At 32.8% G+C, this 52,263-nt stretch overlaps 3 protein-coding genes and 2 long non-coding RNA genes across 5 annotated transcripts; all 5 read left to right on the top strand.

The window, feature by feature from the left end:
* Positions 1-3,072: 3,072 nt before the first annotated feature.
* Positions 3,073-12,643, top strand: LOC111703516 (uncharacterized). The gene is made up of 11 exons (XM_023475473.1): positions 3,073-3,143; positions 3,937-4,059; positions 4,304-4,398; positions 5,207-5,378; positions 6,324-6,475; positions 9,830-9,943; positions 10,538-10,636; positions 10,971-11,054; positions 11,441-11,556; positions 11,867-11,996; positions 12,431-12,643. Exons 1-11 carry the CDS (start codon positions 3,083-3,085, stop codon positions 12,626-12,628), a joined length of 1,344 nt encoding a protein of 447 aa, XP_023331241.1. The 5' UTR covers positions 3,073-3,082; the 3' UTR covers positions 12,629-12,643.
* Positions 12,644-13,340: 697 nt separating this feature from the next.
* Positions 13,341-16,255, top strand: LOC111703525 (uncharacterized). The gene is made up of 2 exons (XM_023475487.1): positions 13,341-13,479; positions 15,901-16,255. Exons 1-2 carry the CDS (start codon positions 13,379-13,381, stop codon positions 16,217-16,219), a joined length of 420 nt encoding a protein of 139 aa, XP_023331255.1. The 5' UTR covers positions 13,341-13,378; the 3' UTR covers positions 16,220-16,255.
* Positions 16,256-16,485: 230 nt separating this feature from the next.
* Positions 16,486-26,357, top strand: LOC111703517 (uncharacterized). The gene is made up of 9 exons (XM_023475474.1): positions 16,486-16,506; positions 17,473-17,690; positions 18,638-18,787; positions 19,673-19,830; positions 21,122-21,209; positions 21,440-22,079; positions 22,522-23,498; positions 23,773-25,345; positions 25,566-26,357. Exons 1-9 carry the CDS (start codon positions 16,486-16,488, stop codon positions 25,659-25,661), a joined length of 3,921 nt encoding a protein of 1,306 aa, XP_023331242.1. The 3' UTR covers positions 25,662-26,357.
* Positions 26,358-32,070: 5,713 nt separating this feature from the next.
* LOC111703532 (uncharacterized) lies at positions 32,071-32,408 on the top strand. The gene is made up of 2 exons (XR_002765624.1): positions 32,071-32,184; positions 32,318-32,408. It is a non-coding gene; the product is annotated as an uncharacterized LOC111703532 (long non-coding RNA).
* Positions 32,409-37,717: 5,309 nt separating this feature from the next.
* LOC111703528 (uncharacterized) lies at positions 37,718-38,662 on the top strand. The gene is made up of 2 exons (XR_002765623.1): positions 37,718-37,810; positions 38,603-38,662. It is a non-coding gene; the product is annotated as an uncharacterized LOC111703528 (long non-coding RNA).
* The last annotated feature ends 13,601 nt before the right edge of the window (positions 38,663-52,263 follow it).

Genomic DNA, 52,263 nt, shown 5'->3' with positions numbered 1-52,263 from the left:
CCCCCCTCCACACCTACTCCTATGAAAGTTTCAGAATATCAAAGATATGTCACTCATAAGTTCATAACCTTAAAAGGCCTGTATATTTCCATCGAGTTGCAAGGCCGATTTGCTTCAGAGACCTCAAAGAAAATTGTAAGAATTAAACACTTTTTAAGCTTGGAAAACAACGATATCTTCCACATAATTAATTTTCCTTGCATTATCAAGGTTTACAATATACCTTTGTAAATAGGCGATGTCGATCTGTAAACGGAAAGTCGCTTGTAATAAAAACAGTGCCATTAAAGGGAGTGACCGGCTAGAGATGGTAGTTGAGCTGAGAATGCAGTATTGTAGATATTTTTTAGGATTCATTTGAGACCTATCAGACGTTTTTACGGTGTATACATTTTCAGCAAGAGCGCAATCTTTAAAATCCTAATCCATCGTCCATTTTGCATTTATGATGATTTGGAAAATCTTTTATAGCTGTATTTTCAATAACGACGAAAAATGTAACAAAAAATCTACAATTGTTTAGGAACATATAAAAAAAGATTACTTATTGTCGAAAATAAATAGTCTTATTCAGATATTTGTTTCTGTAATGTCGCATTGTTCACAAAGATTTTTCGTAGATTTCCTGGATTTTTTAACGGAAAGACGACATTTTAAGAATATCAAGAATTTTGCGAACAAAGAATAAGAAGTTCATTATAAAGATGAAATAAAAATAATTGATTTAACATTGATTTACGAACAAATTTCTATTGAGAAATAAGTTTCTAAACATTTAATTAGTTCTATGCAGAATGTTTGTTATATTTTTTGTCGTCATAAGTCGTTATTGAAATTTTTTTTTAAACTGATTATCCAAAAATATCATCCTTCTAAAATGGACGATCCATGAGGATTTTAAGATTTAATTTGCGCTCTTGCTGATCACATATACACCGTAAAAACGGCTTGTATAGGTCTTAAATGAATCCTAAAAAATTTCTCTACAATATAGCATACTCTGCTCCAATATACCACCTTTATGCTTATAGTTACAGATTTCATAATCAAAAGCTTTAGGTTTTACAATATATATAGATACAGGTTTCAAAATATCAATAGTTACAGGTTTCATAATATTAATATTTATAATTTCATAATATTAATATTTAAAGGTTTCATGATATTAATAGATACAGATTTCATAATATCAATAGTTGTAGGCTTCATAATATTGACAGTTACAGGTTTCATAGTATTAATATTTTAAGGTTTCATAATGTTCATTGATACAGATTGTATTATATTAATAGTTACAGTTTTCAGAAAACCAAAAGTTACAGGTTTCATAACATCAATAGATAAAGCTTTCATAATATCAATAGTTGTAGGTTTCATAATATCAATAGTTACAGGTTTCATTATATTGATAGTTAAAGCTTTCATAAAATCAATAGTTACAAGTTTCATAAAATCAATAGTTGTAGGTTTCTTAAAATCAATAGTTAAAGGTTTTATAAAATCAATAGTTATAGGTTTCAAAATATTAATAGTTACAGGTTTCATAATATCAATAGTTGTAGGTTTCATAAAATCAATAGTTAAAGGTTTCAAAATATTAAGAAATACACGTTTCATAATATTGATAGTTACAGGTTTCATAGTATCAATATATCAATAGTAACAGGTTTAATAATAATAACAGTTTTTTTTTTAACTATTCTTGAACTTATTGAACGTCATGTCCCAATTTTATTTGTAATTAATCTGATCATTTAGAAGAAACTGCAGAGGAACATGGTGACAAGACCCAATTACGGGATTCTAAGAAAGAGGAGCTCTCTGAAGGAATAGAAGAGAATTGTAGAAAAGATGAAATCATTTCCAAACTGAAGAATACACCTAGAAAAAAGTACCCCCCAGGTCACAGAGCTTAAATCTAAATTTTTCATTTATGCCTGGCATTGCAGTTGCGAAACTTTTCGTTTATCTCACCCCCAGGGTACCTGATAATACCTACGGGGTTTCTTAAAAATATTCTAGCAAATTTTGGTTCAAACGTTTTGTCAGCTATAGCCAAGGTTTTAATGCAAGGAAAGTTATTTCAGAGGTGTGCACATCTTTTGAACTGCAGTGTACTGTCTCTGGGCGGTAATGTAAACACAAGACTGACGTCGAAGCCTGACATGGGATTTATTTATCACATAAAAAATCAATGAACTATTCTGGTCATAGGAAACTATTATGAGAATTATCAAAATTATCAAAATTTAATGCTTTTAACCTGAGATCTGGTTTCAATATGTACGCAGAGTATACGCAACAGCAATTAACTTTCCTTGCATTACAACCTTGGCTATAGCTAACAAATATATCGTTATAAGCGAAGATATATAAATATTAAATAGGTCTATAACTACAAGGATTAGACTTGAAAAAGAATGTTAAAAGAACCGTTGACTTGTATTCAAGTGACTCCATTCAAAGAGTGGGAGGTCCGATTCTCAACGTTACCCTTTAAATTTGTGTTTGTTCAAAAGTGCATGGGATATCCAATTAAATACTTGCAAGCCAATAAAACCTCTATAGTCTATATATCTTAAAACTTCTAAATCAGTTAAATGTTAATTTAGTATTAGTGTGAATGTGGCACTCCCTTCTTTACTAGAGAGTCTCTAAGTTTTTTGCTTTTATTTATTTATGAAATTTTTTTTTTATTTTTGGGAAAGACAAATTTTGAATTTTCTGTTTTGTTTCTTTTTGCAACACCAACAGTTTTAAATATGTTTTATGAAACGGTGGGTTGTATTTTTTCAATTGCACTTTTTCAGGACGAATTTTCTACCTCTACACTTCAGGTACTCCTCCTTCAGCCCCCCATCCATCTGTCCGTTAAAAATATATCTGCCTCCAAAAAGTTTCGCTTAATTTTTCTCCAATGAAAACATGATTGTATCCTCATTGCTGTAATGTTCAAAACAGATTTCAAAATAAATTTTTAAGCCATTTTGAGCTTGATTTTAGAACGTAAATAAGAAAATGAAATTTAGTAAAAATTATTATTTTAGAGTTTGATTCATGAAATATATTTAGGGTCAGGGCTATGGTGAAGATTAGTAAACATGGTCCAGAAGCACAGTGGGCTGAGATACTTGAAACTCCAGGTTAGAATATTGAAGCACAGTAGGTTAGGATATTTGAAAGTAAGAGAGACAGTTAGTTATACTGAAGCACAGTGGGCTGAGATACTTGAAACTCCAGGTTAGAATATTGATGCACAGTAGGTTAGGATATTTGAAAGTAAGAGAGACAGTTAGTGATATTGAAGCACAGTGGGCTGAGATACTTGAAACTCCAGGTTAGAATATTGAAGCACAGTGGGCTGAGATACTTGAAACTCCAGGTTAGAATATTGAAGCACAGTAGGTTAGGATATTTGAAATTAAGAGAGACAGTTAGTGATATTGAAGCAGAGGGGTTAAAAGCAAGAAACTCGAGGTAATTTCTGTAACATTCCATCAACAAAACGACATGTTAAGTTTTCTAATATTCCATTTTGGCAACTAAAAAAACTTCTTTACTAGTATAGACAGTCCCAACATTTCACTACTTTTTTTGGCCTATGTGTTTAAAATTCTCAAGTACAGGGTTAACCACAAACAATGAGACTTCAATGATTATCTAAAACTCTTTTTTTAAAGCGATTTTAAAGGTGAATTTCAATGGTGTATTAAAAGATGTCAAAGAAATACACAAGTTTACAGTTGCGGGGAACCGTGAATGTGGCAAAAAAGACGTGAACAAATTCCTATGATCTTCGTAGTCTCATCTGTTTTGGGTAACCCTGTATGATGCATATCAAGCCATTTTTGCCATTTTTGAATGTGGTAATTGGCAAAAAGCTTGATAAATTTGTTTCTATTGTTCCAAAAATAAATTAAAAAACTTAAATTTTAGGAATGAAAAATATTGCTCCTCTTAAACGCCTGAAGCCCGGCTGGACGATGGGAAATATTGTGTCTAACGGTGAAGACAAATCCAACAATATTATCTACTTTGTCCGAATACAATCTGAAGCAGGGGTGTATATTTTCTTGAAAAATCATTACAGCCCCCCCCTTTAAAAAATCATTTCCCCCCTAAGTTTATTCGCTGGATTCAGAAAATGAATGGTTTTAGAGGAAAATAAGTTAATTTTTGGGTAAAAAGTATCTGCAAGAACGAAAAACGTACTTTTTGATGTCCAATTTTAATTTATTTCCGGATATGATAAAATATCGTTTCCCCCTGAAAATTATAAAAAATATACACCCATGATTTGAAGATGTTGAAGGAAACAATTTGTTTCTGCACAGCAGAAACCTGCCATGTACAGATCAAATCTTTAAGCTGCAGTACGGTACAGAGATCTACTTCAAGGTAGGGGATTAAACTCATTTTAGGGCGCATTCAGACCTATGACACTGCGTTACACTGTACAATACATTGTATCATTTCGGGCCATAAAAACATAATTTGACATTTCGGGCCATAAAAACATAATTTGAAAAAAAAAACCTTTATAATTATCAACTGCACGGAGGAGGGGGGGGTCACAATACAGTAATTGATTGTTACCTACAGGGTTACCCACTAAGGATGAGACTTTAAGAGACAACTGAGCAGAATTTATCTTGTCAGTTTTCTTATATTCATGGTTTTTGCAACTGTAATCTTGCGTCGTTATTGGCCAAATTATTGAAAAAGCCATTGCAAGACACTAAAATCAAGGCAGTAGACTTGATTCAACCTAGCTTAGAATAATCATTTTTCAGGCAGTCTTTTCAGTATCATCCTTTTGAGTAACCATGTACAATGTAAATAAATGCTTGAATGTGTTGACCGTAAATAAACAGGGTGTCACACATAACATGACAGTTTGTAAATAGTTTAGAATGTCTTCTTCCAGAATTTCTTAAGTTGTTTAATACCAAAGACAATAATAGAAATATTATGTAGGAGTCATATTATTGTAAAATAGTAAAATATATTTGAGCAAAAGATTTTTTTAAGGAAAAAACTCCAAACAGCCTTTAATATCTAATACAGTGTATGGAAGACGACATTTAAAACTATTTACCAACTGTCATCAATAAAAGTTTCAAGAGTACCGTTGTGAATCGGGCATGTCCCTTCTTTTAATGCAAGGTCCTTTTAAACTATATTTTAATTACTTAAATAAATAAAGGAAAGAGAGCGTCAAAGTGGAGACTGTAAAGAGATTGGAGAGGTGGAGATAAACAAAAGAGTTTATAACCTGGAAGAACTCTTCTCCAGGATAGAGGAGAAGGTGGAGGAGTGTAAGAAAGAGGTTGAGATAACTCCAGTTCTGCTCTCTACTCCAGCCTGGGAGTTTTTAGGTTGGAGATTAATCAAATCTATATATATTATATACTTTGCTTGTCTGTCTGTCCGTTTGTATCCAATAAACGTCAAAGGGCTGAACCGATCCGGCCCAAATTTTTTGTGTGAACTCACGTGACCCAGGGAAGGTTTATGGGTGATAGAATTTTTTAAAAATTTACTCCATCAAAATTCTATTTTTAAAAATTTGAAAATCCACGATTTTTTTATAAAATCCGCGGATTTTTTGTTTTTGTTTGTTTTTCTTTTACAATGTAAACAAAGAGAACGTGTAAATTGAATTGGAAGCTAAAAGCCTGAGATGGAATTTAAAGAATTTGAGCCGCGGTTTAAATCCTCCAAAACCCGGTTTAAATTAAGCGCCGGCTTAAATCTTGAAACATTTGATACAATTTGAACTGGAACCAACCATATTTAAACCGCGGCTTAAATTTAAACCGCCGCTCAAATTCTTTAAATTCGGCCACTGGTTATTTATATTAGTTCCCAGTAATGATTCTTCTGTTCAAAAACATATAGTCATTTTTCTCAAAGAAAGAGCCTTTTTTTTCTTTTATCATTTTTTTCAGTTCTCGGCTAATTGTTGCAAATATAAAACATTTTTCCATTTTTTGAACAAAATTGTGACAATATTAAATCCCTGATATTTACATTGCAAACATAGGGATGCAATCTAATTGATTGCAAATTTGTATGCCAAGAAGTTGCGGATTTACAACTCCAAGTACATTAATTATGTTTGATTTTTGAAATCAAAAACATGTGTTACAAAGCTTAACAGATTCTTTAGTTTTTAAAACCTGAACAAGGTTGATTTTATGTAAATTAAAATGTTACATTTTGTTTAGAGTAGAAAAACTCCGTAAAAAAATGAAGTTGAAAAAATTGTACACATCTCTTCAGTCACAACAAGGATGCAATAAATACATATACATTTCTAGGTTCAAGGTTGACGGTGGAGAACATGAAGAGGTTTATCTCTTTACAAAGACGATTATTCTCCATGAGATTAATCTCCACGAAGCTCCTCCACCAAGTTCTAGAGGTGTCCTGTTCAACCTTGATATTCAACCCTAGATCAGGGATCATAAAGGTAAACCTCATCATTCAATTTAATTCGTTGTCTCTGCTGTCTTCATTTCCTTTCAAAGTAGTGCCTGTTTATCATTTTAATTGTTTTTCTTTGCATATTTTTATCATAAAATTTGTCATAGTGAAATGAAAGCAAATGTTTTTGATATCTTAACATGTGCTTACACTGGCAAATTTTTACCCTGATAGAAAATATATGCAAAACAATGAATGATAGTTTTTGGTTCGTTTTCCCATTTTATTAAGGATTCACACATTGTAAAGTTTAATAAAGCAAACCTCAACAGAATAAAGTTTTGAAATGTTGGAAGTTTTATTTTAAAATGTTAAAAGAAATAAACCAGAACAATTCACAACACTATGTCCTATAGTCACTTTTAATGGGAAACCAAAACTGAAAATCATCCTTACTAACTAGATAAATAAAGGATATCGTAGTTATTCTTTATTAGACAAAGGTTTAAAGGGTATGGGTGTGAATCAAATAAAGAAGTGGATTCTGTCCCTTTCACACGGGCAGCCGTAGTAGATTTGAATTTCCTGCCGGGTCAACCTTTCCGGTCTCAGTTTGTACTGTATCGCCCGGACATTGGGTAAAAAAAGCAGACACTCAATAGGACTAGCCGGTGCAACACGGTTGACGCGGTCAGACTAGGTTGAATTTACTTTTACTCAAGGGTCAGAGGTGCGTGTTCACTGTTCATGAGCATTTTCTTTTTTGATACTAATATTCTTAATTGATATAGTCAAGGGATGAAAAACTCACAAGACTTTTTCTTTCTGAAACCCCAGAATAAGTAGTGACTCATGTTTACATAAACATGTACTTGTTTATTTTCTCTGACATCAGCAGGATTATTTTGATAACAGTTTTTCTACATAACAAGTATTGTTTTTATGATAAATCGAAAGATAAGCGTCTTATGATTTAAAATACGAATTTGCAAGATAAATTAACCTAAAAATATAACCTTCTATTGAATTTTTAGTACTATAAAATTTATACTTTAAGTAGTAATCTCTGGTTGTTTGTTTGTCCGATTATAACTCAAGAACTCCTGGACGGATTTGCTTCAAATTCTTATTGGGGGACTCGGTATAACCACGGGAATGTTGTTAGGCCGACTAGGAAAACTAAGTTTCCAGGCAGAGCTGGGTACCCAAGTTAGTTTTTAAATAGAACTTTTCAGAGCTTATACAGACAAGTCCAGGGATAGCCTTTGTTACACAGAAAGGATAAGTCAAGAGTAGTCCTTGCTATGCAGATAGGATATGTCAAGGGTAGTCCTTGTTATGCAGATAGGATATGTCAAGGGTAGTCCTTTTTATGCAGATAGGATAAGTCTAGGGTAGTCCTTTTTATACAGATAGGATAAGTCTTGTTATGCAGGGGTATTCTTTGTTTTATTGATAGAACAAATACAGAGATAGAACAAATATAGCAGTATTCTTTATTTTACAGAGAACAAATCCAGAGATAGTCTCTGTTTTACAGATAGAACAAATATAGCAGTAATCTTTGGTTTACAGACAGGAAAAGCCCAGAAAGATTCTTTGTTTCAGCTCTTTTTTAACTTTAAAAAATATTATTTCATTTTAAGTTATGCGGTTCTGCTTTTCAGCTTTTCTCTTAATTGAAAAAATTGCATAATATTATAGTTGTTTCCAATAGTTTCCGTTGTCATTTTCATATCTTTGCTTTTGCTTACAAAACAAGTAGAAGACAAACTCCTCGTCTCCACGTGAGACCTAAACACAGACTTTATATACACATACTTTTCATAAGCACTTACGGGATAGGCTAAGTAGGCCTATAGTTGTCCCAGCACGACATGCTACATTTCCATGAAAGGTTTTTGACTGCCATCTTATGGCCACTTCTTGCAATACCTGTTTAGGGGTTAAGGTTTACAATTCTTCAAGAAAAACTTTGACTTTTAACAGAAATTTATTCTATTTTTGAAGGTTTTGTATTATGTATCCAAAGGACCCTTATATATCCCAGAATACATACGTCTTGTCGTGTACTCCAGTTGTACACGATGGAACCTGCTNGATAGGGTTAATAGATCTCCGCATTCTCTCATCTCTGGACTTAACTCTCAACAGCTTGTTTTTGCTCTCTAACATTACTTTTAAATCTATGCAGATGTTACACAATATGGAATAATTAAAAATAATAAGAAATAAAAAATGAACCATTAGAATTGCCATCCTGCACCCCTCCTAGTTTTTGATACGTTTCCCCTAGGAACCCAAACAATTTTGTTCCCCTTAAGGAATTGAGTCTTTGCCGCAAACTCTGATTTTCTAAACCTTATATGTTTGCAACCCAATGTCGTATATCTTAGATATTTCAAACTATGAATTCTGTTAGACTAATTAACCAAAGTTTGAAAAATCATTAGTCTATACCATTAGGTTGCAAAGATATAGGGATTAACAAATTTGAGTTCTTGGCAAAGACTCATTTCCTTTGCTCATTTTTTCTAATTCGTCACGAAAATAAAACCTCCTGATAACCTGAAAAGGTTATATTTCAAAAATGATTGTTTTTCTTCAGAATCCCCCATATAGTGCAATGATGCATGTATGTGTTTACCATGCCTACCTATGCTTTTTTTAAGTTCAGGCTGTTGAATTTTTACATTTTCAGGTTATTGAATGATAAAAGTTATTTTTCTATTTCGCTAAATAAACTGTGATCATTAAATATTTTATTAACGCTTAAATGGCATTTATTAACTAGAATCGTTCAAAAGAAAAGTTTGTAATTTTTATATTTATTTGTAAATGTTACGATAAAAATATCTGTGAACATGTTTAAGGATCGAATTTGATGAATTGGAGAGGTCGCTGAACTTTAACTTTGAATCCGAGATTCAATATTTGAACCGGTGCGGCAATCAGCGACCTAGTTTAAAATCATTAAATATGGTCCCAAGGCTCATTTTCCATGTTAAACAGTTCACAATTAAAAAATCTTCATTGACCGTGGACGTTTTAAAAAAAAATTGAACAAGACGACTTTTATTTCTCTTTATTCTGATAATTGTGTATATTAAGGAGTACATACACTATACAGTCTTCGTCGTACATATCAATACATACAGTCTTCGTCGTACATATCAATACATTGAAGACGACTGTCTATTTTAACTTGGATTTTTACCATCCCTACAAACAGCAAATGATACACAAAAACATGGAAACAAAGAGAATCTGTCAATTAACAGCTTCTTTTTGTATACTTACAAAATTGTTATATGAAAAAAGCGTCATAGAGACCAAAACTCACAGGAAAGTCGTCTTCATTGTATTTTTTTTCATTCTGTAATTTTGAATATATGTTCAGGAGTATATAGAGGGGTTGGAGAAGGATGAAGACCGTGTGGAGATATTTGAATATTTTCATGAATTAATGGAATATATTCCTCAGATTTCAAGCAGTATTATTCAGCTTATACAGGTCAATTTTTTATTTTATACTACGAATTTAAAGAATTTGAGCTAGGTTGCTAAACTACATACCGTCGTTTCAAATACTTGTCTGCAGTTTTGCAGTGCTGTTTGAAACTTATTTGAAAGAAGGACGGTATTATACTTACCGGCCTCAAACTACCTCGAATACTGAAACTATACGGGGCGTGGCAAAGGTAGGACATTGGATCGTTGATTCAGAATTTGTCAATGTCCTACTCGTGATGTAACCAACTAAACTACATGTAGATTAAAATTGGAGAACTACAGATACGTGTTTAAATCGACGGTAGGTTGTTAGGTGAACTAGCTTGAATGCGTTAAATTTGGTGCCAGGTCAAGCAGGTCCCTGTTCCTAATATAGGTAATAAAGAAAGTTCCTTTTTTGCGCGCTATTCCTTTTTGGCGTTTTTTTTTAAATTGATAATTTTCTATTTTCTAAGCTTCAGAGAATAAACTTAAACTTGATTTATATTTAAATTTGAAGTGGGTGAAGGGAGAGTGGTTTATTTTTTAAGAATATTCTCCCCTGTAAACCTACTTTAGGCTCTAAAATAAAGATGTGGAAAAACTTTATTTGTAGGTGTTCACTGGACGGAAAGTAGAATCCCCCCTGGTTTCTGTTTACTATCAGATGTTGAAGAATATCACGAGAAATTATATGAAAGAGCTTCAAATACAGGCAAACAGTAAACTTCTATAATCAAGATTCATTGTAAAGGAAATTTGCAATTTTTTCGAATTTTCTACTTTTCAAAAAAGTTAATAATCCGTTAAAATGAGGAAGCTGTTCTCCCTTTTACTTAAGAATTGTCACTAAAAATTTTGTAAAAATGGTATCTCCAGAAATGTTAAGAAATGTATTTTTTGTTTGAATAGTTCAGTAACAAATTACAAACACCCAACACGCCATTTAATGATTAAAAGAAATAAGAAGCCGACGATAAATCTGTTTTTTCTTTTTGACATTTCTGATATTTTTGTTTTAATTTCTGAAATGTTTCTGTTTGAATAAGACTACCTGTTTCCTGGACTACAGCCAGCTGCCACTAATCCCAACACAAGAAGAGATATTCTCCCATACCAATATAATGTTCCAGGTGAATCCCATTATTAAAGATATTCTCCCAAACCAATATAATGTTCCAGGTGAATCCCATTATTAAAGATATTCTCCCAAACCAATATAATGTTAAAAGTGAATCCCAATATTAAAGATATTCTCCCAAACCAATATAATGTTAAAAGTGAATCCCAATATTAAAGATATTCTCCCAAACCAATATAATGTTAAAAGTGAATCCCAATATTAAAGATATTCTCCCAAACCAATATAATGTTAAAAGTGAATCCCAATATTAAAGATATTGCACATTTTATTGGATTAATTAACGGGCTCGTTTTTGGATGATTATGTGAAGACGATTTTTGATTTCAATCTTATTCATAACTTCTCACCTTTGGTAATTTCGAAATGTTTGTTCAGAGCAATCTGTCCCCTGTGCGACCCTTCAGCCCCTACCCGGACGAGGAGGACTACATGGAGGTCTACTTCAGGCTGCAGAGAACTGACGGGTTCAATGCCATTATCAAGGGGATCAAGTAAGTGATGTTTAAATACAAATTTAGCATTTCTAGGAAGTTGGAGTTTTAAGCTTTTTTTTACTTTTTAATTGGGTAGTGTACTTTTCACTTCCTTATACCCATAAAACTGTGGAATAGAAAGACGACTGTTGGAACTTAATTTATAATACAACTTGTTTAGTGTATACAGCACCATTAAACTTCAAAAGTTAGGTTGAGCTCAAATGCTGTTAATCCCTGTTTGGTTTAACATGATAACATGGCAATCCATTTTATGTTTCTGCATTCATAAATCGTGAACACTTCATTCAATCTTGATTACTTTCAGAGATTTCAACGAAGGGAAACTGGATCATAGAGACATGAACGTGTACGAGCAGGTTTACCTGCGAGGTATAGCAACTCAGCAGAACGGATATGCATTCCTGCTTCAAGTCCAATCTATGCGGAAAGTTAAGGTACTATCAATTTTTTTCTAAAGAGTTTTGTTAAATGTTTAAAATTTGATGTGTGCCGATTTTGTTAGATATTAAGATTAGGTTTTTTTATCTAAAACAGTTACAGGTGGGTACTCATCAGTTAAGTCACTGTCAATGTTTACAATTTTCAGGAAAGGTTTGATTTACAGCTAGAATCAGAAAACCGTGGAATAGGAAGACGACATTAAAGTATTTAAAAGTGTACTTGATGTTGTTACAAAGCAAATAGTTTTATTTGTTTTTATTAACTCACCTATTGCAAAAATGATGTGTTACAAATCCATTGGACTAATTAAAGTGGATTTCCTATTCCAGAGTTTTCTGGTACACACTTAGGTGCCAATATTTTAATGGTTGAAATTCTTTATCTTAATCTATCTCATGTCTCACCCTGTAATTAAATACAAGTGTAGGACCTGAGTAAAACTAAGTTTCTGTTGACCGGAAACCTGCTCTGCCTCTCAATAGAGGGAGATTTCTCAGATGCCATCTGGGCAAAGGTAGATTTTATTATTTTTTTAAACTTTTCATTTATCATAAGATATTGTCATTTTCCCTTGCTTGCTTTTTTCTGCTACATAACTTTTAAAGCTAGATTAATTCATTTGTAATTTGTATTTATTCATTTACAATTGTTTGCTAATAATGAACACTGTGCATTAAATCATCTAGCTTTTGATTTGAACTAACACTTTACTCAAAACATTGCCCTTATATCTTTGAAACCATTACTTTAGGGATTTTAAGTTAACACTTGAACACCTAATTCTTGAAGTTTATTACTCTCCGGAAAATTTAAACAGTGGTTAAACATAACTTAGAATTGTCGTAGGAGGCTGATTTTTTGCATGCAAACTCAGAATTATGTATATCACATGCATTTTTTGGTTTTGAAGGAATCTGAGCAAAAGTGGGCGCGCGCGCGCTTTTTGTGAAGCTTCGCGCCCATCTACGAGTTTAACTTTTAATTGTTGCTCTTCTATCGATATTTTTTTTGGAAAAAAAGAAATCTTTAAAAAGCTAATTTTTTAATTCTGTCCATCTATAAACCTTCCCTTGGGTCATTGGAAATCCCGAAGAAAATTTGGACCCGATCAGTTCTATGGTTTTGACGTATGGGTTTTAACTTAGATTTTAATTTTATTTGTTTCTTTTTATCATTTTTTTCGTGGATTTTAATAAATTGTTTATTCTGATCATCCTTAAACCTTTCCTGGGGCCATTTATTGGTTACATACAAACAGACAAGCAAAGTATATATCTTTTTAACCTTTACATTTTGACACCAAAACATACATATATATGCTCTAATAATAGACTGTGACTACTATGTGTTCTTAGTAGAATATTTTAGGATAATTATGGTTGAATCTCCTAACTTCTACAAAGCATATGGCCCAGTACTAGCTGCTTTACAGTCCTATAACATGAAAGATCTACCAATAAAGGATACTGTTGTTAGGTAATATTAATATTGATTAAATAATTAATATTAAAATTGATATTAATTAATAATATTACACATTTGAATATTTAAGTAAACATGATAATGCAATACAACTAATTGCACATCTAAGTTCGTAAGTTTCATTCAGTTCGGTGCTAAAAGGCATCTTAAAAAGAACCGTTATCGTAATTCCAAGTAGCATGTCATTTAGAGAAGTGCATGCTCAATTCACAACGGTACCCAATGTGGATGAAATTGTCGATTTTCTAGCTTAAAAAGTGCTTGATTCTGAAAATTTGCTTCATCGTTTCTTGATGCACAAGCCATTTCATAGAGAAATGACAACTTAAAATAATCCAATTATAAAAGAGAAGGTGTTGGATATCTTTTGATCAGACAAAGCTCTGTAGGGTACTTTTGTGAATAGAACATGGCACTTCATAATTGGTTGGTCACTTCTTAAATCCCTGTAATGTAGAAACTAAAGGTTTGCATTTAAAGGACTATGTGTTATTCAAAATGACCCTAGCAATGATGGCAATGTCCGATTTAAAATTCGGTGATGGTGATGGACCAAACCTCTGTAGAGAAAAAAAAAGTAGATGTTAGTTCCACATTATATTGAAAATATATTTCGGTCTAGGTTGATCCTTGTCAGTTCTAATGATATATAATCATCAAAATCAATGTTAAAACCCACAAGAAAATATACAAACCAAAAGATTAAATTGTTTTTAAATGGGCTGTCAAATGGACAAAAGGGAAACGAACTCAGATGGAAAAAAAGATTATTTTGAAAGGAATTAAGTCTTTGCCACAAATTCAGTTTTTGTAAAACCTATATCTTTGCAACCTTATGATGTAAACTTTTGATATTTCAAACTTACATTATTTGATCTAATTATAGCATTCATAGTTTGAAATATTAAAGGACTACGACATTGGATTGCAGCGATATTGAAATTAGAAAATCAGATTTTGTGGCAAAAACTCAGTTCCTTTACTTTTTGGAAGAATGTTTTAAGAAAGTTATTATTCCTTGTTTCTGTCATGAAGATAAAAACAAACTGTTTAGTTTATATATAGTGTATAAAGTAGTGGTGGGGGTCGATCTAATCAACGAGCTTTTACGTAAATCAGGGCTCCCCCTGATTTACGTAAAAGCTTGTCTTAGGAGGGGTATTTAAACCTTTTAAAGAATTGGAAATAAACAATACTCTTTTAAAACTAATATTGAATGAAAACTAATCTTTTTCTGTTCATTCCTGTGAGTTCAGTCATAAAATCTCTAATGTATTTAGATTCTCGTACTTCTCGTAAACTTCTCCAAGGTCCCAAACCTTCTCTAGTACGCTAACTTTTAGATGGTAGAGTTCAGGAAGGTTAAAATGTTCTCTTGTAGGCTGGTTTGTATGGAGATTTCTAATGTAACCAATATGTTCTCTCACTCTTTCATCTAAAGATCTTGTTGTCTGTCCTATATATTGTAGTTTACACTGTTCACATGTAATACAGTAAAGTACATTTCTGGTCTTACAGTTGAAAGTTCCATTAATCTCAATCTTCTTGCTGGTATTAGAGGATTGTATATAACTGTTCCAGGCTCTATGTAGGGACAAGTTGAGAGTCCACAATTGAGTCCACAATTGAGTCCACAATTGATGAATTGTAATCCCTGCTGAGAAGAAAATTCGTACAATTCTCTATGTATGTAAATAATGTATGTTGTTAGAGATATGTGCTGAGTGGCAAGATGATAGAAGTAGGTACATACATCTATCTGTGGGTTTTCTGTAGAGATCTAGTATGATTTTTCCATATTCAATGTACAGTTTTGTGTCAAGGAATGGAATACTTTTTGTTCTGTGGCACCAACAGTCATGTTCATCCTTTAAACCACAATAAAATGGAGAACTATGTTCTAGAGTAAACTTGATTGTAGGATGAAATTTGTTGACATCATCCAGGAATTGAAATAATTTATCAATAGAATCTATCCAGATTCCAAAACAATCATCCAGAAATCTTTTCCAGATCTTCAGGGGGCACTCATCAGTTCGTTTGTATGTATTTGGAAGTTTCACAATTTGGTCATCAAGCTTAGCCATAAAAATGTTTGCATAGGAAGGGGCTGGATGTATTCTCATTGCTGTTCCTATCAATTGTTTGTAAAGTTTCATTCTCTTTACAACGTTACCCCCGAAACCTTAATCTGATCAATAATGTGGAAGATATTATCGTTTGAAAAGTTTTTTATTTATTGTTAATTCTGTAAGACAAAATTAAAAAAACAGTTTTAAAAATTCTAAACATTGACAACTAATTCATACTAAATCAGACAAAGCTTTTAAGGGTATTCTTGTAAATTGAGAAATCTTTGCAAAGTCACTGGAATTACGCTTACAATTTCTTAAAACCGTTATTTCTATATTTTAGATGTGAGAACAGTGGTCCTCCATTGAACCTGGAGTCCAACAGAATAATACTTGATCCGTTTATTGAACCTGACTCTAATCTCACATCTGGAGAACCATCAGTTTCTCCGGATGATCTTGAATTTGTCAATACGTCATCAGATTCTTCTGAAGATTCTTCCGAAGATTCTTCACAACCCACAGTCGCTTCAACAGTAAGGCCTAGAAATAGGTTGAATCCGCCAGCCAAACCTATTTCTTCATTACCGAAGTTAAAGCGCTCCAATATTCCATTTATCTCATCAAACAACCTCAAGCTCAAGGTATATAACTTAATTTAATCTGAAGAAATTGAGTTTTTGACAGAAACTAAAGTTTTCTAATCCCATCGGTGCAAACCTTTTTTGTTTCAATCTTCGATTATTTGATCTAACAGAATTCATAGTTTAAAATATCTGAAGTCTACGACATTGGGTGGCAAAGATATAGACTAAAAAGAGATCAGAAAATCAGATTTTGTTACAAAGACTCAATACCTTTGCTATTTCCATTTAAAGAAATATATGACCATTTGCTGTGTGACCAGTGACTATGACCAGCTTGTAATATGTACATTGTACAGTTCAGGGTATATATTTTCTTGGAAAATTGCCTGAACTTTTTTTCCTAGATGTTCGATATGTTTTTTAGGGTTTTATTTTTTTGCGTTCTTTTTAAGCGTCCCCAGTTAAAAGGACTCATAAGTGTAATTTCAAGTGACCCTTCATGTCCGATTTACAACGGTACCTTTGACACCTTCAACTGATCAATGTTGTGGCACGTATTCTACAAGGTGTCCCAATAAACATGGGAATTCAGTGATGACTTTTATATCGTCTTTGATCCATGCGGCAATTTTTCATGAGCACAATTATTGCAGTATGCCAGCTTAAACATCTAATATCGAAAATGCCTGGTCTAGACATTTTCAAAATGGGTCTACCATTTTTGTATCTTTTTGGGAATTTGGACAAATTTCAATTTATTAATAAATCAAAACAGCCTTAATATCTAATATCTTCGTCAATGTTTAAATTACAAGAAAAGTATATAGAGTAGAGACCTCTTTATGAAAAGCTTGTCAGACATTCAGCCTTGTTTTTTTACTTTCTTTGCCATGCCTTAAATATTAGACATCAAAGACAACTTTCAAGTCGTCTCTCAATTCCCATGTTTATTGGGACAACCTGTACAAAACACGCTTTTATTGTTAAACACTTTGTTTGAAAGCTTTTTAAAAAAATGTTACTATTTACTTTCTAGAATTGGCAGAAAATTTATATTTCATATTTTTGGAAACCGTTTTTAGAGTACAATATTAGGTAATGTCCAGATCAAACTGTACACAATGTACAACGTGTTTTAGAGGGACCAAACTGTACACAATGTACACCGTGTTTTAGAGGGATCAAACTGTACACAATGTACACCGTGTTTTAGAGGGACCAAACTGTACACAATGTACACCGTGTTTTAGAGGGACCAAACTGTACACAATGTACACTTTAAGTATATATAAAGCTATATGACGGTCTCCAAGAAGGTGTTGTTCTAGGCGCTGCAGCATGTTCTGAAGAACCGGGTGAGTATCATCCAGGGTCCTCCCGGAGCAGGGAAAACTTTCATAGGAACCAAGATACTAGAGATACTGCTCCGACTTGAGAAACCATCAACCCGACCCATCCTGGTAATCACGTATAAGAACCATGCCCTGGATGAATTCCTAGGTGGTCTCCTGGACACTCATGCAGTGTCTAAGTGGAATATGGTGAGGTAAGTCCACACATTGATCCCCCCCCCTCCTCCTTTTAGGAAAATACTTATTGAAGATTGAACTCCATACTGGCAAAATGCCTCCGTTTTCCCCTTAAAATAGATTTTTCCAACTCGCCGTAAAAATCCCCTGAATATATTTATTAAAAGGGAGTGACCGGCAATGTATAGTAGTTGAACTGAGAATGTAGTGTTGTGAAGAAATTTTTTAGACATATAAAACTTTTAATGATGTATTGTATAATTACTGAGTTTGAGCGCAAAGTTGACATTCAAAATCATCCATTTGGTTGTTTACGTTTTGAGAATAGACTTTTCAAAAATTATTAAATAACGACGACAAAAAAGTAAATAAAATTCTACTGTTAACTAATTAGATGTTTAGGAACATATTTCTCAATAGAAATTTGTTAATAAATCGTCGTTAGAATCATTATATTGAATTTCTTATTCTTTATGAATTTCTTCGCAGATTTCTTCATATTTGGAATATCGTCTTTCAATAAAAATTCCAAAAATCTACAGAAAATGATTGTGTACAATGAGAGAATACAGAAACCTATAACTGAATAAGAGTTAATTTTTATTTTCTCAACCTGTTCCTACACAATTAATATGTTTACTGATTTTTGTTACATTTTTTGCCGGCATTCCTATTTCCCTCCCTCATACCTCATCTTCTCCTACTAACTTATCTTTCTTTTGCTTACATTTTGTGATGAATTATTTCAAATGTGTATTTGAGTATAGGGCCTATCATTTGAAATAGCCTTTATCGGCTAGATAGGTCCTGAATTATGAATTGTATGTAAGTAAATGTTAATCATTAATCGAAAAAAATTAAAAAATAATAAAAAATATTAGACGCGTTGAAGACGATATTTCCAAATCTTCTATAGACGTTTTATTAAAAGTTTACAACCCCGAACAACTAAGCTGTTATCAAGGATCGGTGGTAAATGTTCCGATCATCGGCTGGAGGATTGTCGGATGTATAATGTATTACGAAGAAAGGAGTATGTAGGACGACACCAGATCAACGAGATGAACGATCAGATCGCCCATCTTAACAAAAGGCTGCATGAGGAAATATCCAGGTACAACCCTAAAAACGTAAAAAGTCGTCTTTATTACACCGTATAATAATAAATCGGCGTAAATATTTACAAATTTTAAAATCTTTAGATAAAGGGTTATCCACAACGAATGAGACTTAATGACGACCTAAAACTTTTAAAATTTGTCGATCTGCATTGATTTGCCTAGCTTGAATGTGCTTTTGTGCCTAGAAAAAAGTCCCTCAATGGAATACTTAACGATTTAGCATAGAGAAAACGATTTAGTATAGAGAAAACTATTTAGCATAGAGAAAACAATTTAGCATAGAGAAAACGATTAAGCATAGAAAAAAAACGATTTAGCATAGAGAAAACGATTTAGCACAGAGGAAACAATTTAGCATAGATAAAACGATTTAACATAGAGAAAACAATTTAGCATTGTAAACGATATAGCATTGAGAAGACGATATAGCCTAGAGAAAACGATATAGCCTATAGAAAGCGATTTAGCATAGAGAAAACTATTAAGCATAAAGAAAACGATTTAGCATAGAGAAAACTATTAAGCATAAAGAAAACGATTTAGCATAGAGAAAACGATTAAGCATAGAGAAAACGATTCAGTATAGAGAAAACGATTTAGCATAGAGAAAACGATTTAGCATATTGTGAAATCCGTGCTAATCTTTGCTTTCTTTGAAATCATCATTGTAGGATACTGGATCCAACTAAAAATAGTAAAAATATATCTAATTCTGTTGTTGTCCTAGGAGTCGACATTTTGAATTAAATACAATGAAGATGACTTTAGATTTAGATTTTTATCCATACATCATCAAATAATTTTTCTCACTTGTGAATCGGTCATGTAAGTCTTTAAAGAAGGGTCATCGAAATACCACTAACAGTCCCTTTAATTAGGTTTCCTGTCGGGTTGAAGTTGGCTGATATAGTGTTTTATATGTCTGATATAGATATATATAATATACTGACTGATTCCAATACTAACGAGGACATGATCCGTATCATACAGAGAAATATATGGCAGACTGGAGCAACCATGCAGGATATGATTTTAGGTAAACATATTAATACAGGGCTATCCATCAAGCATCATATTTTCATGACGATCTAAAATTAAATATTACGATTGAAAGGTTCTTCAATATTAAATCATGTGACAGTTGACAGAGTATGTAGAGTCGTTTTTAAATGTCATTCTCTATCTAGCCATCTCTCTTGTTCCCTTCTTATATACAGAGTGTCGTACGAAACATGACAGTAGCAAGACGACTGATTTTTGTCGGGTTTGATCTTAAAAATAATTTGCGACATTTATTTATCCAAATTTTAGAAGTATGATTCTAGAATTAATTATCACAAAGTACCCCTAGAGGTGGTATTTCCAAAATGTGGTCCGCCTTTTATTTACTATCAATACTATCGGAGGTATGAAGAATTTCCTTAAGATTTCAACAATTTTGGTTTTATTTATAAATTTGAAATCTGGACGAAATTCTTAATATCCCCGGTAATATTGACAGCACAAAAAAGGCAGACCACCTTTTTGAAATGCCAGAACTAGGATCATTTGGTGGTTATAGTTTCAAGAATCATTAATATTAAAGTAGGTTGATGACTGAATGTCACAAAAAAATCAAAGATGAAAAACGACTTTCATGTCGTCTTGCTACCATCATGTTTCTTGGGACACCCTGTATATCCGGCCCATTTGATTTTATTTTACCTTAAATTATATCATTTCATCTTAAAATATATCTGGATTTAAATCCATACATTTCATGATCAGAGGGGTCTTTTGTAAGGGTCTGTAATTTTAAACGTAATTTCAATCGGCTCTATTTATAAATGGCATTTCTGATTTTCAACGGTACCCTTGAAAGCTTGTCCAAGAATGAATTAGATATTAATGTTGATAGTTTCAATTGTGGTGTCTTTACAAAAGTGACTTCCACATTGCACATTTATACTGCAGGAAAACAATTTAGGAAGTATTAGATAGAATTAAGTACTTTTTATGGTAGAAAAACGACATTATCTTCCACATTATTAATCAGGTAAAGGTTACAACACTCTAGGATGCCGAGTCCATCAGCACCTGATCCAATCAGGGTTCAGCCATGTGTTTGTTGTCTATTCTGAACCATCTATCTTTATCTCTAGCTCATTATCCAATTAGGGATAAATCCTGCAATCGGCGCTTTAACAGTATGTGTAAATATTTACCTATACTGAATTATAGTGACAAGAGTACCGTTTGGACTCAGACATGCCCCGTTTTTAGATTACAACAACAGTCCCTTTAAATCGTTTATAAAATTTGCATAAAATGTTAATTTTTGTTTGAAGAAAGTCCTCCGGACAAGAAGCTATCGAGTGATTGGAGGGAAATCAAAAACAAATTCTGGAATTGGATTCCATCGAACATAGATTTCAGGTTATTATGAAGATTTTGATTTTGATTTTGATTTTGATTTTGATTTTGATTTTGATTTTGATTTTGATTTTGATTTTGATTTCGGTTTTGGTTTTGGTTTTGGTTTTGGTTTTGGTTTTGGTTTTGGTTTTGGTTTTGGTTTTGGTTTTGGTTTTGGTTTTGATTTTGATTTTAATTTTGATTTTTATTTTTATTTTGATAATTATTGAAATTGAATTTGTTGTGTTTAGTCGGTTTGCGAACCATATTGGAAAGATGAAACAGAGTCTGACTAAGATTCAGTTGATCAGGGAAACACAGAAGAACATTGAGGAGGATAATGTTGAGCAGCAGGATCAAACTGAAGTGAAGGAGTGGGATAATGAGAGAAAACACTATTCGGATGATTCTGGACGCGGAGGTCCAGCCGGAGATTTTCGCATGGACATAACTGAAATCCGCCAGACTGGATTTATCTGTAAACTTGATAGTTTCCCAGACACCTGCCCTTTAGATAAAGATCTTTTGTCTGGGGAGATACCTGTCGAAGACATGTTGACAGATGAGAAGATAAAATACCTGTATGCTGTTCTGTGTCAGCGCCAAGAGTTAATGAATCTGGAAGCACTATATGAAAAATTAGATGAAGCACAAAGAAAGAAAGAAAGCCTTGAAATGGCAAACAAAGCAGAATCACTGAGTGACATGAAGGTCATAGCTATGACAATTACAGGAGCTTCTATAAATAACTCCTTGCTGAAGATGATAGATCCTGAAATAGTGATGGTGGAAGAAGCAGCTGAGATACTGGAACCCCAGCTTCTGGTTGCTCTGACAGCTCGACTCAAACATCTTATTATGATTGGAGACCATAACCAGTTACCCCCTCAGGTAGAACAGTTTCCATCTTTTTAAATAATTAGTAAAAAGCTCATTGGAGTTCATTTTAAACGTATTTTGTTTTAAAGGGACTGGATGAGTAATTTCAAGTGATCTTACATGCAAAGATGTTAATTGCCTAAATCACAATGGTATCCTTAAAACTTTTGAGGTTATCGGACTTTTTAACAATAATATACAAAACGCTTTTAATTGTTGAATACTTGCAAGCTTTTTTAAGTTTGAAAAATATCAATATTCACTAACTACAAATTAACAGAAAATAGATATTTGTTTAGAGTTTTAGAAACACAGAACTCTCTTCACTCAGTGAACAGTCAAAGGTTTAAAGGGTACCGTTGTAAACCGAACATTGCCCTTTTAGCATAGAGGGTCACTTGACATTACGCTTACAGTCCCTTTAAGATAAGGTTTATTGAATAGTTTATCCTAGGTTGAAACATACGAGCTGAAGAACAAATTCAACTTTGATGTGTCCATGATGCAAAGGCTGGTGCAGAACAACCTACCCTACATCCAGCTAGAAATGCAAAACAGGATGCGCCCTGATATCGCGGAACTGCTGAAGGATATTTATCCTAATCTTCTTAGTAATCATGGCAGAGTAGACTCTATTGAGCTTCCCGTAACTCTTACGCATTCATCAATATTCTGGACACACAAAGAGGAGGAAAAGGGGGATAGAAGTGCCAATAATCCTACGGAAGCTGAGATGGCACTGAGTCTTGCAACTCTTCTGGTTACCTACGGAGCTGAACCAAGGGACATAACTATTCTCTGCGCTTATCTGGGTCAAACAAGTCTGGTAAAAATTCAAATGCAGAGTTATCTCACTAAATACAAGGTTCTCAACAATACACCATTCATCATTTCAACTGTGGACAACTACCAGGGAGATGAAAACAAGATTGTTATTGTTTCTCTTGTTCGCGGGAATCCCAAAGGAACAGTTGGTTTTCTTAAAGATCTTCCTAGAAGATGTGTAGCTCAGTCCAGAGCCAAGTCATGTGTTATCTTCATAGGAAATGAGTTGACTATAAGGAAAGCTGACTGTTGGGATGTATTGATGGACAAGGTCCAACATCTAGGACCTCAGGTTTATATATCCTGTCCTCTCCACCCTGTAAACCAGCTGAGTTTGGACAGTGTAAAGAAGATACAAAATCTTCTTGAAACCCCATCAGAACTCTGTACTGTACTTTGTGGGAATCTGCATCTATGCTTGAACAAGGATCATGCATGCAAACTTCCATGTCAACCAAGGCATGAACACACCAAGTGCCGGACCAAGGTTGGCTATGTATGTCCGGACTGTGGCAGGGATGTTACCAAACGCTGCTATGACAAAGATCCTCAATGCATAGAAGTTATAGACTTTGTATATCCAAGATGTGGCCACCCTGATAAAAGGTATACACTAAAACTAAAATGATTTTCGATTTAATTTCAAGTAATCCTGCATTTAAATTGTTACACTCCCCATTCACAATGATAACATAAAAACCCCTGTTCGTCCGGTTTAGCTAAAATGACTGAGATATCATTATTTTTCTCTTAATATTGTCCTTATTGTCCTGCAGATAAAGATAATATTGTTAATTTCTAATTTTTAAGCTTATTTCATGAGTAAGGAAATATTAATCAACAAATTATTGGATTTTTTAAAATAGTTTTCTTTATTTAGGGCTTGCTTTAGAGGAGTAGAAGAAGAGGAAAGACTCGAGTGCAAACTTCCCTGTGTTGAGACAATGAGCTGTGGAAAACACAACTGTGTTAAACAATGTGGCGAAACTCATTCTCATGATAAATGCAGTAAGATGGTAGATACACAGTTTAGCTGTGGACATGCTGGGACGAAGAAGTGTTACAAGAAGGATTCAGAAGTGAAGTGCATGAAGGATATACTGAAACAGTTCCCCGCCTGTCCACACAGTGTCAAGGTTGAATGCAGTGCATCGATGAAAGAAATCAAGTGTAATACAGAGGTAAAGTTTATCTCTCAGTGCGGACACACAAATGTGAAGATGTGTTATCAAAGTGTTCTTGACGTAAAGTGCAAGAAAGTCTGCAATAAGATTCTGCTTTGTAACCATAAATGTGAACGAAGTTGTGGAGAGGATGTCTGTGGTTCTTGTAAAAGATGTGAAGAGCTGGCTATACAACAAATCAAGAAATCCAGAGAGCATGCACGGAGAGAAGTAAAGAAAATTGAAAACATGTTAAAATTCCGAAGAAATCCCAAGCCTACAAGTCAGGTTGTGGAGCCACTTCATGACGAGTTTGATGGAATCAAAGATTTTACTCTTAAGTACATCGTTCCTCTTCATAATTGGTTTCCCATAATAGAGAGAGTAGAACGAGTTGAAAACCTTCGTCTACAGAAAGCCTGGTGGAAGGCTAAGAGTGAATTGTTTGATCCTGTCAGAGATTGGAGTTATAAGTTCCATGGAACTGATAATAAGGCAGTTCAAAATATCTGCTTTGGTAGCGGGTTCAGACTGCCGAAGCAATCTAACCGGAATATGTTTGGGCAGGGAGTTTATTTTGCCAGTAATTCATCCAAGTCTGCTCAGGAAATATATACTAAGAAGAGTAACAAGCTGTTGGTGTGTAAGGTACTGCTAGGCAAATCTCTAGCTGCTACAACGGCCATGAACACCTTAACTCCAGAAGAGATGAAGAAGAAGAGATATGACTCTCTGTATGCTGCAGCTGGAACGTGTAATCTAAAGAATGATGAGTTTATTATATATGATCCAGCTCTAGCTCTCCCTGCCTACATAGTTCACTACAGAAATGGATCTCCAGGAGAAAATTCTTCTCTTCCGTTATTTAAATCCATCCCACCCCAGCAGATATTCAAGATTTCAACAGTATTCCCCAAGAAAGCCTACAATGACAAGAATCCATACGAGATACAATACCTGCTCGCAGAAACTGTGTTCTACAGAATACCTTCATCTATCAGGGACACAAAACCTAATATACAGTTTATAGATATTGTGATGAACCCAACTCTCAATGCCAAGTTTGACCGTATGAAGAGAGTGTTGAGTTGCGAGGAGACCCAGTTGTTCTACATGTTTAAGTTAGATGATCTCCAGGATGTGTTGAAGACCAACTTTAACACCACACATCTGAAGACGCTGGTTGGAGAAAAAGGATTGTATTTTGCAGATCGTCCCGAATCCAGTGATCAGTATAAACCTGGATGCAAATCTGTTCTACTGTGCAAAGTTCTGCAAGCTGGTTTGAAGGTAATGCAAAGATTTGTTTTCAGGGGTGTATTTTTTCTCAAAAAACAATTCCCCCCTTTTAAAATTAGTTTTTTTTTCACCAGAGTTAGGTATGTTTGTGGGGGGTTTGTCGTTGAATTACGGAAAATTAATGATTTTAAGGATGAGAAGAAAAAAACTTATTCTAAAAATATTGATTATTATGTATATATTAAATAAGTGAACATTCTCTTTTATTTAGAAAGTCCCCACTGGATGTATGCTGCCCAGTAATCTTTCCTCTTTGTCGGATAGAGTCCTTCCAGCCTTCGTAATCAACTTTACCGGGACCCTATAGTGGAAACCTATCCCATATTATAGAATATTAATATTCTAATATTCTTCGTAATCAACTTTACCGGGACCCTATAGTGTAAACCTATCCCATATTATAGAATATTAATATTCTAATATTCTTCGTAATCAACTTTACCAGGATTTTTAGTGCGCACTGCACAGTGCACACCTCCCATTTATTGCACGCTATATATTTTCAATATTGTTTAATGTAAATCATGCATGAAAATCCCATATTAGTGTCCCTTTAGTGCAAAATTTCGACATATATTGCACTGCACGCTATATTTGCAATATTGTGAAATACAAACCATGCGAGCATGAAAATCCCAGGGTTATTTTAGTGGTAACCCGTCCTTTAATATTGAGACATACTTTAAAACCTTTTAACCAAAAACTGTGTTACTAGAAAATTTACTTCGACAAAATGTATATGTTTCTATTTTTTCACATTTATGTAAAACGTTGAAAATGTCGTCTTCTAAAGTTAATAGAATTATTTGCTAAACTAATGACTTCTGTAAATTCATATTTTTACCAAGTTTAACTGACTTGAACGGGTAAAACATCACTTTACCAATGTTTGGACAAGAATCTTATTAGTGCAGTGTAAGAAGTTGACTAGTATTTTGAAAATTTATTTTATTTCTAAACTACATTGTTTGCTGTTAGAAGATACAATAAAATGTGAAATTATTTTTTTTTTACTTTTTGTAAATTGTTTTCTCCCCGTTAAGAACATTACGTAAGAATTAAAGTTGTAAAGTAAAAGATCATGAATACTACAATTTAGTCAAATGCATTTTTCAAGTCTAAATAACATCGACAAGTTAACATTTTATCGATTGAAAGGAACAGCGCGCCACAAAACCTGATTTTCTAATCCCTCTATCTTTGCAGTGCAACCCAATGTTGTAGACCTTAAGATTTTTCAAACTTGGAATTCGGTAAGAATATAGATCAAATAATCAAAGTTTGAAATATCAAAGGTCCACACCATCAGATTGCTGATATAGGCTTTAAAAAATTCGAGTTTGTGGCCAAAGACCTAATTCTTTCATTTAGTTAATTACATCATAAGAAATTTATGCAACGGGTGGGGGGATATTGAATTTATTACACTTTCTGTAAACTGAATTTTCTAGGAAACCTGCTCCTCCTGGAAGAATGTCATTAAAATAAATTTTCTAAGTTTCCTTTTTGGGTATACATATGTGTAGGTTTACATCAAGAAAAAAATTAACCATATGAAATTCTTGAAAAATATATTGAAATCTACAAAATTGCCATACCATATTCGTGAAACCCGGTTTCCGATATTGGTCTCAAAAAAATTCCCTGTATTTAAGTTTTTGGCTCTGGCATTAATTTCTATTCTTCTGAATTAAGTGGGTCCAACCTCCCACCTCCTCTATAAACTCAGGTTCAACACACAAAAGAGTTAATCTTGAGTCCTTGGGGGGGCAGCAATTCTTCTCCTCAATCTTGGAACAAAACCTTCCAGAACCAGGACTAGTTGGCGGAGCTCCATAATGTCTACAGGACTGCACGCAGTCAAGGGAACATAATATTAGGGAATATTTTATGTTTGTTACTTCTTTGTTACTGCAACGCAATTGCTAAGTATATTATTATGCCATATAGGTCATTTCTAAGTGATCCTCTATTGTTAGAGCGGTATGTCCGTTTTTCAACCTGTCTGAGCTGAACTAATTGAGTTATTGTCCTGTTGAAAAGGATTATTTTACATTGTTGGTTCAAGTAAAAATGTATTTTTATAGAATTCAACACTTTCAGATAGAAATATCACGATATCTTCCTCAGTGTTGCTCAGATAATGGTTCAAGGGTTGCCACTCTATGAATTGAGGGTCACGTTAAATTTGATCAAGAGCCTCCACAATAATCTGAGATGCAGAACTTACAGCAAATTAAACGAATTGGATCATTTAGAGAATCTGAAAAACAAACGATTTTTTATGGATCAGTCGGAGTTTGGACCAAAAATGAACAATTTCTTTTTTAAAAAGAAATATTTTATTTTCACTGATTAAAAAAAAATGTTCTTACACTTGAAACCAATTTAGTTTTTTTTTACTGAACAAGCGAACTTTTGAAAAACGATAGTTTTTTTTACAAAAAGAACATTTTTTAAACGAACTTAATAAAAAGGTTGTGTTTTACATAACAATTTTTTCAAACAAAAAATAATGTACTTCAAATGAACGAATGATTTTATTAAACGAACGATTTTACTGAACAAATGATTTCACTGAACAAAATATTTTACTGAACAAATGATTTTACTGAACGAATGATTTTATTGAACTAATGATTTTACTGAACAAATGATTTTACTGAGCAAAAGATTTTACTGAACAAATGATTTCACTGAACAAATTATTTCATTGAACGAATGATTTAGTTGAACGATCTTTCAGTTTGAAAACAAACATAATTGGTGGAAAATAAAGATAATTCTAAAAAACCTGAGTAACTCAGGGTTGCTCGATCCTATTATTATTTTAATTCAATATTTTTTCAATTTTAATAGATATAATTTACTACTTAATTTATTACTTTTAATTCCGGACCATGTGACCATCACTCCAACCAATGGCAGTGCAGTATTATTGTCACGTGGCTCCATCTGTATCACATGACCAGTGTATGCATTGTCATTGGAGAGAGTTCTGGTCACATGACACGGACGTATATCTTACAATCTTACATCTAAACATTTTGGTATAATTTTGACATAGTTTTATGTAAATTTCTCGAGACAGGAACATCAGATAGATGTCTTGTAGGTATCGTTCAACTCCTGAGATTCTCAGGTTTCTGCCTATATCCCCTTTCATTATTCCTTTACAGTCCCTTTAATAAAACAAAAAAATTTCTAAATTTGAATGAAATTATTCATATCCCTTGAAATTTTGTACGCAAAAAATAGGCGACCACGTCTAAATAATTGTCAATTTATTCCGAGTCTTTCTAGTTATGAATGTATAATAAGAAATAACACCTCTAAACAATTTTTACAGAGCCGCAAACAATATTATTTGAAATCTTCGTTTTGCCAAGACTCTGTGAAGACCAATATAACCTTCAATACTCTCAATAGTAGTAATTATTTGTTATTACGCAGGATCTGTCAATAATTTGTTATTACGTAGGATCTGTTAATTATTTATTATTAAGTAGGATGTGTTAATATATTTGTTATTACGCAGGATCTGTCAATTATTTGTTATTACGTAGGATCTGTTAATTATTTATTATTAAGTAGGATGTGTTAATATATTTGTTATTACGTAGAATCTGTTAATTATTTTATATTAAGCAGAATCTATTAATTATTTGTTATTACGAAGGATCTGTTAATTATTTATTATTAAGTAGGATATGTTAATTATTTGATATTACGCAGGATCTGTTAATTATTTGATATTACGCAGGATCTTTTAATTATTTGTTATCACGTAGGATCTCTTAATTATTTGTTACTACGCAGGATCTGTTACGTTAATTATTTGATATTACGCAGGATCTGTTACGTTAATTATTTGATATTACGCCGGATCTGTTAATTATTGGATATTACGCACAGGGTTTCCAACGTAATAGATTATTCTCTTACGCGTAATTACGTGCAGTTACGCGTAATAATTTTCATTTCGTGTAATTTCGCAGGATTACGCGTAATTGGGGAAATATCCATTTCGCGAAATTACGGCGTAATTTCGCGTAATTTCTACAACGTAATTTCGCGAAATTAAGTAATGATTACGCGTAATAAGCGAAACTATAATTACGCGTTATTACGGCATAATTTCGCGTAATTTCTACAACGTAATTTTGCAAAATTTCGTAATGATTACCCGTTATAGGCGAAACTATAATTACGCGTAATTACGGTGTAATTTCGCGTAATATCTATGAGGTAATTTCGCGAATAATTAGCGAAACTTCAATTTCGCGAAAGTACATAATAATTTTGGGTAATTTCTATAAAGTAATTTTGCGAAATTTTGCAATAATTACATCTATGAGATTTTGAAGATTTAATTTTTAATTTAAATAAAACAACTAACTTACAAGGAAAATAATGTCACGCAAGTTGAATCAGAAATTTCAGCCAATACTATGTTGGTTGATGTAATTTTTACGTTCGACAACTAAAAAGTTTAACAAAGGGCCAACAATTTATTTTTATCAAAAAAATACATAATCTATAAAGGAATTGAGTCTTTGCCACTAGCTCAACTTTTCTAATCCTTATATCAATTAGGAACCTAATGGTGGAAACCTTTTATATTTCAAACTTTGATTATTTAATCTAACAGAATTCATAGTTTGAAATATCTAAGGTCTACGGCATTGGGTTGCAAAAATATAGGGATTAGAAAATAAAATTTTGTGGCAAAGACTCAATTCCTTTTTCAATTTTTGACGACTTGTTAATATTTCAACCTACTTTCTCAAGTTTATCTTCCTTGCTTGAAAAAATGTAAAATCGTCAAAATATGTTTGACATGGTTGTAGCGGGTCTTACAATACTTTCCCGCTATAATTATTTCTGAGAATTAATATGTACTTTTTTATTACGGAATTGTTTCGTATTACGTAATTTCGCGTAATTACGCATTAATTACGCGAAACTCGACTTTCTTTCATAAACGTAATAAACGCGTAATTACGCGTAATGCTCCTGCGTAAGTGAAAGAAAGTGTTACACGTAATTACGACTGGAAACCCTACGCAAGACCTCTTAATTATTGGATATTACGCAGGATCTATTAATTATTTGTTATTACGTAAGACCTGTTAATTATTGATATTACGCAGGATCTGTTAATTATTTGATATTACGCAGGATATGTTAATTATTGATATTACGCAGGATCTGTTAATTATTTGATATTACGCAAGACCTCTTAATTATTGGATATTACGCAGGATCTATTGATTATTTGTTATTACGTAAGACCTGTTAATTATTTGATATTACGCAGGATCTTATAATTATTTAATATTACGCAGGATCTATTAATTATTTGATATTACGCAGGATCAAGAAAAATTTCATTCTTGCATATTTGTAACAACAATTTTCTCTTTAAATATTCTATAGAAAAAGAGCTTTGAAATCTGTATACAATATAAACATGTAAGTTTGCTTTGCTCACATTTGGATGTAAAATGAAGATAGTTAACGAGGTCACAAAGGCATACTAGCTAGTTGTTCAGCATACAAATTATGGTATTGCTATAGGGAGTGTCCACGAGTTTCAAAAATGCAGGGAAAAATAAAAAATAAATTATGAATGGGATCGCAACGAATTAAAAAATACAGAAATGCTTGTGCAGGACAAATTTTGAAATTAATTGAATCTTTGCCAAACTTTGCAACCTAATTAATGTACATATTTTGATCTCTCATTCAAAATCCGTCAAAAAAGCGTAGGAGACTCTTCAAATTGATAATTTTCATAGCTTTCTGGATTTCTTCGATCTTGCTCATTACGGTTTTTCTGATGGATTCTTTGTGTATATACATATGCAGCCAGACATGCTTAGCTCAAGTTAGTTTGGCGTGAGATGTATAATATAGTTTATTATACTAAAACGGATTGTGGGATATTGGAATCAAATTACACGTCTTACAGTTTATCTTGTAAATAAATACTTGGTCCGACTGAATGTTAGTAAGGTTAGATATAACCTATAAAAAGTAGTTTACAGGGTGTCCCGCTTATCATGAAAATTTCTCTAGTTGAGAATACATGTCATTCTCCTTGAATATATTTCAGCATATTTTGTTAACCTCATTTTGCAAAAATGATTCCAAGAACAAAAAATACCTTTTGTTCAAGGGAGTATAAAGGGGGGGACAAGGGGGGCAGTGCCTCCCCTAGACCTGTTCAGAATTGGGGGTTAGAGGGGAACCCCGCCCCCTCTCCACAAACAAATATATCTTATAAATGGGAATTCTAAAAATTGAATTTTGAAAAAAAAAATCTAAAAATTCTAAAAAATATAGCCCATTCGGTTCAGCCGTTTGACCAGCCATAGCGAACATATAAATGAAAGAAGAGCTTTATTACATAGAATTCAAATTGTACTTCTACTTTTTTTTCAAAGTTTCTCATTTTCAAAAATGTCTTTTACTATCTCTAGTTTAAATACAAAAATAACATGTATTAAAATGTAGATTTTTAGAAACATGTTTTTTTCTGCTAGTTTTGTTTGAACGAGATATGAAGTAATACTTGCAAGGTAATTAGACTGTATGTGTAGCTTTAAAGTATCTTATACCTATGCCATATATCCAAGAAGCCAAATGTAGAACTTTGATTTTGAATTTAACCAATAAGAATATAAAAAAGAGGGTTGCTGGAAACCAATAAGAATATAAAAAGGAGGTTGCTGGGAACCAATAAGAATATAAAAAGAAGGTTGCTGGGAACCAATAAGAATATAAAAAAAGGAGGTTGCTGGAAACCAATAACAATGAAAAAGGAGGTTGCTGGAAACCAATAACAATATAAAAAGGAGGTTGCTGGGAACCAATAAGAATATAAAAAGAAGGTTGCTGGGAACCAATAAGAATATAAAAAAAGGAGGTTGCTGGAAACCAATAACAATGAAAAAGGAGGTTGCTGGAAACCGATTTTTAACTTTAATAATTTATTTAAGTTTAAGGATGTGGGCACAAGCTCATGCATACAAATAAAACGATATATTAATATTTCTATTTCAAGTTTTATTATGAAGGTCTTTCTATTAATTTGTTTTGCTCAAGATCGATTAATAGTTATGTACCCCAACGTTTTGTGTTGCGCCGTTGTCTTAAAACTTAACCATGGGTAACCCTATAAACCACACTGAACACTTATTTTACGCGGGCTGATCTTGCTTCCTGTTTTTCTTTAGGTTTGGTTAAATGATAATGATTTTTGTTAATCGCATGTTGTGTTGACTTGTAGAAAACTGGATTTTCAAACATAAATGAGTTATGTTCTTTTGTCCTTTTCTCAGTCAGTCAAAAATAGTAAAAAGAAAGAAAATGAGGAATTTTTCCTAAAACAATTGATTTTTTAACTTGTATATCCTCAATTCCGTCTATCTTTTCCTTTCTTGTTTTGTATTCTCTGGGTTCACTGGCTCAGTAAAAAATTCTCTCTCATATTCTCCAACTTAACTTTTCCTTACTTACTAGTGCTATCCTTTCTGCACTTTAATTGGATCATCCTGTGTAAATGCCATGTTCATCAGTGCCCATAATTTGTCTATTGCTTGAAAAAATCGCAATACTCCGGCCAGAATATATTCCCCCATCCTTCTTGTAAATAAAATTTTTTGAATTGTGTAATGAAAGACAAGACATCAATAACAATATAAAAAGGAGGTTGTTGGAAACCAATAACAATATAAAAAGGAGGTTGCTGGGAACCAATAACAAAAAAAGGAGGTTGCTTGGAACCAATAACAATAAAAAATGAGGTTGCTGGAAACCAATAACAATGAAAAATGAGGTTGCTGGAAACCAATAACAATGAAAAATGAGATTACTGGAAACCAATAACAATGAAAAATGAAAAATGAGTTTGCTGGGAACCAATAACAATGAAAAATGAGGTTGCTGGAAACCAATGACAAGGAAAAAGGAGGTTGCGATTGCGACATGAATTGAGTTATCCACAATGGGATGAGACTTCAAGTCATTTAAAGGGAGTGTTCGCGAAAAATTAATGGGGGTATACGCTTACATCAAAAAATTATCGATGGTGATCGCTAATAATCTTACTTCTATCTGTTACGTCTATAAGGAGAAAATTGTTATAACAACCCATACGGAAGAACGTAGCGTCCATACAAAATTCTAAAATTGCAACATTTGATTCGGATTGTAAAAAAATCAATTTAATCATTCAGATATTACAAAATTAAATCATGGATAATTTTTCGATGCACTTGTATAGTTAATATTTCATCATATTTTTTATTTTTATGATATTTTACTTTTGAAAACATTTATTCCTGTTTCGAGGAATTTTTATAATGAAGACGACATTTTCATATTTTCCAGGAATGTTCGAAAATCCAGAGCCAACCGTGAAAACAAGTTGTAAGCTAAATATTACTTTTTAAAAATATCAAAAATATCATGAAATAATAACTATATACGAAAGCGTCAAAAAATTATTATTGATTATATAGGTTGTAATATCTGAATGATTCATTTGGAATTAAATTGATTTTTTATAAGATCCTTGTCGAATCTTGCAACTTTCAGAATTTGTTATAAATACGCCAACATTCACTCAACGCGTCATCCAAAATTAATTATGTGCTTTAAGAATTCTCAAAGGGCCTGTAACCGTAATTTCAGTGCAAATATTTACAATGCTATCCTTGAAACCTTTACCTGACTATTAATGTAGAAGATATTGTCGTTTTTCCAGACGTATTATTGGTTAATTCTGGTAATTCCTACATATTTTCTTGCAGTAGAGAGTCACTTTTGTAGTGAAACCACAATTGAAAATAACCAGTTTTCAAAATTATAAAAATTTATATCTTATTAATACTTGATCAGAAAAAGCTTTTAAAAGTACCGCTGTGAATCGGACATTGCCATCTTTATTTGGAGGGTCTGGGTATAGTCTCATCAATATTAAATCTTTATTTGTTTCTTTATAAATGTTTAAATTTAGTGGAAATGGTTACAACAGTTCTGTACGTATCTGCAGCAATGTTCTTTATTCTCTGTGTAGCTTTCCTCTTTATAAAGGAGTTTGTTCAGTAATCTTATTATCAGGTAATTATTGTAAAGCAAATTGATGGAAATATCCTGTTTTTCTTTCTGTAAATACATGCTTTTACGGTTTTCTGTTTAAAAATGACGAACAAAATGAAACTTTAAATAAAAAACTTATCAGATAATTTCGCTAATTTTCATCCCGAGTCCGACATAATCTAAAATTCTTTTTTAATTTATTAAATTTCTTTGTTTTACATATATATTTTATACTAGATAAAGGGCCGGCGTTGCCCGTGGAAAAAAAATGTTAAAAAAATATTAAAACTTTTTTTTTGAAAACATACCACCCCCAGGCTACCCATGAGTGTCAACAAAAAATGTCAGCCCATTCCGTCCAGCCGTTTGGCCGGCTATAGGCAACATATATATATATATATATATATACGAATGTCTTGTTTTACTTACATATATATAATATATGACATGAGAAACACTAAAGGACGTCAAAATTCACCATTATTTCGTCCGACCACAACTTTTTTCGTCCGTCATTGTTTTAATTATTTTATTAGAATTTTGAGCCACGTCATGTTGTTTATAATGGTATAGAATATTTTATCAAGTTTTTATATAGTTGTAGATGTAGAACGTCCAGCCCAAGTAACCTACAAGTTGCAGTTTAGGAGTAAAATAAGAAATCAACAGAAAAGTGCGCGGTCCGGACGAAAAGTAGGTGAGGTCCGGACGAAAAGTAGGTGAGGTCCGGACGAAAAGTAGGTGAGGTCCGGATGAAACATACGAAGTTGAGTCACTCATATTTTCCGTTCTTAAATATCGTTTTATTTTTGAAACAAAATGCATTTTAAACAAAATGAATCCGTATTGAATAACATAACATTTCCTAAATTCGAAAAAAAAACACGTTTTATATGGCATAAACAATACGGTTAAAAGCACAGAAGCATTGCCGCGCCCGGACGAATTAAAGTGCGGTCTGAAGAAATAATGGTGAATTCTGACGTCATTGTGGAAAACTTTTTCTCTTCGCAATATAAACGATAAAAGTTCGTACCGATGAAATCCTTCCAGTCATTTCGTGTATTCAGTTGAATAAATTGGATAGACTTGATCGGTTCAGCCGTTTTGACGTTTATTGGATACAAACAGACAGACAGACAAACAGACAAGCCAAATTTATATATAGATAAAGCACTTGTTGCTAGCTTTAGTTTTTGAGAAATAGTTGGCTAAACCCTCATTGAATTTTGCTTGAGAGCGTGATACCTTTAAATCGCAGTGCAAATTACATAAAGACAGAAAATTAGACCACATTTTGAAAACCCTGAGACTATAGTAGTTTTTCGGTTTTAGATGTGATACTACAAAATCATATTTACGAAGTAATGCCGCTTGGAATAAAGTTATCATTTAATTCCCACGTTTATTGGGACACCCTGTAACAACATCAAGTACACTTAGGATTATCTAAATGTCGTCTTCCTATTGCACAGCGCTATAGATCCCGCTGTATAAAGGTTTTATGAAATGTAAAAGGTCAATGTAACTTTGTCCATTTGTGATTTGGGGATATTTAGAACAAAACGGTAGGATTTTAAAAAGAAAATTTGGCCATTAAACAAACAAACAAGCAAAAATAATCTAAATATATAATTATTACCCCCTGCCCTGATCTTAACATAATAAGATAGAATCCTGATTTCCTTTATTAGTTGGTGTTCTCCTCAATATTGGAAATCATTGCTTAAACATCAATATATGTATAGTACTGCAGGGTTACCTATAAAGAAAAGATTAGATATTATTTGTATTCTATTCAAATCAGATTTGAAAGATGAGAAGATCAATTTCTAAGATAGCAGACGACTAAAAACTGTTGATAAATAAGCTTTAATCAGCGTTAAAAACAAGTAAAATTGAAAAATTAATTCAGTATTGATATTAATATATATACCGTACATTTTTCCATTGTAAATGGCACAATAAGTAAAAATGCAACTGTGTGTGGTTCCAACCTGATCCTCATTCCAGAACTAAATTTAAAAAGTACACAGCGTACTTACAAATGGAAAAAAGGGCAATGAAGTAAAAAAAACCTTCTTTTTTTAGGTTGCGTCCTTCTCTGCTAGCAGTTAAAACATTAAGTAAGTGTCGTTAATTAAGTTTCTTACTATACAGGGTTACTCAAAAAAATGAGACTTCAGAAACGACTATACATCATTTCCTGGAACTGTAAACTTTTTCCTTTTTTGGCAAAGCAATAAATAAGCCATTAAACAACTATCTTGAAGGCAGAAGACTTAATCCAACCTTGGAATCATCATGTAGACTTAATCCAACCTTGGAATCATCATAATTATAAAGTTTTAGATCGTCTTCATAGTCTTATCCTTTTTGGGTAACTCTGTAATTGTTGCACTTTCTTCCCCTTGAATTCACAAATCAAACCATCATACAGGGTGTCCCACATCTAGATCGTCAATGGGTCTGAATTACGATTTTCGGGACTTATCAGAAAATTAAAGAACTATGAATCATTTTGAAAAATTGAATAAGGCTGGTACAAAAATTTTCTTGCGAAAAAAGCTAGGTTTTTCGAGTATTATGTGTTTATTTCATAGCTAAAACTTGAAGAGATAATCCAATATGATATGGGACGCGCTCTGTATGTAAAACTACTGCAGCAGAAGAGCTTTTATATAGCTATGAGGCCGAATTTAATGAATTTGAACCGGTTAAAATTCTTTAAACAAAGGAGAATTTTCTTGCAAACATTCGACTCTTTTTCAAATTCTTAGTTCTCCGCCCTACCTTTACCGTCCAGGGTATTCTTATTTCTAATTATCACGAATGTTTAAGAGTAAAATAGAAAAGCGTCTTTTGGTAAATTTTGAAAGTATTTAAAATGGCAGACCAAATAAAATGAATTAACGACGCCTTGTATTTCTGAGAAATATGAATAAATAAAATTAAAGCTAGAATTTGAAATCTAAAGTTTTCAACATGATTAATAACAATACAGATAGAACACTGGATGTCGTCTTTTCAAGATTTAGGGGGTTTACGTTCACAGTAACCCTTAGGCAGAGGCCCATGAAGGAGTTACCCGCATGCTCTCTCTCTGCCTTGTAACTCAACACGGCATACGTACAACTTATTAGGGCTTTTGCCTCAGGGTTACTGTGAACGAAAACAACCTAAATCTTTAAAAGACGACATCTAGTGTTCTGTCTGTATTGTTTTTAATCTATGTTTTAATAATATAAATCGATTTTCAATATTTTTTTATTTTAGAGAAATCCAGATATCAGAGGATAATCTCAAGGGTAGACGATCCTTCAACCCTTTCATTAACAGGGTTCCAAGGTATTCATTAACTCAATCATTCAATCATTCAACTACATTCTTTCATTCATCCTTTCATTCATAGTTATTCTTTCATTTATTCATTCATTCATCTATATTCTTTCTTTCATTTATTTATTAATTTATTAACAGGATTCCCAGATATTCATCCTTTAAATCATCCTTCATTTCCTTAATAAGGTACCCGGGTATTCATTCATTCATTCATCCTTTAACAGGGTTCCCAGGTATATATCCTTTCATGTATTCATCCTTCCTCCTTCCTATATTCGTTCATCCTTTCATTCATTAACAGGGTTCTCAGTTATTCATCCTTTCATTCACCTATATATTTTTATTCATCCTTCTACCCTATGCTTTCTTACATTCATAATTTCATTTTCTCTTTCTATCATTTATAGATTCATTTGTCAACGTAATTTCAACTGATTCCTCATTTACAGAGAATTACTCTGATGTGAAATGTGAATTCTAAAGAGTGTGGAAGATATCTTTATAAGAGTTTAGTACTTTTAATTTCCTAAAGCTTATATCTTTAATTTTTGATCATTCAATGGTTTGAGTTTTAATGTTTTAAATTAGATTTGCTAATCTTCAAATGTTAGGTCACTTAAAATTACATTAACAGTCTCTTTTATAATCCATATTATTAATGTTTAGAAAGGGATTAACTCCCTTTAATAATCCATATTATTAATGTTTAGAAAGGGATCAACTCCCTTTAATAATCCATATTATTAATGTTTAGAAAGGGATCAACTCCCTTTAATAATCCATATTATTAATGTTTAGAAAGGGATCAACTGCAGTTTATCCTGGATCATTCTCTCGCCAGACTGTGTGAAAAAAAAACAATTTTATAAAATTATTGAAATTCGTCAAAATTTTGAAAACATATTCGTGTATTTTGATTTTTTGTTGGTGACAACAATTATTAAGAAATCACCTGTGCTTCTGTAATATGTAAAAATTAAATTTTACATTTGAAAATTTAAATATCTTTTTACACTGTTAATCTTTACATCTTTTAATTTCTGCTTTAAAAAAATGGCAACCGCTGATGAAAAATCTAAGGAATTTTAAACAAAAATTGATAAATTTTTATCGCACAAATTATTTTTAGAGTTTTATTTTCTAAGAATTTACATAAAAACTGGCAAAAAAATGTCAATGGCAACTATAGAAAAACTATATATACAAGTGTAACAAGAAAACAGTTGAATGATTATCGTCTTCTTTTTAACTTTTTATTTGAAATTATTGTAATTTGTAAATCATATCTAAAAAATTGTCCTGAGCTGGCAACTGTTGGTTTGAATAATTTTAATCACGATTTAACTTTAGGATAGCTATCTTTTGATTATAATCACGATTTAACTTTAGAATAGCTATCTTTTAACTATAATCACGATTTAACTTTAGGATAGTTATTTCTTAATTTTAATCACGATTTAACTTTAGGATAGCTTTTTTAAATTTTAATCACGATTTAACTTTAGGATAGCTTTTTTTTAATTTTAATCACGATTTAACTTTAGGATAGCTTCTTTAAATTTTAATCACGATTTAACTTTAGAATAGCTATCTTTTAATTATAATCACGATTTAACTTTAGGATAGCTATCTTTTAACTATAATCACGATTTAACTTTAGGATAGCTTTTTTTAATTTTAATCACGATTTAACTTTAGGATAGCTATCTTTTAATTATAATCACGATTTAACTTTAGGATACCTTCTTTTAATTTTAATCACGATTTAACTTTAGGATAGTTATCTTCAACCCCAGACTGGGTACGAATACCAAATCAAATAAAGAATGAAAAAATCTGCAGATTAACAAAAGATTGAGATCAAACATTGATCTTGATGTTACCAGCTCTGAGCTGGGAACTCTTGAATAGTTTATATCGGGATTAATGCTTGATCTATTCTTTTTCTTAATCTCGAGATTAAATAATGCTTGTTCTCTTCTTGTTATTAATCTCCAGATTAATTAATAGATCGTGATTACGGATATTTCATTCTAAAGTTTTCAGCTTATATTTTAGAAACTTACATTGATATTAATAATGGAAATGAATTCTGTGAATTTTCACCATTTGACCCTGTTTTTGTCCTCTAAATCGATTTTTTAGTATTTCTATACTGTGGATTTTATTGATATTCCAACAATGAAAGATTCCTCAATAATAATAACATGTTTAACGTTCTTACATATCTACATTTTTATTAATACTTATTTTAAACATTTACATGTTTTAAGAGGATCATTATATATATATTATATAAATAAAATGATTAAGTGAAAGCCGGAAAACGTACGAAATTCCGCTAAGTAAATTAATACTCAACCATCTCTAAACAAGTGCCCTATACAGTATACATAAACTGAGTTTTTGCCACAAACTCTGATTTCCTAATATATCTTTAATCTTTGCAACCTGATGTCGCAGACCTTTTATGTTTAAAATCACGAATTCTATCAGATCAATAAATCCAAGTTTGAATTATCAAAGGTTTAGACCATCAGGTTGCAAAGATATAGGGATTAGAAAATTGCGGCAAAAACTCTGTTCCTTGCTGCACTAAAAGAAAGAATAAAAAAAAGTTCATTGGAAAGTTTTCTGGTTCTCACGATGTATTAAAATATCTTTATAAATGAATATATCATCATATTTGTAAATGATTTTGGAAAAAATATATTATTCCTGCTTAGAATTTAGTAGCAACGACTAATTCTTTCAGGCTTCAAATGCTGCACATTTGATTCTTTCTCGTCAGAAAGAGTATTTCAGAAAATCTTCAAATATTTTCGCATCCGAATTTCAAGTAACCCTCCTTACAAAGATGGACAATGAACAATTCACAACGGTACCCATCAAACATTAACTGGTCTATAACGTGGATGCTTTTCTGAAGTAAAAATGCACAAGTTACTCTAGAACAGAAACCACAATTGAAAATGATCATTTTTTAAATATATACACACTGATATCTGGTGACCTGAGGATTGCTTGAAATTTAAGAAAAAAAAAAACGAATTTTGGAGGGAAAAAAATATTGATTTTTGAAGCAAAACAATAAAATTTTTTTATCCTTTGTTCCTTCTCGCTCTCCCATGGGCTCCCTCGAAAAAATTTCAGCCAATTCGGTCCAGCCGTTGGCTGTTCATTGCTGACATATTTATATGAGTGAAAAGCTTTATTTTATAAATGAAAAAAAATAAAAGAATAAACTAAATTTAGTTTAGCGTGGACAAAGTGTATGATACATGTACAATAAACCCCCCGGACCGGTGTGCACACTTCTTAATTGTTTTATATCTAGACAAAAAGTGAGATTTCAAGGTTTGTCTTCCCCGGTCTGAACAATCGGAACATTAAAGCGTAAAGTTAGCAAACAATATAAAACATTTCTACAAGGATTGCATTCAAATATAAACCAACAAGAGTAGAAATAAAGAGAGGGGTGGTAGTTTATACTTTATATTTTAAAGGGACATGTAAGCGTAATTTCAAGTAACCTTTTATTCAAAGATGACAATGTCCGATTCACAACGGTACCCATAAACGCATGACACATAAACCATGCGATGTGAATAGAAATAAGGAAATAATAGGTTTTGCTTACATTGTTTACATAATAGGTTTAGCCCAGAAACTGGTTTCATTGAAAACAATAACAAAGTTTAAACGGGTCTCGGTATTCTTTAGCTGTGCACCAAAATCTGTAGAATTTGATTTTAAATATTTTTATAAAAAAAAATGAAAAGCAAATTTATGAACTTTTATTGATTAACTTTTTTAAATAATATTTTTCCCATAACTTTTAAAAATCTAGAATTTTCTTTAAAAAGTGAAAACTTTGATCTTAAAAGTGAATACTTTGATCTAAAAAGTGAATACTTTAATCTAAAAAGTGAATACTTTAATCTAAAAAGTAAATACTTTAATCTAAAAAGTGAATATTTTAATCTAAAAAGTGAATACTTTGATCTAAAAAGTGAATACTTTAATCTAAAAAGTGAATACTTTAATCTAAAAAGTGAATACTTTAATCTAAAAAGTGAATACTTTAATATAAAAAGTGAATACTTTGATCTAAAAAGTGAATACTTTAATATAAAAAGTGAATACTTTCATCTAAAAAGTGAAGACTTTGATCTAAAAAGTGAATACTTTAATCTAAAAAGTGAAAACTTTGATCTAAAAAGTGAATACTTTAATCTAAAAAGTGAATACTTTAATCTAAAAAGTGAACATTTTAATCTAAAAAGTGAATACTTTAATATAAAAAGTGAATACTTTAATCTAAAAAGTGAAGACTTTGATCTAAAATGTGAATACTTTGATCTAAAAAGTGAATACTTTAATATAAAAAGTGAATACTTTAATCCAAAAAGTGAATACTTTAATCTAAAAAGTGAATACTTTGATCTAAAAAGTGAATACTTTAATCTAAAAAGTGAATACTTTGATCTAAAAAGTGAATACTTTAATCTAAAAAGTGAAGACTTTGATCTTAAAAGAGATAATTTGAGTAAATATATTTGACCAGGGAAATGGAATCCCAATCTTATTTATATACGAATTATATGGTTACAATTAATAAACCGAACAGAATGATTTGTTTATGAACCGGCCATTTTAGCCAAAGGTAAAAAGTGTTAGATAGTTAATCCTTTTTGCATCTTTGGTAAATCCAATTAAGTTAATTATTTCGGAGATCTCTAAGGTGCAGCGATCCCAAACAAGTGCAAAAAATTTGGAATCTGCTTTTTCCACGGGTTAAGAACTTAATCACGTCAAATGTAAAGTTTACTTTATCTTATTCAAAAGTTCTGACCACAAGTTCTTGACAAATGTTAAAAGAAACGAAAAAATCGAACAATTTAATTCTAAAAATATAGTTAACCCTTTCCATATTGGTGTCCCTGGTACAGGGTGGTTAGGGGCGTACTCTGGAATTTGTCTGGGGGGGGGTACATTATGTTGTTGGTGCCCCTGTCCCAGGAGTTATGTAAGAAATTTGTCCTGACCAAAATCTGGCATTGACCCTGCCTAACTGCCTTGTGTACTATTCAAACAAAACTACAATGTCATCTTGCTCCAATGTTGTTACTTGTTTTGATAAAAAGCCTAATATCTTTCAGAGCTTAAATAAGGCGCGTAATTCTTAATATATTCACAGTGCACCGTATTAAGGCTTTAAACTGTCGGCTGTAAAACGACCTAAACTCATTGAATATGACAATCTTAAAGTTGAATTAAATCTTCTGCCTTGAACATTTATTCCTGTAATGACTTGGTAAAGAAGTTGCAGGGAATCATGAATATAAGAAAATTATAAATGCTGTACAACCGTATCTGAAGTCTAATCCTTTGTTGGGTAGCCCTCATTCACAACGGTACCCACTTCACATTTATGGCAAGGAGAAAGATATCGCAGTTTTTCAATCTTAAAAGATACAATTTTTACCAACGTCCTTCTTTTTATCTCTAATGCATTAATTCGCAAGTCATTTAAAAGAAATTAAAAACTGGAAAATTATTAGTTTTTAGCAATAACAAAGAAATCTTCCTCATTGTTGCCTTGATGTGAATCTGGCATGTACCTTGTTTTCCGGGGTTTACCTGGTTATCTAGGGTACTCCAGGGTTCTCGAGGGTTTCCCTGGTTCTCTAGGGTTCTTGAGGGTTTCCCCTGGTTCTCCAGGGTTTCCCTGGTTCTCTAGGGTTCTCGAGGGTTTCGTTTGGTTCTCCAGGGTTTCCAGGGTTCTCCAGGGTTCTCCAGGGTTCTCCAGGGTTCTCCAGGGTTCTCCAGGGTTTCTCTGGTTCTCCAGGGTTCTTGAGGGTTCCCCTGGTTCTCCAGGGTTTCCCTGGTTCTCTAGGGTTCTCGAGGGTTTCCCCTGGTTCTCCAGTGTTCTACAGGGTTGCCCCTGGTTCTCCAGGGTTTCCCTGGCTCTCCAGGGTTTCCCTGGCTCTCCAGGGTTCCCCTGGTTCTGCAGGGTTTCCTGGTTCTCCACGGTTCCCCTTGTTCTCCAGGGTTTTCCTGCAGTTCTCCAGGGTTCCCTGGTTCTGCAGGGTTTCCTGGTTCTCCACGGTTCCCCTGGTTCTCCACGGCTCCCCTGGTTCTCCAGGGTTTCCCTGCAGTTCTCCAGTGTTCCCCTGGTTCTCCCGCGGTTGCCCTGGTTCTCCAGGGTTTCCCTAATTCTCTAGGGTTCCTCTAGTTCTCCAATACTCCCCTAGTTCTCCAGGGGAGTGTTTTAGAATGATTTTCCTTTTTTCTTTTTCAAATTTATTTAAACAATCACATCAGGCTCGGTATAGTTTGAAAAAAGTAAATATAAGTTTTGAATTTTTGACAATGCAAGTTATATTTGTTCTTAAAATATATTCCGTGATGATTGTAAATAAGCTACATCATTTCTGCATCCGAGCCTTACTTTCCTTGTTTATACTTCCGAGCCACAACATAATGCTCATCTAGCATCAATGATTTACTTCTAAAAAAAATTCTTAATTTTTAAGATTTAAGAAAACGAGAAACTGAGGAGATAAATATTGCGGATTTTTGAAAATTTACAGAAAGCTAAATTTGAAAACTATTTTTTCACTCAAATTCCCAATCTGACGTACTGCAAATTGCGATGAGAGTATGCCAGTGGGCCTATTCTAAGTCATATTCACGAAACCTCTCTTTCTCTTGAACTTTGAATAAATCTTTTTATATTCTGAAGAAAAAAACATTATGGATGATAAACGTTTTCTAGTCTTCGAACGAAATTTTTACAATCCAAAACAAAAATTATATTTTAGTTTTTAAATGCCTTCTTAATCTTTTGTTTTGTTGTAATTTATAATGATACATTTTACATGTACTGCTTAAGGCCAAATATATAATTTGATTTGATTTAATTTTAGTTTTTATTAATTGTAAATGTTCTGAAACTGACAACCTAATCTCAAATGACCTTCCAATCTCGATTCACAACCGTACCCTCAAATAAGGACGATATTATCGGTACCCCACATCAAGGCATTAGATACAAGAGACTGTCCGATTCACACCTGCGGTTAAAATGAATCAGATTTCTATGATTTCTCTTTTAAAAATGGTTATTTTGTATACGTTCACAAAAAAATTGTTTGCCGATTTATTACTTTAGAAATAACGCAGGAAATTAAACCGTTTTTAAGCTAGAAGAACGACGACATCCTCGACATCATTAATCAGATAAACGTTTATAAGGTACCATTGTGAATCGGATATGACCCTGTTATAATGAAAGGTCATCTGAATTCCAACAAGTTTTAAAAAACTCAAGTTTCAATGATGGACATTTATCTACGATAATACAATCCAATTTGAAAACCTATCTGGAAATCCTGGCAGTAAACCTATCTGGCAATCCTGGCAGTAAACCTATCTGGCAATCCTGGCAGTAAACCTATCTGGCAATCCTGGCAGTAAACCTATCTGGCATCCTGGCAGTAAACCTATCTGGCATCCTGGCAGTAAACCTATCTGGCAATTCTGGCAGTCAACCCATCTGGAAATCTGGGCCGTAAACCTTTCTGGCAATACTGGCCGTAAACCTATCTGGCAATACTAGCCGTAAACCTATCTGTCATTCTGACAGTAAACCTATTTTGCATCCTGGCAGTAAACCTATCTGGCAATTCTGGCAGTAAACCTATCTGGAAATCTGGGCCGTAAACCTTTCTGGCATCCTGGCAGAAAACCAATCTATAGTCTACACTCTACATCTAAATTCATTCTCATTGTCCTAATATGATTTAAATTAACCTAATCTATTTATACAAAGTAGTAATCTCTGTTTGTTCGTTTGTATGTCTGATCAAAACTCAGGGACACATTAACCGATTTGCCTCAAATTTTGGGGAACTCTTTAGAACCACAGGAATGTTATTAGCTTAATTTTAAAGTTCTTAGTTTGCCAGGTTGACTCTAATAAAGAAAATTTCGTTTCCAGGCAAAGTATAGTGCCCAAGCTAGTCTAATATAAACCTAAACATTTAATAAAAACAACAAAAAGTACCAAATTAATTATAATTAATTTGGTACCTTTTAGAAAATATTTTCTGTAAAATTTAAAGAATTTGAGCAGCGGCTTAAATTTGAGACGCGGCTCAAATATCGTTTGTTCCACTGAAAATAGTATTTAATTTTTCATGATTTAAGCCGGCGCTCAATTAAAACCGTTTTTTGCGGATTTGAGACGCGTCTCAAATTCATGAAATTCGGAGTTATATGTCTATGACAAAAAGTTTCAAACATAAAAGGATCAGAAAATGAGTGCTCAGTTCTTATCTTTTGTATCGTTGTACCAGATGTACCTACATTTTAAGAACTACTAATAATATTTTTTTTGTCGCATCTTTCGGGATAATTTCTCATAAAATTTAGCAATATATCATGCTAATTCTCAATAAATTGTGAGCGATTTGTCATTTTTAGACAAATCGTTGTTGTTTGGCAATTAGTTCTGGGCTAAATACGTTAAATAGATTTTATTAATTAAATCCTTTACTGTTAAGCCTGATTATGATTTTTTCGAATCTCAATTATCTTTTGAATGAACATAATAAATGTATATTGTATATCTATATTGTTTATACGATTACATTTCTTAGTAGTAAGAGAAAGAGTAGGAGTAAGAGGAGTAGGAGTAGGAGTAGTAGGAGGAGTAGAAGTAGTAGTAGGAGTAGGAGTAGGAGTAGGAGTAGGAGTAGGAGTAGGAGGAGGAGTAGGAGTAGTACGAGTAGGAGGAGTAGGAGGAATAGGAGGAGGAGTAGTATGAGTAGGAGCAGGTATAGAAGAAGGTATATGAGAAGGTGTAGGGTTGTATAAGATTTAGAATATATATATACTCTGGATGGGTTGGATGATTGATAGGATTTAGATATATGGCTACACGGCACTCCCCTTAACTCCCCACCCACTCTCTCACTCCCCTCCCTACTCCCCTCCCTACTCCCCTCACCTACTCCTCCCCCTCAATCTCAGACCTTTTCTAGGCCTATCGTAAGCCTGTCTGGCCTTTAGGCCAACACTACAAAATATACATAACACTTTATAATACAAGCAAATATATAATATTTAAAGAAACAGAGCGCCAAATCCAGCCAAATCTAGCATTTAAAGGGTTTCTAGACAATATAGCTAGAGTTATTGTTGGTCGAGTTTGAATCATCATTCACACCAAAGGAATTGAGTTGTTGCCACAAACACAAAGTTTCTCATCTCTATATCTGTTCAACCTGATGGTGTAAACTTTTAATATTTCAATCTTAGTTTTTCTGATCCAAAAAATTCACAGTTTGAAATATCTAAGGTCGACGAAATTGGGTTAAGCAAAGATATAGGGATTAGAACATTAGAGTTTGTGACAAAGACTCAATTCCTTTGCAATACAACTTAAATGTCAGAGGCAATGATTGTAAAATATAGCTTGATAGTACTTATTATTAGTACTTATATATTATTGTTTTCTGGAATCCATCTTACGACAAAGTTGAATACAGTGGTGAGCGATTATATCAATACAATGAAGAAAACTTTTTATTTTAAAATACTTTGGTCATTTACAAGCATTTGATAAAAGCAAATTTATAAGTAAAGAAAGAGAAGCTGTTAATTGAAAATTTCTCCTTGTTTACATGTTTTTATGTCACTGCTGTTTGAAAGATTTGTAGAAATAGAAAATTGTCTTAATTTCATTGATATATACGACACCAACTGTATCAAGTTGTTAAAGTACACAGAGTTGGAGATTTCAGATTTCAGATATTCATAAATATTTTGGTCTAATTTGTTTTGCCTCTAGGCTCAACAGGTAAATTGGATAATTTGTTATATTTCAGTCTTTTTCCTCTCCCCTTTCCTTTCTCTCCCCTAGTGAAAGGCATAGAGCCTGTGTGAAATGATCATTGGTCAATTATGAAACCAGCCTATTTCATAATTTGGTTTTCTTTTAACATTAATTTTAGACTTTCTATAAAATGATATTCCAGGGCCCAAAAGGTTATATTGCATAAATATGTGAAGTACACCTGCAGTATGGAAACAGTACAACAAAATGGCCGTTTTGCACTTTTTTCTAGTAAATTCCCCTCTAATATATATTCTATTCTCTTTGCGTAGACCTTTGAATTTTATTATATTATCTAGTCTATAAGTTTGAAATATCAAAGTTTCACAAATATAAATGGATAAGAAATCATAAGATTGTGGCAAAGACTCAACTCCTTTATTGAAACGTGACCAAAAATTCATCTCTCGTTCCTAATAATATAATTCTAATAATTTGTTTTGTTGCAGCTGAAATGCCCAAGTCCCTTTTGTAGAGAAACCACGATTCAAAAAAACAAGTTTTTTTAAGTTAAAAACATGGATGTCCAATTTATACTTGATCAGATAAAACTTTAACGGGTTCCATTGTGAATCGGACATAACACTTTAAAGGCTGGACTGCGCAGTTGGTATTTATTTCAACACTGTTGTCAGGACAAGACAACATAAAGTGCTTGCATTAGACTTCAGAAAAGAGAGTGAAAATAGAGTGTACAATTACACAAAAGTTTTTTCTGTCCTAGATCTGATCAAAGTAAAAAATCATAATAATATTCAAGGTTATAATGCAAGGAAAGTTATTTCAGAGGTGTACGCATCTTTTGTACTGCAGTGTACTGTCTCTATGCGGTAATGTAAACACAAGACGGATGTCGAAGCCTAACATGGGACCCATCTTTCACATAAAAAATAAATAAAATATTCTGGTCAAAGGAAACTATTATGTGAATTATAAAAATTATCAAAATTTAATGCTTTTAACCTCCTCGGATTCTAAACGAACACTGATGCATCTGTTCTTGTTTACAAATTCTGCCCAGAGAGAACCGGTTTCAATATGTACGCAGAGTATACGCAACTGCAGTTAACTTTCCTTGCATTATAACCTCTTGATGATTTCTACGATATTTTCTGTCACAACACAACTTTGAGAACATGGCTTGTGTTTCTCAACCCTTTGATCCTACTCTAACGTCGGTTGTGGTTTGTTAAAGATTGCTCCCGCCAGACAGTACAGATCATAATTTGCGTACATTTGAGTTGGGCGTTCACATAGTGTAGTTCCTTGTACCAATATACTAGTGATGAGGTCTAGGAAACATTACTGTGAAGTATCTAGTCTATTCTTATTCTGTAATCTTGATCCTGCCCTAAATGCAATAAATTACCTTTTTAGGCCTCTCTAGCTCAGGCCTCTTTCACCCTATCTGCGCAGACTTTGTTCTTCATCAAACCGGACCTTATATATCACACAAGGGGTATATATTTTCACGAATTATTTCCCCCTTCCCTGTTTGGTGATAAATAATTTTAAATGCTAAAATAAAAAATTGTCATGATCTGGTCCGATTTTTCCTCTAAAAATCTTTTCTTTTCAACAGAGAGGGGGGGTTATTAAAAATTATTATGAAAAATAAAGTCCCCTGTATATCACTTATGATTGTGTTGCAAAGAACATGAGTAGACTTTAATAGTTGAATTATGCACTTTCATGTTTATGAAGTACGCAGTTTAGGTTTTTTGGGCAAGGGTGTAAATTTTCTTAACCCCCCCCCCATTCCCCGCTTTTAAAAATTAGTTTTCCCCTCAAGAAGATAGGCATGTTTGCGCCGGAAAAAGGGCCCCTTGGAATTTGGGAAAATAGATAAATTAATTAATTTTTGAGTAAAAGGTATCAAAAAATCCCCACCCCCCACCCGAGGGATTCTGAAAGATATACACCACTGTTTTCAGGACAATGTTTTATTTAAATCTTATCCTCTATTTTATAGAAGCCCTGTAAACTGAAATCATATAAAATCTTGATATTTTAATATGTATCCGTGGTCACACATGGGTCTTTTATTCTTTGTTATTTAAAGTTATAAACTGAACCCTTTTTAGGCATTTGCAATCACGCCTTCTCAGACCAAAGTTTTTGTGAAAGTAAAATAAAAGACATTTTAAATCTTCGCCGCGCAAAAATTTACTGTGCGCTTTTATTTAACCTTAGAAGAATTGACAAATATATTTAGACTTGTACATGAATTTTTCCCAGTTCTTTTATTTGGGATCACGTGGATTTGACGGTTCTGTCAAGTTTTCAAAAAGCTGTCACTTTTGATCACAATTTGTCCTATCAAAAATAATTGCTTAGCTTTTTTTCCTAAATACTTTTTTACCGGCATATACTTTTAAACAGTCAATTCCGTAAGTGGAGGATTTTTAATGATAAACCTAAACGGGTATGATTTCAAATAGAAGAAACCGAAGGCTCTAATTCTGTTTATTCCGGGGTGGGATGTATAATTGGGATCTGAGCCTGTTTAATTGTGTTGGATCCTGTTCGCTTAAACTTGATTTTATGCTTAATCCTCTTTTAGATATCCCTGCTTTGTTCCGACCAATAAGCGTTTTCTTATTGGTTGTGTTCAAAATGTCCCGGCTTCTGATTTGCTGGTTGGTTTCTGCAAACTACACTCTGATTGGTTGAATTTTACACACGTTCTTGGATGTCAAAATAAAGAACAAATTAATCTGCAGATTAACAAAAAGAGAAGATTTCAATATCCACAATACAAAAGTTTCCAGCTCTGGACTTGTTCTGGGCCTTGTGCTGCGACTAGGAAAATTTAGGAATCTGTCACTTAAAGGGAGTGTTCGCGAAAAACAATCATGAACATTTCTCATTTGGAAAGTTTGAAAATTTGCCTTTGGAAAGTTGACATTTTCATTGTGTTACAAAAAGTGTATGAAACACTTGATATACATAGATCCAAACTCATACTTTTTGTAGCACTAGACATGTACATTTAAAAACAATATAGCACTTGTTTTAGCTTTAGTTTTTAGAAGTAGTTGGTGATATAGAGGTCCTTGTAAAAAGTCATAACCTAGAACCCTTTTTCACCTGTTAAATGTAGATCTGTTATACTTTTGTGTTTTGCTACGTATTTTTAATATTAAGTATATATGACATAGTCACATATTATGATATTTTTAACGGATTTTTAATCAAAATAGAATTTAAAAGATTCCGATAAAGACAGGACGCATATCGTTGGAGTTAGTTCTATGTATCCTATTCATAATTCTCCTATACCCCCTGTTTTTGCCCTGTTATGCAGAATGCAGGCCTGTGGTGTCTGGGTGCCTCAAATTGTTATTTTCTTATTGCATCTTTTACTCCCTTGCAGCTGTTTTCCGGCTCACGCAACCTGGCAGACGTCTTTACTATTTTGCACCCAGAGCACAACTGAATTAAAAATAGATTAAGAAAACATTTATTTTTTAGTTCAGATAGCACATACAAATAATGTTGTGTTTTCGTTGCATATCCTCCTCACCTTTTTTAATGAAGACTTTTTTTTTCTTTTTAAGATAACATTTTTTTGCGCCCGGGGCTTTTCTGGAAAAATGCTTGTGGATTATAATAAAAATAAATAAATTAGGGTTTATTTCGATCAAGAATAAAAAAATGACTTTTCTGTAAAAGGTGAGTTATTGATGGTCTTTTTCAAAAATAAAGTAACATGAAAAGAAGACTTAAAAGAAGATTTAAAAACACCTTATCTGGTGACCCCCCCCCCCCATGAATATCACCTTGTTGCTTTCCAGAAATATGACAGAGCTTGGTGAGGCCACTCGACTAGGCCCTAATAAGGGCATATCTAGGCCCCTAATAAGGTCACGGAATGCGGGACAATACGATCTCACGGGGCCCCATATTTTAGTAAAAATAGTAAATCATGAGAAACTTTAGTGCTGAATGAAGCAGGGTGTGTCAATTTTAAAATTTATTTAGTTTTTTAGCCCAATGTTTAACCCCCCCGNCATAACACTAAACATATTTTTATCTCTGTAGATACATAACACTAAACATATATTATCTGTAGATACATAACACTTAACATATTTTTTTCTTCCAAACCTACGTCCGAGTCAATCACCCCATAATATCAAATAAACAGTGTGATTTGATATTGATTTTTTTAAATACTGTCCGAGACTAAAATCTATTTTTTTAAGCAATATGCATAGAGTTTCTGAATATTAATTTCGGTATTTGGTATTCGGTCCGAAAGCCCATGCTGGAAATATGGTTTGAATTTTATGTTTATATATTTGCAGCTATTATAAACTTTAATTATCATGATATTGCTCGGAAGTAAATTCAAGGGTTCACAATTGCACGCAAGTAAAAATTTTTAACCACCTGTGTTTTCAAACTTCAGAGTGTGCTTGTCCACGGTGGACTAAGCCAGTGGGGTCGGTCAAATAGGCCTAGGATTAGGCCGGGTACTGTAAAAAGTCTGAACGCGCCATGGGAGTTGTCATAGTTAGCCCTCTCATGGGAATACTACAGTATTATTATT

This window comes from Eurytemora carolleeae, unplaced genomic scaffold (assembly GCF_000591075.1).
Source record: "Eurytemora carolleeae unplaced genomic scaffold, Eaff_2.0 scaffold464, whole genome shotgun sequence".
NCBI classification, from domain to species: Eukaryota; Metazoa; Arthropoda; class Copepoda; order Calanoida; family Temoridae; genus Eurytemora; species Eurytemora carolleeae.
The sequence above is the reverse complement of the archived record's forward strand: the minus strand, read 5'-3'. Positions and strand labels throughout refer to the sequence as shown.

Excerpts from the sequence above, each read along its gene's own strand:
- LOC111703516 (XM_023475473.1), top strand. The coding sequence starts at position 3,083 with ATGGTGAAGATTAGTAAACATGGTCCAGAAGCACAGTGGGCTGAGATA. Across the intron at positions 4,060-4,303 it reads CCGAATACAATCTGAAGCAG|ATGTTGAAGGAAACAATTTG; the intron begins GGGTGTATATTT and ends CATGATTTGAAG. Across the intron at positions 11,997-12,430 it reads AATCTATGCGGAAAGTTAAG|GACCTGAGTAAAACTAAGTT; the intron begins GTACTATCAATT and ends ATACAAGTGTAG.
- LOC111703525 (XM_023475487.1), top strand. The coding sequence starts at position 13,379 with ATGGTTGAATCTCCTAACTTCTACAAAGCATATGGCCCAGTACTAGCT. Across the intron at positions 13,480-15,900 it reads ATAAAGGATACTGTTGTTAG|ATGTGAGAACAGTGGTCCTC; the intron begins GTAATATTAATA and ends TCTATATTTTAG.
- LOC111703517 (XM_023475474.1), top strand. The coding sequence starts at position 16,486 with ATGTACATTGTACAGTTCAGG. Across the intron at positions 16,507-17,472 it reads TGTACATTGTACAGTTCAGG|GCGCTGCAGCATGTTCTGAA; the intron begins GTATATATTTTC and ends GTGTTGTTCTAG. Across the intron at positions 17,691-18,637 it reads TCTAAGTGGAATATGGTGAG|GATCGGTGGTAAATGTTCCG; the intron begins GTAAGTCCACAC and ends GCTGTTATCAAG.